The sequence below is a fragment of the Lipophrys pholis genome, assembly GCF_963383615.2.
Source record: "Lipophrys pholis genome assembly, chromosome: 20".
NCBI lineage: Eukaryota > Metazoa > Chordata > Actinopteri > Blenniiformes > Blenniidae > Lipophrys > Lipophrys pholis.
In genome coordinates this window covers 16,716,451-16,769,326 of record NC_137648.1, presented here as the reverse complement: position 1 = coordinate 16,769,326, position 52,876 = coordinate 16,716,451, and the positions used below count along the sequence as shown (strand labels likewise).

Here is a 52,876-nt window from a genome sequence, read left to right as displayed (position 1 = left end):
AGGACTCATTGGAGTGATTAAATCTCTAGTTTGGTCACAGAGGGGATTGACGTCCCCCCAGAAGAGCTGGAGGGACAGAGATTTCTGGGCGTCTCTATACTGCCACTGCAGCCCGATATGGACTAAACGGGAATGAAGATAACGGGATGGTTGGATGGATGGATTGCAATGAAAAGGAACAGGGACATCGTTAAAGGGCAGCTGGCGGGGAGCATCAGACAAATGATAGAATTGCTAAGATTTTAGTAAAAGTTTATAATATTTATTTTGTCAAGCATTTATTAACAAAGACACATTTCGGAGCAGGAAAGAAGTTTACAGACCAGCTGAGAGATTCATTTGATGGTCTGTCATAATAACGTCATAGTAAATCAAAACCATTATAGGTTGTAATTTTCTGTCTCGTATACTCATTCTCTAAATTATTGTAAATGTGGGAAAATAAAAATCTATCTTCCTCTCAGTGTAATTTAAAGCCACTTCAAAACTGAGGCGATACATTTTCTCATTCACCCACTTGTGAAGTCATGCAAATCTTACATGTAATTCAGGTAAATCTGTACACTCCAGTTCATCATGAGAATATTTTAGGGATTTATACAAGCCGACAGAATGATCAAGAGATTAGATTCTACATCCAGTCAGACATTAGGTGGGGACACTGGGTCAGGCACATCTAATTTCTCCAGAGCACAAGTAGACTGTTTAATTGGTGCAACTGTAATAATTATGATGCTGTTTCTTATTTTTAACCCCCTTCCAAGCAATTGTGTTGTAATCTTTTTAGTTCGTTTTCACTATACTGGTATTCATTTAGCCTCAATTCTCTCTTGTCTCTCAGCGCCCTTGAAAGTGGTCCAATAACCCGATCCTGTCCACAGAGGGTCCTCTGGGGCTTCATTTCATTTGCACATGATTTGAGTGTCAATCAAACGACACAATTTCCTGATCGGCAAAGAGCATCTTGTCTCCGAGAGTGAAGACAGGCTGACATTAAAGCTGTTGAGCAGTCACTTTCTGATTTAACTGCATGGACACTATGGCGAGCTATACCCCACCGCATCACAGGAGCCATTAAAGTGAAGGTGAGCATAAAGTCCTTCAGGAGGGAGGAAGATCCTGGGTGTTGCTGTGCTGGGCCTCAATGAATGTGCAGGATATTGAGAGGGAAGACATTTTCTTATTTACGGATCACTAGTGTTTCCACCGAGAGGCAATAGTGTTCTGGCTTTTCAAATTCAGCTAATACACACAGATGTTTACCTCCTCAGCATTGTTTTATTTTTCCACTTTTAATATTTCATACTCATTCTCAGTATTATATTTTGAATATATATAATACATGCAAATAAATTTTTCAAATCACAACCCATTCGATACCAAGTAAAACTACGCTCCTATACTGAACCAATACCAATCCAATACCAATATTTCAAACATAATACACAGGCTCTCCTGTACATCAGAAATCATATGACTTGTTTCCCATAAGAGGAAAATGCATCATGTGAACCAATCAATAACATTGCTTGGCCTTACGTCCTGTTTACAAGACGTTTTAAAGGGAAAATGGAAAACTTTCGTCATGCTTTGCAGGTCCACAGGGTCACAGGACAACTCGGAGCTCTCAGTCACTGAAACGGCAAGCTTTTGTAAACAACTCCCAAGGTGGAACTTTTTGAAAATGGTCCAACTTTGTAGATGGGAAGGGGGGAAACTGCTACTGCACATGCGCACTACGGCCGTAATTAATAGTTCTTCTGAACATGCTCAGTAGATGGACGATAACAATGTTTGCCTCCAGAGTGTCATGACTCCCAGTCCATATTGTCCTGGGACTTGGTAGTTTTATAGTTGACAGTCACCGTAATAACAATCAGAATTGGTCATCTGTTCATACGAATGTCTGCGTACTCACCATTGTTAATGTTTAACATATTCTGTGCAAACATTAGTATGTCGTTTTATTACAAAAACAGCCAACAGCATCACCTCGTGGCCTGGCATGTTAACTACATTATTTTCAGCATTTTTGCCATTTCCATGGAAACAGACATAATTTTCAAAACATTCCACGTAAACGTAAAACTTTTCTGAAGAAAAAAAGCCAAAATAATGCATTTTCACTTGAAATGTGTAAACAGGGCCTTTGAGTACTTGGAGGAGTGAAAAGTTGCAGAACGCTGCCTCCAGGTGGACAACAGGAGCAGCGGCACGTCATAACATTCTTACTTTCAATATACCTTTATGCGTTATGTCATACAGGAACTGTTTTGAACTCCTTTGTGAAATCTGAATGCTTTGTAAATAATTACAGATAGTTGTTGAGCATGGCTGCATTATATGTAATATGACTTTCTAAATTTACATTGTTTTATTTTTTGGTTTTTTAAAGATTACACACAGCATTGTTCCTGTTTACATGGTTGAAAAATTTCCAAGTCTGAGTTACCTTCTGAACCTCTAGCATGAAACGCAAGCTTTCTCAATAACAAATCTCTCGTTACAATAAATATCATCTCAAGATTAATCTTTTAACACAAAAGAAAATCACCCGTCAAAGAGGCCCATTTGGTATGGAGAGCTGCCATCTCTCTCTGTCCAGCCTAGTTATTAGTTGTTAGCATTCTTTCGCATTGCTGAAGATGTATTTGTAGCCCCTGAAAAAACTTTAGCTTATGCCGTCTGCATGTCGATAGTTAATCTGAGCTGTTTGGTCGCTGTTCTGTTTGTCGTCATTCCTCCATTAATCCGTTTCAAAGACAGATGTGCTCCAAGTTCTGCATGACTGCCAAAAACTGTTTCCCCCCCTTGTGGGAGGGTGTGGAGTGGAGCGCCTGCAGCTGAAAATACCATTTATGAAGTCTGAGTAACTCAAACAAACCAAAATTATATGTTTTGCACCACTAATACTGACACACACAGTGCTTACTCACATAATATGTTACAGGAATATAAATATGTGCATAATATTAAGACATTAATGAGAAATACACAGTAATGCATAAGTTTTACAAGTCTGTGCTGCTTTTTAAAGAAGTAACTGGTATTCAAGTGCTAATTTTGAACTATTTTACCAAAATGATCCTGTAAATGACAAAGCTGTGACTAACCCTTGAAAAGCCTTGCAGTCAAAAATTCCGCATGCAAAGAAAATCCACACCACTGAATGGTTCAGACTGAAATCTTTCATCGCCCCATCGTCGGCTTTTCCTTGTAATTCTGATGCAGCTCCACAGATGAAGGTTCAACTCTGTGACAGACAGAGTTAAGCTACACTAAGTGGCACTGACATTGACTGCAGGCTCACCCTTCCATAAATCCGACAGAAGTGAAGGTAACAAAAGCGGAGCCATAGCTGAGACAGCAGAGTAAGAAGAAATCCAATGAGGATGCCGCTATACGAAGCATATTGATGTGCTGTAGTTAATCTCTGGCAGCTTGCCACCAAGAAATACAGGCCCTGAAACTAATGCACACCTGTGGGAATAAATCAATGTTGGCAATGACAGTCGCTCATTTTTTATGAGATTGAATTGTGGGAAAATAATACCAAGACTGTTGAATCCCCGGCTACGTCTCATTAAGCCCTGTCTTCTTTTAAGTTTCTTTAAGCAGTGCCCTAAATGATCCGCTTTTTCTGTTTCAACGCAGGCGCGCTCGACTGGCTTTGTGTTGTTTAGCAATTCACTCTGCATCCCATACCAATTTCTTTGATGCACACTGTTAAATTGACAGTGTCATGCTTAGATAGGCAAGAGCAGAACTTCACACAATCTACTATATAGATATTGTTACTCTATCTGCTCTTTAAATAAGATAAACTGTTAAAAAAGCAAATGAAGAAGCTGTCATGAATCTCTGCAGTGGACACCGCACGTGCTGACTGTGATTTGTAACCATGGCTGTTTTTGTTAATTAATTTCCCTCCTTTGGCTCTGGCAAGATGAACATCCCATCACCTGCAATATATCCTGCTGTGCCACTAACCTGATATGAAAGCCATTCATCACCTGATTGGGGGGAACAGGTGAGGGAGCAACAGCTAATAAAACAGAATGCTGATTATGTGGATTAAAAGGTTAACCCCATGTGTCAACTCTGGGATTATGAATTATAAATGCTATTACTTTGGACAGCTGGATTAATATGTCATTCTATACTCTAAGGGAAATTTGGGCAAAAAAACCCAGCAACAACGGGGATTGAGCCGTTGATGCAACGAAGGTGAAATTTGTGGAGTTGCTCTGCAGAGTGAATTATGAAAGAACACACGGTTATTTTCTGAAGAGTAAAGAAAATCATCAATGAGAACAAAACCCACTTTAATAACATTGTTCTGTTCAAGAGCAGTGAAAATATCATAAAATGTATCATGCTAAAGACTGTGATTCGAATAAAGGTTAGATTAGTGGCTTGATGAAAACAAAAAAATGAGCGATTGTCTCATTGTATTATATTAAAACACTATGCATTAGTTTATGAATTTTATGTTGCAAACACCCTTTGTTAATTAAGTGATGGCAACAATCTACTATCCTCCATGGAAACTGGGGATAAAGCAACTTCTCTGAAACGTTGCTTCTGCTCATGTGTGCTACAGCCGTAGTCAGTACTTCTTCTGTACATGCGGGAGTCGATGGACAGTAACCACAATGGCAGCCTAAGGAGATTCATGACCCACTTCACATTCTTCTGAGATCCAACTTGATTGTCTGTCCATAAGAATGCATTGTTAATATTCATGCCGTATGTTTCTCTGTTTATGCTATGAAACCACACTCGTGCAGCGGCACCAAACTAGTGGCCTAACACGCTGACGACATAGTTTTCAGCGTTTCTGCTGTTTCTGACATTGTTTTCAATATGTTGAAGTGCAAATGAGAAAACTTTCAGAAACTAAACTGTAAAAACGATGCATTATCGCTTGAACCGTTGTTGCGTAAATGGAGCCTATGTGTAGATGAGCCACATTTAGCCTCTCTGTAGCTTTTTCAAAATTACATGAATATTTCTTTTGCTATCGCAGCTTAAACAGCCATGAATTCTTAATCACGCCTCCCTGTATACTTTGTCCATATCTATAGTTGTGGTGCAGATATATGATACTGTAATTGTTGGTCCAGACAAATGTTATTGTTTCGGAGGGGGCAGAAATTGATCTTTTGTTTAAAAAGGTCAAAATGGATAGAAACAGAGCTACTAGGATATTCTTTCAGGTCAGAGCAAAGACAACCATTTGCTCAGTTTTTAAAAGTTTCAGCAGTAAAACATCCGAGGATGAGGAGACAGGCCATCAGATTTCCTTTCAGATTGAAGAATTCTAAAGCTCTCGTACCTCTTAATAAACACCAGAACTCATTTGGACATCTGCATAATGACAGCGATGACATTGGCTCGGTATTCAAAAGAGCAGACATTTCTCCTCTGCTTTTAGAAAGACGTGCACGGAGCGAAAAGCCTCCTTTCAGCTAGGACCTGCTGCAGAGGTATTTAACATGTAACACTTCAATAAACGAAGGAAGCTTTTTATTTTCTGTTTGACTTGTCGTCCTGCTAGCTTTTCAGCTGGCAACTGTTCAGCAAGTTGTTTACACCACTTAGGATACTCGAGCATCATGAAAGACAGCTTCATTTTTTTTTTCAGAGCCTTATTAAAAATCATTCTATGTCCAACTCCTCCTTGGGGGAAACATTTAATTCAAGTTACTCCCACAGGTTAATGAAACTCTCTGAGCTTTTGTGATGCTTCTGTCTCTCTGTCTCTCTCTCTCTCTCTCTTACTATAAACAGAGAGCATCACTTGACAGATACAAGTTCAATCCTCACAGTACACTACATGTGCAAAAGAAGATACCCTCTGCAGCGGCCAACCATAAAGGCTTTCTCAATGATTTATATGGAAATCAACACCAGATCTGGACTTTGCAACATGAAATGAAAATGGAACCTCAGCGCTGATATGAGGTTTCAATTACTTTTGTTTTTGCTGTGGTGAAGCTAAATGACACTGCCTTGTCGTAGCAGGGATAAGGAAATAATAAAAGCTCAGAAGCATGTCCCTCCTTGTTGTGTTATTTCTTCAGTCATGTCACTGCAAAGGGTCCTAATAGCACACAACACACTGCTTTTCAAACAGCTGTGGCTTTTTTTTCATTTTTACTTTAAATGTTTTCAAAGACTTCGCTTCTTTTGAAATAAATGTACTTTTTTCTTTTCTTTCTTTTGTATTTTTCTACATTGAGTGAGCTTTTTAAATGGCACTTGGCATCCAGAACCAAATGTGCCTGGAAAATGAATGGCAGTCAGCTAAACTTGGCTATTGTGACTTCAAAACAAGCTTGTTTATTTAATCTTCAGAGCAAAAGATAATAGAATAAAAGTCAACTGAATCATCTCCCACAACCTTGTGTCTATACTTTCAAGGCCGACATAAACTTTGATCTGCCCTTTGAGAGATAATTCTTCATTCTCAAAGGACTCCTTCATTCAATCATGTGGGGGCTTTGATATGTTGATTTTAGAAAGCAAATTTTGAGACGGTGGAGAAGCCTGTATCACCGCTAAGGTGATAGCTCAAAAGTCCTTGTTCTTATGTCTATCTTTGCAGTCACACTAGGAACAGAAACAATTGTGAGTGATGGTGATCCACACAAATAAACAGAAATAGACATGACACCGTCATACAAAGGGAATCCTGAATGGGCATATGACACAGAACTATGTTCTAAAGTGGCACTGTGTGTTTTGTCAATAAAGTTGCATGCTGGAAAACAAACTACAAACCAAACAAACATCTGCCATGCTTCAGCAGATATCTTCACACTTATGTTTGCATGTTAGGCCGACTGAATGCTGCCCCCCATTATTCCAAACACACATGTTCATGATAACCTCTCTCCTCCGGATAGGATTTGTAATCTTGTCAAATCAGGGTAAAAATAACTCATCTCATCAATTAAACAACCTTAAGTATTTCCAATAAAAGACTTTTCCCCTAAACTCTCCCAGCAGCTATATATATATATAGTATTTAGCCAACCAGGCCTGATTATTTTTTCACGGAACAAAACAAGAGTAAAATATAAAGAATTGATAAAAAACCATGTGTTTCTTTGCTTCATTATACCAAATTACATTACAGTGTATATCAATATATAACTACTTACACACACAACTACTTGTTGTTTGTGTGAACACTTTATGAGGGTGATGCACTTTTGTTCTTGCTGCCAACATTATTTAAAATTTCCTTTCCGTGGAATAATGTAGTAAAGTGTATTGTGTGTGATTTTCTGTTCTCTGCCAGAGAGCGTAGTGCCACACTTCAATTATTTGGCGGATGAAGATAAGGACGATGGGAGAACTACTTTGGGCCCGTTTACATGCACAAGTGAAAGCAAAAGACCAAACCTTGTTGCGTTTTGGGTGTCCGTTTACATGACAACGGTGCTCGGCGCCACTAAAAACGCAACTGGTTGAGAATGGCTCCGAAGATAGAACCTTTCGACAAGTGCGTCGACTCCATCTCCGTGTAGATGGCGAAAATCCTGCTAGTGGGCACACACACCATGGCTGTAGTTCTTCTGCACATGCATGAGCAACTGGACAGTAACAACAATGGCGGCCTCTAGAGTATCATGACTCTCAGTCCATATTCTCCTTGGACTTGGTAGTTGAGTCAACCGGAATTGCGGTCCAATTTTGCCATCATACCGATGTACGCGCCATGGTTAATGGTTATAGCATATTGTTCTCTGTGTGCATGTGTATGTGGTTTCATTGTAAAAATAACCAAATGCACCCACTCGTGGCCCAGCATAGTAACAGCATCATTTTCAGCATATCTGCCATTTCTGTGTGAATGGTCATTGTTTTCAAAACATTGTCATGTCAAGGCAAAACCTTTATGAAACAAAAATGCAGAAAACAATGGGTTTTCACTTGGTTTATGCTTTGCTTGGAATTACTCATAGCTCCACCTGGTTATTGTTTGTGTAAGCAATAATCATCGTACTAATGAACCAAAATATGTACATTCCATCAACTCTACTAATGTGCATTTATTTAAATGTTATATTTTTGTTACGAAATATATTTTAAAAAAAAGGACTGAGCCATTGTTATTTTGGATCACATTAAACAAACATCTTTTGGACAGCATGTTGAGGCAATCATTCTCATAAAGGCGAAGGGTTATTGCCAATGTATTATAGCAATTTGACCCATTTTTCCAATCTAGCGTCCACCAGTAGGTGACATATAATATTCTTGATCCATGAAACAGGAAGTGCTGCTGTGCCATGTAAAATGGCACAATTTCTCAGTCAGCATGACAATCATCTACCAGAGCAACCGGTATAGTCAGGAGGTCATTACTTCCATGGCGGGTAATTCTCCCTCCTTTTTCATGCTAATGAAGTCGACACAATGGAGAGCCAGAACTGTAGAGACGGAAGCAATCCATATGACAAAAATTTGCATTTGATTTCCACCACTCCGTGGTATCAAAACTCTCACTTCTCTGAAGTAGTTGTGGATGGCTCTCATGAAACATATATTACATTAGGCCTTTTGGGAGACGAAGGGATAGATTTTGCAGTACAAATACAATTAATCAAACAAAGTTTAGTCTCTTCTGTTGACGTTTCAGGCAAGACAGATTATGTTTTGTTGCACAAAGGTAAACTAGTCGTGTCTGGACTTTCTTGCCTCCTTTCCTGGACTTCAAGGAAATTAGAGTCTCACTAAACTGCAGCACACACTGATCCTACCGGGAATTGGCATACTTCATTGGGCCCTGAGCAATTAGATATGGCAAGATTACACAGGAAACAAAGTATTGCAAAGATATGAATGACTAAAAAGCCTGAAGCTTCTGGGTGGAGCCCCTCAAGGGAAAATCTGACAAGGATTTTAGGGTCTAAGTTTTAAGTCACCCTGGTTTAAAGGCCTAAGCTGTGATAAGGTGAATTTGAAATCAATTATGAGCTCAGTAGGATTATTGACAGAAAACCAGTTAGTCATTACAGTATGTGAGGAAAAGTACTTTGCTTTGGGACTTCCATTAATCCAGGTGAAAAGGGACAGTGTGCCGCTTCACATAGCCAGACCCGGATCAATGAAAAGGAACAACAGAAAAACGCCAATCGAAACTCTTTGCTGAACTAAAACCAAGAAAAGGTAAAGTGCAGAATGTGTTGAACTCATCATGCGACTCTGAGCTAGAAATAGAGAACACGGATGCCTTCAAATGATAAAAGTACGACCAGTTTGACATTTCTGGAAGAAGAAACCCTTATTAGAGAAGATAATGTGGTACTATGGTATGTTGAAAGAAATTACTAGCCTACATGGATTTTCTAAAGAAAACTAGTGTACTTACGGTTTTTGTAATTAAATGTTTCTTAATATATTTAGGCAACACTGTTTTGTTTTGCTTGCATGGTTGTGATTTATGGAGCAGCAGTTTAAGTCAGGAGGCACCTGGAAAGCAACAGTTGTGACAATCCCATATTGAGCACTGAACAGACATAACCACCTTGACTGTACAGTTGAATAATATCGAGCTTGTTTTTGTTCATTAGACTGAAGAGATGCTGTGACGCAATTAGAGAGCAACACTACCCATGTAGGGAGGAAGCTGGAGGAGTTGGGTGACCCAACAAAGCACTGGCCTTTAGTGTGGGAGGCCAGAGTTCGTTTCATGATCAAAATCAAACATGTTTTAATTGCAACCATGACAACAGATATGCACAAAAAAAAAGGAACCTTCCCAGTTCCTTGCTGAAATTGAATGAGATATACTAAGAATTTTGGGCTCCAAGTTGAGAAGCTGTATGTCAGAATACTTGTGTTATACTTCATATGTTCACCACAGGGGGTTGTGTTTCATTTGGCTGTTGACACACCAGAGTTAAGAGCTACAACTGGCAGCTTTTATATGCCCCAGCTAGGAATAGAGCATATTCAGTGCCACCATTTTATTCTGGAATTTAATCGTTTACCTGGCAGAAATCCACAATTTTCAATGTTTTGAGAAATGAAAGAACAAACCGTAACATCCAGTTGAATGTTTTTTTTCCTCTTGCTCTGTTTTCCACAGCTCCTCTTTGCATATTTCTGGTTGTGAAGCTGGAATAATAAAAAAATAAATAAAAACCCAACTACAGGTCAGTCTAGTAAACTGAAACGAATGCTGGCCTGTCCTGATACAGTCTGGTAACGCAACCATTGGTGTGCATCCAGGCTGTGCCGTGTGTGTGTGTGTGTGTGTGTGTGTGTGTGTGTGTGTGTGTGTGTGTGTGTGTGTGTGTGTGTGTGTGTGTCTACTTTGACAGCCGCTGAGCACAGATAAAGATGTGTGTGGTGAAACATACAGAGTTTGTTCTGATGCTCCTGCCTTCATGAATAAGCTGCTCTGCATCCAAACAGCCACGCGCTTCATGCAGCAAGGAGTGGGTGGATCAATGCTAACCGATTTCTCTGCATAAGTCATTTTTGATTCAATCAAGACCTGCTGATGGGGTGGGGGGTGGGAGGGTGGTGGGGGCGGGGTGGTGGCGGTGGACTGTTTCTTTTTTGTCATTGTTGTTTTCAGAGTTGGAGATCTGTAGGATTGTCTGTGCCTTTACTGAGCGGCATTTGAAGCTCCAGTCCACTTAGATGAAGAATCAATAATTGAAGGATGGCCCTCCAATTACATCGTCATGTAATAAAGTTAAATCCATAAATTGAGAGTTATTTATAGCAAGTCATAAACTCTCTATATTTATATAATGTATCTGTGCTCTCTATCGAGAGCAGTGTTGCGATGTTTGTGTCTCACTTTTCAGCTTCGTCTTCCACTTTCAAGTCAAAACTGCAAATTGCAAAGCTGCGTATTTACAGCCGACTCCACCATAGTGATGTATTACCTTTACACATTATTTGAACCTCTTTTCTAATTGCTTTCGTGTCAAAAATCAAAGGCTGTTAAAGGTAGTGTAGAGGCCAATCAGCAGATTAGTATTCTCTGTGATCGCTGATGGACGTTGTTGAGATGAGCACATTACAGTCCAGCTCCGGAGCATGTGTCTGCATTTGCTTATGAGCATGCATGCAAATGTACTTTCACTCAGGCGTGCTTCTTTATATGTTGGTGAGCACGTGAGTGTGTTTACCCATGATCAAGATGTACCGAGCTGTGACACGTTCAAAACTCACCGTAAAGGGGCCGTAAAGTAAGCATTTGTTGTTATTGTTAGTGAAGAAAGAGATACGATCGTGAGGAAGAAGGGAATTAGAGCGAACAGGGTGAATCATCCTAGCAGCTCTTTGCTACTTTATGCTGATTGAAATGCCAAAGGATAAGTCCCCAGCCATTAAAGGACCTCATGTTGAGTGCATAGAAATCCCTCCATCCATTTGTGAGACACTGCCCTCCACACCATTATCATATCTATTCATCTTTGCTCCTATTATAAAAAATAGAAGGAAGGGGTCTTTTGTATGTATACATTATAGGGCCCTAGTTTCCTTCCCTGACTGGTGTGCACAGCTTCCATTAATACCTTCCACTTAAACCTTCCAGAAATATTGTTTGTTTTGTTTTTTTCTGATCATTGTTGTGTTAATTTGCTTATAAAAGACTATCTACAACGATATGGGAGGACAACCTGGTGAAGTGAGTAAATCGGATAACTATTTGTCATGTAAAATTTTTAGTGTATTTATAGCCTTTGAGGAATCATCAGCTTATCTTTAAATTAGCTGTCTCTGCCTCCATGTTGATAGTTTAACCCAATTTTATTTTTTTTCCGATTCATCAAAATTTACTTAATTCAAAACCAGGGGTTATGCTGAGTTCTATATTATGCTGAATATCGCTTCTCCCTTGTGGGGGTGTGTGCAGTGAAACTCTGACAGTTAAAAATATTGGACATTAATAAAAACTGATTCAATTAAACAGTTGTAAATAACAGGTGTGCATCATTTACTTTCAACTAACTTAGCTTAATGTAATGAATGAAACTCAAACGGCGCAGACAGTGGAACTTAAGTGTAAAAGCAATAGAATTACATGAACACATGAGTGATGCATGTAAGATTGTATTAACTGCTATAAATTGTGTTTAATGGAGTTTGCTAACATGCTGAGCAAATAGGAAATGAAAGTGTGATTAGTTGTGATTAATTCAGAAAAATTGTGCAATGAACAGAGTTGTTAAAAATCTGTTGATTGACAGCCATAACTATTTCACACCTACTTGTCACGGGGAGGAGACAAAGAAAAATGATAGTTGTGTATGTAATTCACATACTGCACGTCTGAAACAGCAAAAGGGAGTAACAAACTGTCAGAGTTGGATTCATTACCATCAATACAAGCTGAAATCATCTTCATCAGGTGATACATTTTCATTTTACCAGTCAAGACCATTTTCATGAAATTTCCAATATTTATTTTCAATGAAATTGCACAGTCCGTCATGTAGTTTTATAAAAAATACAAATGTTCTTCTTCCACAGAGACATATGACATGGCAATATCTTACAGGGCCGTCCTTAAAAGAAGGTCTTCTCTATTTTATAAGCAGTGGTCGCAAATATGCAGTAGTTTAAATACCTTTAAATACACATTAAAATAGACAATGAAAGCAAACACTGTGAGTAGGGAACAGATTTGCAACAAAAACACAGCGGTACACGGTTATAGCGGGTCACTGCAGACAAAATGTCAACGTTCATGCAAAAGCTGTCATGAGTCTTCATCTGGCAAATCCCACAATTAGCAAATAAGGCAGACCTGTCTGATCAGCAGCAATGGGAGATCGTAAAAAAAAAAAAAAAAGTATAACATGTTTTTTATTAAAGTACTGAGTCATTGATCTCCATGCTGAAAATAGCCAGTGCCACACATTAGAAAAGTTCAAGTAATGACAAGTCAAGATTATCGCAGTCCATTTCTGCTAAAACAAAGTGTGGTTTAATTTGTATGTCCTCGTATCACAAATGATGGGGCTTTAGTTTGAAAAAAGGATCACATTTAGGAGTCGTCATCGGTCTTTATGACGTGAAAGAGGGTGACGTTAAATATTACCTGGTGTCCGTTGTTCCAGGCGTACAGCGCTCTCTCCCGAGCGTTGTAGTCAAGCATGGAGATGTGAAAGTACTGATTGTGAAAAGGGATGTCTATGTATTCGTAGCTTGAAGTCTTGGTAGAGTAGGCGTAGTAAACCTTGGCCCCCGACAGGTGGGAGTTGGTGATGTAGAGCGTCCCGCAGATCATGAACGACTCGCCCGCGTTTCTCTTGGAGTATTCAGTGGTCCAGGTCTTCAGGACCTGCAGTGTGTCGGGGTCGATCTGAGAGATGACGACATTTCCAGCATTCTGATTAGTTGCGTAAACGACCCACATTCCAAGTTCATCGGCCATGACATCAATGTCAGAGTACCCTCCCCACGTGTAAGGGTACATGTTGTGAAAGCCGGCAAACTCCAGAGCTCTCTGGGCCAGAACGCTGCCTGTCTCGAAGCTGTACTTGACTATGATGTTGCTCTGGTACTTGTTGTAGTAGAGCGATCCATTGTAGACGATGTGGTTGGTTCCCTCCCATTTGAACGGGAGGCTGTAGGTTCGAGACACGACCCCCGACACAAATTCTTCCATTGATTTGTACTCGCGCACGATCTTGCTGTTGGTGTAACTGTCCATATACCACACCTAAAGCGGACAGAGTGAGAGCAATCAGATAAGATCAACAATACACTTCTACTTAACATTAAAACTTTAGCTACTCCTGTTATTAGAAATTATAAAAATAAAAAACAAAAAAAAACACACACACACACACATTGAAACTTAGAAATCAGAACAACTTTGCCAACATCAAAACCGACTCTATGAAAGTCAGTGCTTCCTAGAGCAGCTGTGATCATCTGAGCTATCCCAAAGCACAACACAGATATTATATACGCCGCACAACCCTCGCAAGGCACCCGGCTGCTCTCATAACTCACCCTGTTGTTTCTGGTAGATGCTAGAGGATCAGTCATCCATGCCCCGAACCGGGTTCCAGATGTCTTTATTGTAACGGGTCCAGTGATTTTCATTAATTTCCCACACGCTGTTAATAAAGAAATGCAGCGATAAGATGTGCTGTGGTGGTTTTTTGTCTCTAACGAGATTCCTCAAGCCAATTTCATGCCTGTGCCACCAGAGAGTGTGCCCTCTGTGCATACTAAGATAGCACTGGCAGCGAGGTTACTGCTGTATTTAACTTTCAGCATAACGTTGCGTCTGCAGCCCGTGGCAAAAGGCAACTCAACTTTCCCGTGGCTACACCACGTTATTGTCTTTGAAGCACTTAACGACGAGAGTTGCACAATATTCTGTCGATATACACAACTCGTGGAACATTTACACTCTTAGCATCAGGCAGTTAGTCGAAATAATTAGTCTTATTCGTTACATCAGTATGTTTGAGTTTTCACATTTCACTCGCCAGCTTGTAATTAATATCTTAGCGACTTCCCTGGAGAGCTGGTCTTCTGAATGTGGCTATGAAGGCCACAAGTAGCTTCCTTTTCTGCCCATTAGGAGGCAATTAGGTATGGCATCTTACTCTCAGCTCCCATCTTTAAAAAAAGTTCATAAATCAAACAATCCAAAAGAACAGACACAAAGTTGCTTCTTTTTTGCTTTGCCGGCATGAAATGTGAAAACACATGCCATTAGCCACGTTATTTATTTTTTTAAAGAAACAAATGTTGGTGTGGGATGAAATGGCCGACAGCACAGAAAGAAAAACCATTAGAGCAACAGAACACAAAGATACAAGCGTAACCTGAGAGGCTTTTTGGGATGAACAAAGTACACTTCACGCTACTACAAAAACTGTCAACACACAAGGTATACCTTGTATTTACATTTCCCTTATGGTTATTTTTCTCTCTATTTTTTTTGCAGTACCCAGCAGTACACCATGAGGACAAAAAAATAAATAAATAAATGTTACTATGACAACAGCTTGACTGTGACAATTTCTATCCTCATGAAAAATATTGCCACTTGCACTCGTATCATTTATGCCCTGGTCCCAACTGCCAGTGCTATCTCTGATAAGACTACAGAAAAACAAAAAAAACTAAACTCCAAATGGAGTTTCAACAACATATTGGTTTATTGAGATAACGTTGAAATTATTATCGACTCCTGGCCGTTTGCGTTACTCACTTAGTTTGCCCATGCAGTTGCGGAGTCTGTTGTCCAGACGCAGGACCCGCTGATAAAGCTCGTCGTAGTCGTAGGCCCCGAGTTCCTCCTGAATGCCTGTCAGCACCGCCGACAGGTTCCTGATCTCCTCCTTGAACTGGGAGATGAGTGCAGCATCCATCTTGTATTGCTCCAGCACGGGGATCAACGGCTTCAGCTCGTCCATCTTGTCCTTAAGCTCCTGCAGAAGTGACAGCCACGGCGGCAGAAATGGGGGAAGAGGTGAAAGAACGCAGATAGGTGTGACGGCCAGGGAGAGACAAAAAAAGCCGCTTGACAGAGAGTGAAATATTTGTTATAACAAAGTGCAACCATGTGTTTGCAATTGGTTCAATAAAAAAGAAAAAAAGTCATGAATTCTAAAAGTAGAAGCCCTTTTATGATTATTCAACATGTCAGAACAGACGGGTCCTTGTATTGTTGTTTCTCTTGTGCAATATTGAAATTTCTGCGGTTTCTGACGAACTGTGCAATTATATTTCCAACTCATCTGGTGTCAAGCAACTCGCTCCACTGGAGATAGGAGTACTCCCACACCAGCTGTCCAGTGCGAGCCACACAAGGCAGCGAGAGCAGCTTTTGAGGTTTGCAAAAGACGCAAGTAATTTCTCGCAAGAAATTAACACGTCTCCAAATCTTTGGATTTGTAATGTGAAAGTCTCGTCCGACAAGAAACAAGACTGGGCTGAAATCACGTCTGTGATGTGACACTGCATAAGCGAATACGAATAAATCAAAACCAAAATCCACTGAGCTCGGCTACGATCACAGGACGCTGTCAAAACACCTGGAAATTTCTGGCCATGACGGATTTCCTGTCATCTTCAATCTGTCTGAACTTGGTCCTCAGGCCCTTCATTTGGTTCTCCATCTTCATGACATATTGGAAATCCCTTTGAGTTCGCAGGTTCAGCACCTCGATGGACTGAGACATATTCTGCACCTGGAATCAAACAAGCCGAGACGAATAATCACCTGAAACAGTTCATTTATTTTTTTAGCACAAGGCCGTGGTTTGTTCGGCAGGTGAATAGACGATGCTTTTCCTTCTTGCTTTCACTTCTTTCACTGAAACTAATTGAAAGGCACTTTGATGAGTTTTTCTTTGTGAACCTTTGTGTGTGAATTTGTGACGGGGCTTTGTTGAAAAAGAAAGAACTGCAGCAAAGCCTTACAGCACTGTTTTTTTTTTTTTTAAAAAAGCACATGATAAAACATCTAACATTAGGCTGAGTGTTTTGTACAGAAGGAAAACGATGAAGGGACACATCTTCGTGCTTTGATTCTCCTTTTGAGGAGAGGAGCAATGTGTGTGCAGGTGTGCACCGGGGTGGTAACTACTCCCTCCTCACATGTGCTTACCTTCTCCAGGAGCTGGCGGAGTTGTCTGCTTTTGGCATCTCTGGAGCACAGGCTCTGTTCTGGCGCCACCACTGTGCAGATACAACGCCCATCAGCATCCTGGGCCGAGCTGTACACCTGCCAGCCCTCCTTCGGGCCGATCGTCTGCAACGAAGCACACAGACACGTCAAGGTTAAATCAATGCAATACGCAATGTGTTATCATTGATTTCGTGTGTATGTGATTATTAAGAGTTCTAAACAGTCTGACACACATGCTGTCAGACGGGGTGAAAGCATAGAGGTGGATCCAGTTCTTGCTTTAAAGACATTTCTACTTATTCCTGAGGGAGTTTGTTCCTTTATTATACACAGCATGGGAACCAGATCCGAAAATACTCCCCCCGATGAAGCCGTTTGATGAGAAGTAAAATGTCTTTAAAACTTCAAGCCACATTCCATTATCTTTTTGGACTAAATTTGCATATGAATTAGAACAGGGATGTCGAAAATTACATCTCGACTGGGACGGACTGTCAAAATAGTGCCATAATAACCTTTAAATTAAAACTTTAAACTTGTGTCACAGAGTATACATGATGGAAATGTCTATTTTCACAAAACAATTACTTTTGAAATCTCAACATAAAGCCAATTTTAATGAAAATTTGCGGTGCAAAATACTGTGAAATGTAAAAAAAGAATAAAAAATAAAATAAAGACACCTCCTTTTGCTGTTGCCGTATGCATGTTTTTACAAAGTCAGCCTGACAGCATGGCTTTGAGGCTAATGGGGTTATGATGGTTTGCTAGCTTTCATGGCGGCATCGCTGATGTCTCAGCTCGGGTATCAGTGTTGTGTTGTGTCCACTACTCTTAAGAAATTTGTTAAAAAAAAAATCTAAGTTTAGAATTTCCTTGGTGGTTTGGTGGGCCAGATTGAAGCCTCTTGTGGGCCGGTTTTGTTTAAAAAGAATATTTTCTACGTATTAACTACGGAGTTCGCATGTAGTTCATAACAATGACTTGATTTCTTTTATATTTTGAGATTTATTTATTTTTGTTCAACATTGATAAAATTTTGGTTTTTCTCCATGGGAAAAAAAGAGAGAGTCCCTCAGATAAGTACAGATTTCCTTGAAAAAATGTTTATTTAATACTTGTAAAATGTTTGGCATGTGGTTGCATCCACTTGGCTTTCAGATTTTTAACATGTGATGAATGAGGCCGTTGAGTCGGGAAAAGTCTGTTTTTAAAAGGATCAACATCTATCCTCATTATTGTCCTCATTCTCAAACATACTCTTGCTAAAGATTAGAGTTCTCTCATTTCAAGGTTGTATTAATTCACAGCTTAATCACGGCTTTTCTCTCTGACGTGAATATACAAAGACGGGCTGTTCAAGAGACATGCAGTTATCCATAAAAACCCAGAGGGGTACTAATGTTGTCTATACATTCTAATGTCACAACAGATATTAGAACTGATGGATAGTAAATCAATGAAAGTTATTGGAAATAACTGATGTTCTTTTTTCTTCTATTAGCCCGGGCTGTGCTGTGGTACAGTATATCTGAATGAAAGACAAGAAAAGTCGATATCCAAGATGTACGAGGTCCCAGTTAATAATCGGTGTAAAGCCGTGGTTTTCAAAGTGAGGGGCGGGGCTCCACTGGGGGCTGCCAAAGGGGTTCTTGAGAGTCAAAGCAGCAGGAAAAATCTGAGGGTCAAGTGGATGGCTTTTTTTCAGCATCATGTCTTGGAAATAAACAAGTGCAATTTATAGATAATGTTTTTAAACATGTACATTTTTTAGAATGGCTATTGTGATGGAGACAAACAGTGATTGTAACAGGTGTGACAGTTGCAGACCATATAAAAAGATATTTTATCCAACCCAGCAGACATTAAAAATAACATCTTAAAATAAAAGTCTGGCACAAACATTTGCAACAAGGCTTGAAAAAAGGACGCGCAGCCTGTAACAACCAATAACATAATAATGAATAATATGTTAACTTTTTCAATGCAATGAAAGCCCATAATGTAATAACTTGGCAATCATACTGTAAGATATTTGAGGCATTATCATAATACCATTTTGCTCATATGTAATAAGTTATTACATGATCAAAGTTGCATCACAGCTAATATTGTAATTATGTCCATTCGCTCAGAACCCGTCACAGTTCATGAAGAGATCACACGCTCTCATTCCCTAAGCATGAGGCAAGGTCATGTAGCTCACAATCGCTCATGCGTTAGCAAAAAAACATAGGCTTATAAACACCGTTTCACAACGCAGGATTCAGGAACTGTTACATGATCAGTTTGACAGATTCTGTATTGCAGTCAGAGGAAGCCAATACATCAATCTATCCACCACCAGGTCTCCTGACTATGTCATGTCTTGCTTCCAAAATGACCTTGACGTTTTCAAAAATGTTCATTTTCAGTTACTCTGTCATGCAAACAGGGACTCACCTATGGCGGCGAAAAATAATAAATTATTTTATTATGTTATTGGCACATTACATGCTTTTTTTTTTTACATTCATAATTACCAAAATTCTTATGTCAATGTCTCAAGCTTTGATAATAGTTCAACATTACAATCTATAGATATTTAAACAGAGATTACTTATTGGATCTATAGCTATAGGAAGCATTTATGTGCTCATTGACAATGCAATAATCACACTGAAAATAGTAGGACATAAAGTGAAATTAAGTGGCACAACACAAGATGTTCAAGAAACACTTTTCGCTGTGCAGAGGTCAAACTCAGTTGACTGTGAAAAAAAACAACCCCTGACGGTTGGACGCCTGCTACGTAACAAAATATTTGACGCTGTGTGTTGCTCGCCTGTCTGATGTCCAGAGAAGAGTGGACTGTCTGGTTTTTAAAGCCTAACCGGCACTGTTTCCATGTTGAAATACATGAAAAATTAATCAATGAATCTCGGTTGTTGTGCCACGTGAATAGAAAGGCACACATCTCTCCGTATCTCCACACACACATTAATCCTAACCTAAAAAACCAAATCGATTTTTGGATTTCGACACAAACTGGACCCAATTTGAACCCTTTTTAACATTTGGGTTTATCTCATGAATCTATCTGGTTGCAGGCTCATCTGGAAACGTTGAACGTTCAGGGATATTTCTTCTGTCGGTTCCAGATGGAAATACTCCACACACATGAAAGGTGTTTTGTTGTCTTTTAGAGTACTGCATGTGTGTCACTCGAGCTGAAGCCACACAAACCATCTTGTTTGCATTTTTATTAGGTTTCAGGATCAAAGTTTGGTATTGAAGTGTAAAAAAGGCTTATGTTCGGTGTGCTGAGAGAGTCTGTTTATACTGTGTAACTTTTTTTTTCCCCTATAAAGGACGGGCTTTGCAGCCTGTTCTTATTTGGCATGAAGTTTGTTTGAACAGTGTGAGAGCACAAGAGGGACTCTCACAGTGGAAGTCTCACACCCTAAGCAAGAGAGTTGGCAAACCTGCGGAATACTACTGTGAACCAAGATTGGTTTTAACACAAACTGTACACCTACGAAGGACTTTCATCGGAAATCCCATTTGTGGTGGTTATCTCATACATTTGCAGCTTCAGAAAAGGCATCACCTTACCGGCTGGTTACATGCACAGTTACAGATACCAAATATAACATGCTGTGGTTAACCAAATGTATGACTTCAGGGGAGTCGACAATTAAGAATATCCATTAAAGCATAATGAATACAGCTTAAAAAAAGAAAAAAGAGAACAGTATTATTATAACAGTACCCAGATAACTTTTGCTGATCTGATCAATAGTGGCCATAATTAAAAATTTCTACCAAAGCAGGAACAAATAACTACAAAGTGGTGTCATGGTTAAACTTCTCACATCATAGCCAGTGGGTTTGACCCTGAGCCTCCCTGTTTGCATGTTCTTCCTGTGCGTGCATGTTTTTTGCTCTAGGTCCTCTGGTTTCCTCCCACAATTCAAAAACCATGAGTTTGAGATTAAGACTCTGTTTCCACGACAACAGTGCCTGGAGCCACTAACGCTAACGCTTTGAAAACCGCTCTCAAAGTGGAGCTTTTTTGAAAACACTTTGGAAAATGGATCTTTTCTGAACGCTGTTACTGCGTATCCACACCACGGCAGAGTAAATAGTTCTGCACATGTGCGAGTGGATGGACAATAACAACGTTTACCTCCATAGTGTCATGACTCCCAGTCCATATTCTCCTGGGGCTCGGTAAGTTAGTAGTTTATAATACAGTATATAGTATATAGTTTATAATTTTTTTAATATACATTTTTAAGCACTGTTTTAATCCCCAGAGGGGAAATTCCATCATGATATATAGAGAGTCACTGTGATAGCAATCCAAGTTCATCATCTGTCCAAATGAGCACAGTGTTTATCATGTGTTGTGCACAGAACGGGCTGCTGCAAGACCAACCGAGAAATGTAATCAGTAAAGAAGACCCTGGGCCAGCCTGGGGGTCTCCTCCCAGCGGGACAGGCCTGGTAAACCTCTAGTGGGAGGAGGCTGGAGGGGACATCCTCATCAGATGGGCTGAAATGTCTCAACTGGCTCAAGTTTCAGTGTCTTCCAGATGGTTGACCTCCTCACTCAGCATACATGAGTTGGCGATTGAGATCGACCAGTAAACTGAGAGCTTTGCTTGATGGTCTGTGAAACATGTGGTTCCACCGTATCCTGCAACTGAAACTATTGAGTTCTCTATCTAGATTATTTTTTCTCCTCTATTTTGGTCACTTTAATCCGTCATACTAGAGTTAAGTAAAAATGCCGCTTTCACACCCAATTAGTCCCAATCAAGCACTTTCCATCCTAGCAACATGTTGCACTTAAAGATGATTGTTGCAAAACTTTGAAAACTGAAAACATGAACTTTGTGCAACTTAAACTTGAAGTAAGGTGCTCAATTATTCATAGGACCTAAGGCCATGTGCTCTCTCTCGCAACAGAGATATTTAGCTGACTCTTCAGTCAAACAAACAGACAAACAAGCCTGAAGATGCTTTTGTATTGATATAAATATTTATGCACTGCTAAACCGTCTTATTCACTCTAATCCTGGTGACATACTTCTAAGAAGGAGAGGTAAATTTGGAGGAGAAGCAGACGGCTGTGAATAGACAACAAAAAAGTTGAAGAGGTGGTTAGACAGCTTTAAAAAAACTAAACCAAGGAACTGAACAATGCTGACAAAGTCCGTGTAGGATGATTAAGGATTGTAAATGGGGAAAAACAGAAAATACTATCAATGTCATTGATGCTTACATTGATTCTGCTGTATTGATTAGGGAAACACCATGTTTCCATGTTGATGGGAATAACATGTCATGTCACAGATAAAACTATGTTGCTGTATTATTTTTTTTTCTTTGTTCCCCAATACATTCGATGGAAGACCATCAGGCTCCAAGGCTACAATGGTTTCACAGTGCTGCACGCCAAACTGTGGTCATTAATCATCCTCACAAAACGGCATCCAGCAGCTTAAAGCATCTCCCCAGTCGCCCTGCAGGCTTTTGCTCTCTGCACGGGCATCACACACACACACGCATGCACGCACACACACACACGCACACACACACACGTATGGCAAGCTGCATGCGTGGCCACATACAGTATGCGCCGCACACACAAGCGCCTGCCAGAGAAACATCCATGTTCCCTCTGTTGTGCTCATTCTTGATCTTCCAGTCTTTCTCTGCCAGGGTTTGACTCATGGCTTTTTGAAGACTGATATACAGCAGTCATCAATATTTCTCAGAGAGAGTTGCCAACAGACACTGTTTCCTGCCAGGATTCAGTATATTTACAGTCGAAATGGGAAAACAAGGCCAATGTATACCATCTGCCAACGGCTTTGCATAAAAGGGATGAAGACGGAGCACTCCCAACTATTTATGACAACAATGTACCTTTGCTGAAATAGACACACCCCATCCAGTGATCAAGCATTACTTTATAATTATTAAATCAATCGCCTTTAAACATGTGGTTTGCCTTATAAATAGCTTCACAAGGTCAGAGGATTTACACTAATGGTTTTTCCATAGAGTCCCACTCCGAGCTTGATTATAAAACTGTAGTAAACACGAGTAACAGATATGCTAAATGTGCAATAAAGCAGAGATATGTGATGTTCTGCTAAATGCAGTTTAAATATTAAGCCCGGCAATAAAAACCAAATCCTATGAATTATATAGTATCAACTGAGCTGAAGTGCACCACTTTCATGAGAACAACAGAAAAAGATCTGAGTAGGATGCTTCCATAAAATAGAGATAATCTTCTCGATAAGAAAGTCACACATCAACAAGGATCTGGGATTTACATATCTTTCTGTTTTACTCAAACTTCTTTCTCTGTTTACCAAAATTCTTTTTCTTATTATCATATTTCTTCATTAAGATTTATTAGATCATGTTCAAACTCTAGAATATCCCCAAACTTCTTCATACCTGTGAATCTCTGTTGGAGCCTGTTTCGTTTTATTCTTCAACTCCAGGGGACTCATTTAAAATCAAGCAGCTTTCTTTAAAATTACTTCGCTCTGATTTCGACAAACATTGCAATAATACTCTCATGCAAACTGTTGCTAATAAAACAAAGTGTGAAAAAGCAATCTTACAAATTACAGACCACAAAATCTCCACAAAATTGCCTTTGAAGCTCCTAAACTTTATCTTTAAACCCGTCACAAATATTTACTTGATATGTGCATTTACTTTTAATTTGACATGGAACTGAACTATCATCTATTACACATGTTTTGTTTCCATTCACCAGGGTCGTATCGAGCATTTATTCTTGCACATAAACTCACTTATATATGATGTTTAACTGTCATCTGAATTAAATGATTTATTTATTGGCCCACAAACATTCTATAGCTTAGTGAATAAATAGTGCTACACTATATAATCACACTGAATCCATCATTTGTTGCCATTATGTAACCAGTTGGTTTTAATAGAATCTTAAAATATCTAGAGACAACTACTTTCTTACAAAGTTTCTTCTGAGCTGTGGTTAGTTGGACAAATAACATTGCCTAAAACATCTCTGATATCAGAAAGATAAATCTTTTGGCCATTCTCTCACTCTGTCCGTCCATCAGCTCATTCATGCTCCCCTGAAGTTCATTGCAAATAATCGTCTTCTCGTTAACATGAACCTTCAGGATTTTCTTTAAGACACATTCATCACATCATAATTGGAAGATTGCAAACCTTGAACAACAAGTTAGAACATTTGTATTCCTACTTTTTATTGTAATAATATTTCTTGGGGTAAAAAAATTCTCTTAAAAAAAGAGTCTTCTTTGCCATAGCCACACTACTTTAGCACATTTCTGTTTTTAAAATGTAGAACAATTTTTAAAGAGGAATTGTATATGATTTAGTCACAAGAAATCAATATCATAATAAAGAAATATTCTACCAATTTTCCACAATTTCTGTGCAGAATTTAGAACTCTTTGCACAGATGTTGGGTTATTTCACACAACATGCAGATTATTTGACTTTCTGTAGCAAACTTTGGTGTAGTGGTTTGCACTTGCGCCTCACAGTTCAATTCAAACACTTCCTATTGGTCCACTTTGTCTCTGTGACTGACAACCTTTTTCCCAGAGTTTGCTGAGCTGGGTTCCACATGCCCTCTAGCTGAAGGTGGATACAATGGGAAACAAATCGATGGACAGATGAATGAAGAGAGGAATGGATTGACTCTTAGCATGTTAATATTTCCTCCTTCCTTCCATGAAGAAATGATAACAAGGACAAAATGACAGCCTAGGGCATACAAAGGAAGAGAATACAACAAATACATTCACTCTGTTACAATAATCAACAAAAACTACTGATATATAGTTTTCACTTCAATTGGATTTATTATTAACTTTGTTTTCATGATAATCTACCACTCAGTTAACTGTCTGCAGTCCATTCCAAAGTTGAAATTCTTATCACAATTGTCAGAAAATGAACGCTATAGTTGTATCCTTCGATTATTGGAATGTGTGACTGCCGAGTTTCAAAACATTTCACCATTAGCCCCATTCAAGTCCTGATAAGGTCCTAAATGTTCCTGTCATTTGTCACCGATGCAAGTCAGAGGTGCATTTCCATTCAACCCCACAGTCTGTCTAATCATATTTATTTTAAATTTTGGACAAGTTGTTAGCTCGCAGCAGGCACGCAGTGCAGGTGTAGATCAGATGGCCTTGATGGCCTTGATTATGAATCACTCGGTAAAAACACGAAAAGTCAACAGCGTAAACAATGGTGAAAATGAATACCTCCCTTTGGAAAATATGATTCATCCTTTTCATGGCAGACAGGTATCCTGTCAATTATTTACCTAACTGAATCTCTTTTCTCTTGTTATTCTGTCAATCAACATTTACTCAGGCTCGGATAGCGCACACTTCTTCACAACCGTGTCCCCATCAACCTTTTACGTTTGGCTGTGGTAACGACGCAGGGGGCTGATGGGGGGAGTTACCGTAATGGAAGGCTTAACACAGGGAATTCGGTTAAGACTGAGTTAGTAAATGATGTGTTGGGGGAGTTAGCCGCAGTCATTAGATCGGTATCGCTTCCTTTGTCCTCACCTGTGGCAGCGAACAATTCACAATCATGCCATTGAAAACCGCGGAATATTAGCTTTTGTTGCTTCACGGTTTGCTAGTGCATGCACACTATCCACTCACAATTAGATTCATCTCTTCGGTTCCCTTCATTTTGCATTCAGATCATTCTTTTATCAGCGCTTCAGATAAATTAGTACTTTTGATTTTTTACATATATATTAGACTGCAAGTTTTTTGAAACTTGCAAATCACCGCAGCATCTCGGCATGCAAACCTGGTTTGACTCCAGCAGGAGAATGTTTCTATTCAGCGCTAAGTAGATCACTTTAAGTCACTGCCAAGATTCCCACCAAGTCCATATACTGTAGCTGACTGTCTGCACTAAGCGAGTCTTCCACCCCACTGTGTAGCTTTGGCCTCTTGATATAATTTCTTTAGCTATTATCATGATGGCTGATTCCATTTGCTGAGCCGCAGCAGTATGAGACAGGGAATGTGTGAATCTCCTCAGGTGAGATCTCACGGCTGAATATTAAAAGATTGTCAGAGGTCGGTGGCAGAAATCGATCTGTTATAATCAAAAAAAGGTTGAAAACCTAATTGCAAAATGGTTGGACTGATGTGTAGAATATATTAAAAAAAAAAAAAAAAAAAATGGAATGATTTGCAAATCTAAGGAAACCCACAACAAAATAACATAACAAGATGAGATCTAAGATCTTGAAAGTAAGACATTTTATCATCAAAAAAAATATTCAGATGCAACAAAAGGCTGGAAAAGAAAATGGTTCTAATAAGAAAAATTGATGAGGTAAATTGGCAAAAGATCAGTAACATGACTGTATTGGGAAAGAAAGCCTTTTTAGCAAGACAAAGTCTCTCTTCAGTCATGATGGACAGAACACAGTAAAAAAAAAAATATGAACGTGATTATTGTGACTCTATAGAACGTGCTCCGCTGCATAACAGATTGCATGTGAACAGATAACGGATAAGAACACCATGTGGAGTATTCAAATAAATGTTCTCTTTAGATACAATCTGAGGTTGTAAAAAGGAGTTTACTTCTGATGGGCTCCAGCCTGACAGTGTCGAAATGTCCCACACTGTTGAGTCGTGCCAGTGGATTGGTGATACGTTGGAAGTAGCTCTCACACTGACTCAACTTACTATACAGACAGTCTGCTACTCTTTACTTAGCATATTCTACTTTCCCTGGCCAGTCCTTTAAGTCACATTTGCAGGTAAAAATTGGCATTGTGTCATTGGCAAATCCTAAAAAACATCCTCTTAATACATTTGAAGACAAATCTAGCTGGCAGCGGTGCCAACAAAGCTAAATCTCAGATCACAATGACGCTGCCGCCCCGAATGCCACAACACAGAGACCTAAACAGATGCTATCTCTCCAGTCATCTATCAACCTGTCCAAACAAAAAGCCACCAGGGTATTGAAGGCAAGTGAAGTGGAATGCGCATGTCAGTACTATAACTGATGATCATACTGCTTAAATGAGTTAACATTTTAGCTCTAATGGCAGGGGAAGATGAACTCGCATGTGCAGCCAGCTCTGTAACCAGACTGATGCAGACGTCTTTAGGCAGCAATGACAAATGGTAACGCCCCCAAACACAGGAGCAACAGTAGTCCTGACAGCAATAAGCCCGAGACCAAAAAGGTTTCCGGAAAGATACTGACAAAAAGCTCCAGGAGAGCAGGAAAAAAAAGAAAAGAAAAGAGAAAGCCATCTTTTCTCTGAGATCTGACTGTGGTGAAAGGCATGCGGGGAGATTAATTTCCTAGAGGCGTGCCACCTTCTTGCCTTTTCTGACCCCGGCGAAGAGAAGATTGAATAGATAATTCCACAGGAGCTCTCTGAATGAGCGGCGGCGCGATCGTGCTCACACCCTTACGTTTCTTCTCTAGGGTGTGCTTCATTGAGTCTTCACACCGAACAGGACGACACGTCACTCATAAGCACCGCGGAGGACGGTAATGAAACAGTCATCAAACGTTATCGGCGGAGTAAAGTCAGTGGGAACCTCCAGGCTACACTGACTGGCACATGTACACCCAAGTGGAATACTAAGCAGGTGTGACAAAGCTGGTAAATAAAGTTGCTTTGTTTCAGACTTAAGATAAAAGCCGTTCCAGAATGTCAACAGTCATGATGGACGTCTCAGTTTTTGTTATCCCTGCCAGCAAAAATAGTCTTCCCAGTCAACAGTTATGTTGGCATAAACAAGTTAAGCCTCAATCTCACAGCGGGATTTCCTGAATATATCTCAAAATATCCTTCTCTAACATATTTCAAAATTTCTTGAAAACCCTTTAAAATCTCATAGAACCATTTATCGCGGTTTTTCCAATTTCCTCATTTGCCTCGCAAACGTGTTACATGTTATTGGATGTCTCAGACCACTTTCATATCATTCTCAATTTAGTTTCTATGTTTGAAAAGGGCCAGAAAATGAGTCTTCTTCCTTATTGGTGCAGAATCTGTCTCTGTCTTGCTTGACTTCTGATGAAAAAAAAAATAAAAAATTGGGCTTGAGAGAAACCTTGTATTTATATGGTCAACAATTGTTAGTTGGCTGTTGTGTTACATTTGTGCATCCGTTGCAAAAGAGTCGCAAAACACCACCACATTTTTAATTTCACCTGGCACACTGTGCAAATCTGGAGCGACTGATATGAGCCAAACTTGGTTACAAATTCACCAGAATCTTGCAAGCATGTCAACCAGTTTATATGTCATTGAAAGCACCCATTTGATGTGCTTTCAAGTGAAAATTCTAAAATATAATCTCCAAAAATTTTACTTTCTCCAACTGGTTGTGTGTTTTAGCCGCCGAGGTAAAAACAGCCTTCGATAAATGTGGTGGATTTACAGGCACACAACATCGCCCTCACATCCTCGTCATTAGTTCCACCCAATGCGATGCTGCAATTTTTCATTCCAAATCCCTTTCCTCCAAATATACTTCTTGTGAAGCAGTCTGCTGTAATAATAAGACCCCGTCTTTAATTGCCGCCCAAATCAAATCTGTGTCATCAGCGTGCACATGTCTTGGCAGCTTCTCAGGATGGCTGTTTGAAAAGTGAGAGCATGCTCATTAGTATTGCATAAGAGGACTGAATGTAGGAAAAGGACACCGCTGCCAGAAAAATGTCACCGAATCTGCAGATTTAGACATGGTCACATTTCACAAAATGTTGCAACAAAGGTTGTTCACCTGATTATTTCTTGCTCTTTAGCGTAGTTTGAATTTTTCTCCATCTAATTATGCGTCGGTTGTGATGGGATGCTGGAGCATTTTCAACCATCCTGATGTAAAAGCGTGAGAGTGTGTGTACCACCTCCATATCGAGAGTTAAGCTCTTAAATACCAACACATTAGTATGTTCAATGCATTTCGGGAGCCTCTTTGAAGTTATATTGCAATTTATTTGCTTTAACCACTTTCCTTGAACTTATCTCTAACATTTGAGTTAATGATTTCCCGTTTCTTTGAATGCCTTTCAGCAACTTCCCTGGAATGCACTAAACGTGTTGCTTCAAATAAAAGAAAATAAACAGACTATACGAATGTGAACAGACAGTGCTGCACTATACATAAGATATGCAGTGAACTAATTAGTCTGAGGAGTCTTTCAGGTTGTCTGAGGTTACTGCGAATAAAGAAATCGTTAGCATTCCCCTTGTACATTGATGCAATACAACTGCGAGCGGTGAATGTGCAGAAAAAAAAACCCAAAAACGATTCAATGAGACTAAAGTGCCTATTCATTGATTGTGAAGAACTAAATCCACAATGTCATGTGTACCATGGAACGTGCACTAGTCGCTTTTGCTCAGAAATACAGAAAACTGGAAGGACTGCTTAACCAATATGGAGGACAGTGATTGTTCAGAAATGTCACATCAGACTTGTAAACTTGAGAATTTCACCATATGTTGACACTGAGACGGTGCTCAGTCGCACAAGCAGCCAAAATTAGTAGTTGAGCAAATTTACAATTAACATATTGTGACCAGAGTGCTTCCCAGAAGATAGTTTTTACACAGATATGTTAATGAACCAAATGGGTAACAATATGAGGAAGAATATCAAGTATGCACTCATTTAGAGCTGCTTTTACCCTCATATGAGTGAAATGAGTTTTGGACAAGTGGTTGCCACTTGAATACATAGATTTCAAGTAAAGATGTACTGGCACTTCGTAATTGTATTTGAGTATTTATATCCCTGACAACGTTTTACTTTCACTCATTACTTTGGAGCACAAACATTTGTACTTTATTTAAACTGACAACAATAACATTTCAGTTATCCATACTGAAGCTGCAGAAAATGATAAGGAGACTTCCTGGTTCCATTTTAAAAACAAAATAAAAGTCAGAATTGAATGTTCACACAAACTGTATTCAAATTAAGGTTTTCTGTGCTTCGGGAAATGCTGACATGACACAGATCTGCTGGAAAAAGTATTGTTTTGTTTGTTTGCTTGAGCCTATATAAACACAAATTGGAAAGTGATACCAGTCATACCACACAGTAAGACACACTGGGGATGGAAGCAATCAAACATTGCAGAGGTAAATCAAATAAATTTGAATTTGGCAGTAAAAGGAAAAAAATCACAAAAGGCTGAGTTGGGCTGCACCTCCTCTTCAAAGGCATCAAAAACAGGCACAATCATAAACAAGGGAAACTTTTTCAGACGTTTCAAGTCACAATGTGCATTGTACATTGACATATTGTCAATAAACACCCCCAGTGTGTTTGTAAGACCGATGTAAAATAATGTACTGGTGAGCAGGTGTTATTCTGCACATTTCATCCCGATCAGCCGATAGCTCAGCTTCTACGTCTGTACGCACAAAACCATGTCTGAAAGGAAATAAATGGAAGCCCTATGTCAGTTTAGTGTACCCATTAAACACAAAAAGAAGGCAACGTAGACCAAGGATGTCTATTGCTCATTCCTTATCTACCAAATAAAAACATCCTCTGACCCTAAACAACCTTTAGAGGAACAGATTTTGCCCTTCTTGCGTTGTTTACACTCAGTTTCTTGCTATTTTTCTTGTTGAAAAATAAACACACACGCATGCACGCACGCACGCACGCACACACACACACAAAGCTTAGTATCGACTGCTGCAAGGGAGTAATATGTATTTCTGTGTTGGGACTGTGTTGCCTCTTTAGTATTCTGTTGGACTTTCAGTTCTACAGTCGGACAATGTGAGCACTCTTTATCTGAAAGCAGAAAGACAAAAAAAAAACCCCACATATAAATCAGCATTATCGTGTCTCGATTTTCACACAAGTTGAAACTGATTTAATTGTGGAATTTGAATAAAAATGACCTAACGTGCTGATGGACTTCTAATCTGCTGCTGTGTGAGAAAAAGTATTTCATCAAGAGTTTTCGTCAAATACTGACATGTTGCTTAAAGATCTTCAGGCTGGGTAAGAGGAGCACAGGTCTCGGGAAAGACGTTTTCACTCTCCGGTCTGCAGTGGTCTTCTAAAACAGATGTTCAAAGCCTTCAGTCTGTGGAATCACAGCTGCTGTAACGGTAGTCGATGGGCTAATATCTCTAGCTGTTCACATCCATTACGAAGAGTCAACATGTTTTCAATTAGTGTCCAAGCACGCTTAAATTTGCAGGTAATTCATAATCTGCTCCATCTGCTGTGAGTGATCTCTTCTGCTCCAGCACACTTCTCAGCATATAAAAATGTTACGCTCGTTTGTGTCGCTACATCTGAGTGGTGTCGAGTCGGTCTTACACCCACAGCTGTAGATTTTTCAGGTGGGAGGCGATGAGCTACGGTTGCTTAATGTGGCCTACTATCTCGCACAGTCGAGATCCTTCGCTGGCTTAACAGAGAATCATTCACAAACGTGAGAGCCAGAAAACTTCAAGTTGTCGGGCCTCATTCATTCATATTCACTTTGCCATATTGCATGTATTGCTCTGCAAGCAACCAGCATAGCCTCTGTAGTTTCAAGCTTTAAGATTTCAAAACTTCAGTGATAGTTTTTGATATTCATTAATTGGTTAACTTTTTACCAATTCATGCTTTTGCCCGAGACCTTCTTTTATTCCGTTAAAAGGTTTAAACACTTGTTAGACTGAAGGTAGTCATCTGTACAGTGACTCCCTCATATTGCTTACAAACATTAGTAGTTTTAATGACCTTTTAAACTCATTTTCGTCCTCTTGGAATTCTTGCAGAGCATCTTTTCCAATATCTGCCGGCCCTGTACATCCACAATTCCAAGTGAAATCATGTGTGCTTGAGCCTCACTATGTTACGATTGGGTGAAGGGCAGAAAACAACCCTGAACAGGGCGCCAGACCATCACCTAAAAAAACATGTTTATGAATCGTGGAAGGAATACCAACACTCTCCCTTCCTATACAACTATTAACTATCAAACTAGGGATAAGATGTCTCAGCACTTATCACCACTCTTTGTTTGGTCGTGCAACAATTCACCAGCTAGAGGTGTGACGATCACTCAAACCAAACAAGCAATCCAATTATTTCAATCAACATATCAGTGGTATTGAAATGTGCAGGATTTCTTCTAAGCCGATAACTTAGATAATGTTTGTGCTTCAGCTTTGGAAATGCAAACGTACATAAATGTTCCTTTAAAGGCCTATAAATGCTCAATTGTAAATATGCAGACGAATACATATGGAGCGCTCTGGCCATCGTCTGAGTTCATTATGTACGTAACTGATACGCCTCCAGGGAGCTTGTGGTTGTCTTCAAAACCAACTTGTATGTTACAGAATATCATCACTGTAACTGTAATCAAGTTTGTATCAAACTTCAAAACTCTCAGCTCCACTATAAATATGCGTCTGTTTACAACTACTTAATAAGTTACATTAGATTTTACCGCCACTCGTAAGGATTTAAAAAGGCTGTAATAACACCTCTAGTTGCCGGAATACAGAATAAATGGATTGAGATCACGAATGTCTTCCCGTACTTTCAAGTCTAGCCTTTCAGCTCTTATCCAGTGATACACATTTGATACGGAGACCGCTTCGGCTGTAATTATAGTAATTATAAGGGGAACACAGAGAGAGCCATAACTATGCCCCTGGTAGTTTCAACATCATGTCTCAACTCCTGTAATTATACCTAGATTTATTATTAACTGGGCTGCATTCACCCAGAGGACCCATAGAGAGCTTGTACAAGGAAAAGTCACTTTAAGTGTCATAATGAACGTATATAAAGTGACAGCAATATTGAGCATTTTATAATTTGGCACATTTTAATTGCCTCAGTTGATTATTTGTTGTGGAGTACACATTTCAGCAAAGAAAGGAAATTTGTTCAAACGTAACTGATGAGTGTTTGTCATTGTCGGTGTTTTTCGATGCCGTCCGGCTAATAAATAAGATAAAATCATTTGCATGACAAGCACAGGCTCGACAGAAAACATCATCACAACCTCACATCGGCTCAAACTGTCCAAGTCCAAGCAAAGTGACTGATATCCACCCACAGTTTAAACCACTCGCATCCATCATCACTACACTGTCTTTATTTCCAGACTATCAGCACTGACAACCCCCTCCCTGTTTTAGACACGAACCATGCAGAGTCACAATTAATGACTCTGCTGACAGTCCTGTGGCTAAGAGTTTGCTTTGTTTGTCTTGACACATAGTTAGAGGGTGTCATCTTTAATTTAGCCCCTTGTGGAAGTGGTTGTGGGAAATATGAAACCTCCAGCATTTCTTTATCAATCGCTGAATGATTATGGTATCTTGTGTAGGTGTGTGCCCGGGGCGTCTCTCATCTCGCAATGCAGCATCTGTGCTTGACAAATTTCCCTGAGTGTGCTGTCCACACAAATGCTGATCCAAGAAACTCGAGAAGGATTTCGAACAAACAAGAAATGGCATCACCTCCTGCCAGACAAACCCTTCAGCTCGGCAAAGCAAAAACAACACTAAAGACTGTCTTTTCTCGTTTTCCTATGATGAATGATCAACGGCATGTGTTAAAAACAGGATGTTGCACTTTCTCTGCAGGTTGTTCCCAATGCCAGATCACATTTCATTTCATATTTTTGCCTGATTTATGACTTAAAACCCCACAACAGAACATCGGGTCGAAAGCAAAACCTTTGCAGATGTACAAAGCTGTAGTTTGGCAGGTGTGAGTAGGTGTGTATGCCACTACACACAATGGCCGACACAAGGGGCAACTGCCCACACAAAACTCCATCCCACCAGTGGAACTAAATCCCCACGAGAAAACTACTCAAACATCCACATTATTCACAGTTTTGTTCAGTGCAGCCATGCACATCTTTTCTTGTTCATCCACCAGGGTGTAAACATATAAAGACTAATCAGGGTCCATGTTCGACTATGACAAAAAAGGACGGACCTTTCCTGCAAACTGTCTCACCAAATTACTGCATACTCCAGGAGGCAGCATGCCTCTATTTTGCCTCAAAAAATGTCGAGTAAATCTGTGGTTTTACCAAGACTTACAAACATCTTTCTAGATGTAGACATGTAGCTGCATCATAACTCACAAATTTTAATGCATTTTATGTGAATACACATAAAATGTAAATTAGTGGGAGTATAATGTCTTCCTAATAAACTTTAAAAGTAGATTTTTAGGTCAGGGCCACATGGTGTTGTGACAGTTACTACCCACACAATGACATTATGATTTTACACTCAATATTCAGTTGTCCATGAAACAAAGAATTAGGCAACCACTCTGGAAACAAGTTCTATTGACTTTCATACAGTATTTATCATATTTTTTGAATTTACATTCAGTCATCAGACATCTCTGAACTGATTTGTATTTTAAGCAGAAATAATATAATTACTCTGACTACTCTCTGTACAATATTCACCATCCATACTTAATTTACTTTGTGTAGTTTATAGACTTAAAAATATTGTTGAACTGTCTGAAGATAGGCTTTTTGTTTTAGATGTGCATGCCTGTATTGTAACTATGTTCCAAAACAAAAGGGAAACATTTCACTTATGGGAAATCAACAAAGCATACATGTGTAGGAATAATACCTATGATGGTTAATATATTATAGAGTGGCGACATCTACTCACTCCACAGGATAGCGCAATTACCCACTATGGGACTGATTTACTGAGAGAGTAATACCACCACATGCAGACAGGAATAATCGAATCAGGGTTTTAGCCTTAGGCACATGTTTACACTAGAACAGTCTGTTTGAATCTGTATCACTTCACAGTTCATTTGCTTGTGTTCACCATAGTGATTAGATGTTATCAATAATATCAGTGTGCTCCAGCAGTATTTGAAATTATTGGTCACAAAAGTAGAGGTGCCACACAGAAACTCCCTTATCATAACGTGCATAAACAAAAGGAATATCAAGCCAGCTGCAGAAATGCCTCTCACCTCAGCAAAAGCAGCATCTCTGCTAAAAACTGAGCCTGTTTGCACCACTTTTGCACAATTGTAAAAGATGCACACATTTTCAGCTATTGCAAACCATCATATTACACCACATTGATCAATTAGGATAAACTCCAGCCAGTATTTTGCGTGTTCTCAGCGACATAAAGGAAAACATGCTCAATGGGTAATGTGTGTCATTTTGTGCATCTGTCAGATACCCTGGAGCATCCCATTTATAGATCAGTTTCCACACATGTGCACAATATCACTTTTGTGCATGTTTTGAAACATGCAACGTCTGCAGGTTCTCCCTTTGTGTGCACTAGTTTGCTCCAATTCTCTAATACACAGTCCAAAGACGTGTGCATAAGATGAATTGGGGGCTTTAAATCTGGTTGATTTGATGGGATTAGGTGCTGAGCAGTGTTTGTGATTGTTTGTCTCTCCTTTTCTCCCCTGAGCCCCACCCTGAGTGGTATAGAAGATGGATGTATAAACTTTTAGAATTTGTGGACAGACACAACCACTCCGGCGTCAAGTTTCTCATTTCTTCTTCAACCGATGTGCCCTCCAGGTGCAGAAATAAATGTGTAATCATAAAACGCAAATTCCAGTCATCATTTTGATCATGATGAGAGTAACAATGCCTTTAGCAGCAACAGTGTAATTACCCGGCTGGCGGAGACCTTAAGGGAAAACCGCTCTATGCAAATATTTCACTTTATCACAAAGGCCCTTTAAGGATCTGTTGTTTACACTGCAGAGGTGATTTGGCAAACATGATCATGGAACATCACAACACAGGAAAATCAATACCGCTACCACTAGCTTTTGCCACCTTATCCGCAACCTGAGCTGTAAAAGTTTATTCCAGAGTTGTTAAACCGAACCTCTGGGGGGAAAAACAAAAGAAAGCACCAACACATAAACTTAAATGCCAAAAGGTAGTGGCTGCCAAGCCTTACTCAAATGAATAAAGGCCTGTGAACAAGGTCTGACAGCCTGTGAGTGACAGCTTAATAATTCCCAGCTTAGCGTAATACCATAAAAGGTTTGGCTTTCCAGATAATTTTTTAACACTGAAGCTGAAAGGCCTCAGGGGCCAAGCCAGCAATTTGCATGCAGCCCTTGATCAAGCATGAGATTCCTCAATGGCAGTGCAGAGGTGTATTCAGTGATTTATCAAAAACGGATAAAAGAGAAGCTGGACTCTGAGATACTCACTGAAGTTAGGAGGAAGTGCATTATACAAAATATATAAATATATCCAGATTAGAAGTGCCGTGTTTCCAAGATATGCAAGGACAAATGTATACAAGTGACTTACAGCTGAGAATACAAAGACCTTTTTCTTGCTTTTAATAATCAGTGCATCCACTCTTCTAAAGAGTTGGAACTTGACAAAATGGATTACTATAACATTGTCTTTTCTTTTTTTTTTTTATCAATGCATTAAGTGGTAAATCATCAAACTGTAACAATGCCAGATGAGGACCAATTACTTCTACCCTATGAATACACAGTTTTAGCTAATAAATATCCTTGGACCTTAGTAGAAGGCTTGAAGAACAGTTCATGAATGGTAAATGAAAGAGACTGCTGCCTTTGTGGTACTGCAAAGCCAGAGAGCGGGAGCAGTGAAGTTTCAGCACCAGAGTGTGGACAGCTCCACACCCACCACCAAAGACCCCTGAACCTCCAGCATCGATTTATCCATTAATCATACAGGACTTATGATAAGCTTCCATCCAGCACCTTCTTTCTTCCCTTGATCACAAAAACTGCTTGTGCATTTCTCTCCCCCAATAATTTGCTTCAGATTAAAAACATAGATAAAGCAGAAATCCTGATGGGGACAGGAACACAACAATACATTTAGACAAAAGAGAGGCAGTGCTTTGCAGGAGAAGGATGATTTCATGATTGGGGCGCAAGAGAGTTATGTTGGGGGCTCAAGCATCACAATCTATTAGACAGGGAAAAAAACCGTCAATGCTTCATGATGAAATGCTTGTGCTGGCTCCTGCTCCTGTTCCCACAAATGCATTACATCCAATTTGACTAACAAACGACAGCCCATCCACAAGTGGGCGAGATAAGGAATAAGAAAAGGTGGATGTTCTCCAAAGAAATAGCAGTGTTTCAGCCAGGAAAACCAACATGCATTCTGAATACACTCTCTATCTTCTTAAATGCTGTTTGATGGAGGCGAACGTGGCAAATTCACTCTAAAACTGATGCAGTAGTCCTGTGGTAGACGAAACTGCATGAACAGGGTGGCAGATTTCAGCCTTTTTCTACTTCGAGGGACTTACTTTATTTAAAGAAGGAACATATGTTTCTTGTATGAATTCTGAATTCATAAAATGCTATCTGTAAATTATGATTGTCCGGAAAAGCAGCAAGAACAAATACCCGAACTTTAATTTCAATATCACGTATGGACATGTAGATATTTAAGAATCATTAAGTGAAACCAAGTTTATTGTCGGTAAATGTGGGAATAATTTACAGGACTTTTGAATGAAGTTTGACATACATGCATACCTGTATTGAGGGTTTTCTGTAGAAACTATAGGCTGCAGGCTGAGTGTTAATGATGCGCAACAATTATGGCTGTGCAACGAAACAAGTGGCAAAGAAAGAAAAAAAAAAAACACTCACCATGGAGGGATATAATCCGAAGATGATGAGAGAAAGGACGGGGTACAGGACGCTTAACAGGAGCCTCATGCTGACAGGCTCCGGGCAGCCACTTTTCTCCGGGGCGCAGTCCTTTAAGAACATGGAGCAGCCGTCCGCACGCGCGCCTCGACCGCGTCTACTCAGTGCTGCGGGACCGCGGAGAGAGCGCACTGACAGCGGCACGGCGCACACACATCCAGCGGCATCACACCCTCCGAGCCCCGCTGCTCCGACTGACGGCTGCGCCGTGGAAGGAGGGGAGGAGGAAAAAAAAAAAAAAAGTTTGGAGTGAGGGAGAAAATATTGAAACGTCTCAGGTCCAGCAGACTGCAGGGGAGGCGCACGAAGGATGTGACATCACTATCTATCTATCTATCTATCTATCTATCTATCTATCTATCTATCTATCTATCTATCTATCTATCTATCTATCTATCTATCTATCTATCTATCTATCTATCTATCTATCTATCTATCTATCTATCTATCTATCTATCTATCTAACTTGGTTAAAGTGTAATTAAACTGCAGCATTAGTTCACATTTTCCATTATTTAGCCGATGAGAAATGGGAGGGAATAAGATTGAGATAAAAAAAATCTAAAGTGAAATAAAGATGAAGTGCTGAGGATTTAGAGGCAATAGCAAACACAATGTACATGGATGAAATTGAGAAAGAAGCAGGTGTAGTGGTTTCGCAGGAGAGTTTAATTGCTTGTATGGATGGAAGTTTGGACAATAAAGATTTCAGCAACATACCATGAGAAGGATTGCCCTAAATATCTAAAACGTTTGTGATCCTGTGTAGGGGATTTAAAAAAAAATCAATGTCTGTTATTATCTGTTATTATCTCACTTTTTTTTTTTGCCGACTTCAAGTAAAAATGTGGTACAATATTTGCATTAACTTTCAATTTGATGTGAGCCAGACAGCTGTGGCAGTCTTTGGTTCACACATGGCATCACTTGCATGCATGTCAAATAATAATGCCGCTAACATGAGGAAAAATAAGAATAGCCGGTTGCAGTTATTTTATGTCAAAAAATATGATGTTCTATTACCCAAGGCCTGTATATAAAATCAGACCTTGGGCCATAATTGGCCCTTGCGCCAGCCATGCTAATATCAAGTCCAACAGCACAACCTTGAGAGTGAGGTTGTGGATATTCATCTCGAGGAACACAAAAAGGTTCTGCCACTGAACAGCAAAGTGGATGCCACTGAACAACACATATATTCACAGTCATTCAGTCACATACATTTATTTGTACATTGTGATTCCATGAGCAATGGAAAAAAACAAAAAAACAAAACATGTCAGTTTTGTTACGTTAGTCTCTGTGGAATGTGCATGTTCTTCCTCGGAGTTTGTGAGTTTGTATTTGCCCTGTGATGAACCTGCCTTCATAGATAGTCAGCTGTTTCAGTGCCCTGCAACCAAAGTCGCAAATCATAAAGAAATCAACATAAAATATAATGATAATGCTCCGTGTTTCCAGAGTAGCTTAGATGATCTTTGCATTGATTTTGAAAATCTCTGAATCTCCACAAGAGAGCTGTACCTTTGTTCTTCCATAATGCATTTCCACATTCTGTATTTTGATGGAGTGCTGTCTGACATCTCAGTCCAATCTCCCTCAAAAGAAAAATGATTTGAGACGTGCTGCTGTAAAGACCAGCGCCTATGAGTCGACTCATTTTACCACTCACAACAACAAAAAAAAAAATCCTTACCGGGATAGAAATATTTGAACTCTGTATCAAGTTCTACCTCTACCTCTGTGACAATAAGATAAACCAAAGCAATGGAGCCTTCACTGTAGAGATCATTGTATTATGTGTTATCTTTATTTATTTTACATGCGGTACATTTTACTGTTGAGCAATTGTTCCGTTTTCTGTACTTGATCTTCGTGCAATGTATTACATACACTATAAACCCATACAAGCCGGCATATTAAGCTTGCAAATTCGATTGTTCTTCATCACTCTGACGCATTAGTTTGAAAAATTCCAGCAGCCACTTCACAGAGCAACACTGACCAAAACATTGAGTCACATTTCAGACTTTCAAAGCAAAGAGCGAAGAGGAATTCTAGAGATTACACCCCAGGAGAAAGGGATCAGACACCATTGTCCTCCTGGTCGTTAAAGTAGCTGATAATTCCATTCAAGCATTTCAGAGCCCCCCTGAAACTTTCACAGTCTCTCAGTCATATCAACCTACCAAAGATCAACAGTATGCATAGAATGGCAGGATAATGTGTAAACTCATGGTACCCCTTCAATATCATGGATTTAATGGACGGCAAAAATGCCGTACGGACATTGACACCAACTTAAAAAAGGGAGGAATGGAGTTGACAAAAACAGACATTAGTTGGTGTATTGTGGATCCAGACACCTGTAAAATCCAATGAGAGCTGTGTGCCTGTTAAATCAAACTACAATTGAGACAACAACGTCTTTGTAACAAGCGCTTTGCAATCCAAGACCAGCAATCGTTGCAGCATTGTTGGTGGGGAAAAAAAACGCCTTAAAAAATCTTTCATCTATAAGAAATAACACCTTACATCAAGTGAATGCCATTCCCTTTGAAGCAAAAAGTATGAATGTCCTCTGACTTCTACAGCAATTTGATAAAAATAATAATACTTATATCACACACAAAACTTTTTTATCCTGCTTCAATTTCCACTATGTAGCCAATACAGCTCTTGTAATTCCACAGGTGAAAATGTATTTGCAGGTTGATTATCAGGTTTATTTTCTCCTGTCACATCTTCCTGCTTATGAGTATGGACGATCACGTGAGAAGAGAGACTGTCTGTCCCCTGTCCCCTTCTGTCATCGTGACCCGCATGTTTCACTGTGCTAAAGTTCCAATTCCTGATGATGGGAATTCTGAGGGGTGGAATTCATATCAGTAGATCTGTTTTTTTCCAGCTTACACCACTGAAATATGTCTCTATTAGACATCCACCAAGAAATACTACACTCCTCCAAGGACAGGGCACGGGGTGCTGGCCTTGCACAACCCAATGAATTCTGGCTATATCAGCTTTTTCTCTCTCGTCTGTTGAGAGAAGCTCTTTCTTGTTTCATTTGACACCAGTGATAACACTTTTTGAATTACACCTCCACTGGGCTGCAGCTGAGATGAACAATGGGCTGTGGCAACAAATACGAAATAATTTGCACACCGTTCTTTAAGTTCAGCAATATGACATCAGAGCTTTGTCAGAACTCCAGTGTTTTGAGTCTGAGCTGCGATATCTTTTATATTGTCCGCTCATAGGAGGGAAAGCAGCCAATCAAAGCTGATAATAGGTGAAAAGAAGAGTATAGTGTGGACAGGCCATCAGTTCATCACAGCAAACAGGTGAAAGAGTGTGAATGTGTGTCTGGGATTGTCTATCACTGTTGGTTTTTTTTTTTAACTGTGGAAACAAGAGAATTCTGAGAAGAAGGGTGAACAAACAAACTCCACACAGAAAGAGTCCACAATCCAGACTCAAACCAAGGATTATCTTGCTGTGAGGCATAAGTGCAAACCACGAGTCAACCTCAAAAATGTACATCTCAGTTCACTTGCAAATTAACCCTGGTGCTGTTTGTGTACAGTGTGATGTGCTGGTGGACCAAACACAGGAAGTGAAGTGTGTAACCATGGCAACACATCAGTTTCTCCTTCTCCGCTGGTGCTCATACTGGACAGTTTCTCCTGTAAAAGCTAGTTGGTTTGAATATAAAAATGATAACTCATTACTATATAACTCATGACTGACCTGAAATAGCGTCTTGTATTTGGAACTTTTTAAAAAGGAAATGTAATCAAAATAATTGATAGTGTGAATTGTGTCTACAGTTGGATTATTTCCACAGGCTCTGTCAAATGTAAAAATGTTTCTAAAATATCCTGTTGAGATGGTTTGGCAGCGATTGAGAGATTTTTTTTTTTTTTTTTGCCTCCAGGATATGAAAATGCATCTCAAATTGTGTCCCCACTGAATGCATCTTTGCAATACATCAAACTTCAAGGTCATCACGAAAAATGGAAGGTGTAAAACAAGTTTAGCTACAATGAAACCCCTTCACGGTGAAAAGAGTTAGGCTGGCTTGCATTTCCGTCAGTGGGGGAAGCAGTGGAGGGAGTCTGGTTCTTTATGACTCCTATTCAAAGTGGGAGCTGTGAGGTTTTTATTTACAAGGTTGACGGTTGGGTTCCGCACAGCTTCATAGTTACATTCATATAGTTTCATGAATATCTCATGCCTGAGATATTCATGAAACTATTCATCAGTGGAGCAGCGGTGGAGAAATGAGATGCTGGTGCAGGCGACTGTGACGATGCAGCCTCGAGAAATGCGGCGGTATAATGCCGCCATATGCAGGGCTGGCAGATGCCAGAGAGCTCTTGATAATCTCATCATGTTGCTGTGTGACATGTGTTTTGGCCGTTGCTGCCGGTCAAAATTTCACAACAATTTCAACATCTTAATTTCCTTCTTCATGGCTCCTGCTTGTTCGAATTTGTGCTCTTTCATCTCAATGTTTTTTTCCTACCTCATTTCTCTCCTTGTGGGTTTTCAGGCAAGATATAAGACGAGATGTTAAGCACTGCTCAAAGATCAAGCCATTCTGATAGAGGTTTGAAAACCTTTGAGCTCTTTTTAAATTGCAAGTGATTTTCCGAGCTTTCATTACAACATCTTGCACTTTGGAGCCCCGCAATGCAAATCATTCAAGTCACAGGCCATTAAATGATTGCTTAGGTGGCTGCAAATACCATCATTAACATAGAACTCAAACTTAAAATGTGAATTCAGTGGGAAAAAAAAATGTATTCATGCATTTCAGTCATGTGATTTTTTGTTGTTATAGTTGTGACTGCTATCTTAAGGACTGTACCAGCAGCAGTTGAAGTAGGTGAACATTAGTCACCCACCTGAACACGAACAGAAACAACGTGTTTCAGTTTCTCGAGCCTTTGAGAGCATTAAAGCTTATCTCGACTCCACTTCAGGATGCATCATTGAGATAATAAGAAGGGGTTACCGCAAATATCACAAACAGACAAAAATGACATCGCATTAACAAAGAGTTCAGATATTTAAAATACAAACAAGGAATTAGAGCATTACGTTCAAGCAGATCGTCTCTGTTTCTAAGAGGACTTAACATTTTGCATACATGTTAGATTTACTGTTACATTGAAGGATGGTGGTGTGCACACGTTATTTTGGTCTGTTTGAAATAATTAAAACAATTATTGAATAGGGTGGACATACGTCCTCTTTTGCCTGGACATTTTCGACTTTTGTTTCTTGTCCGAGCCGTACTGGCTAGTTTTAGAATTATATGAAAATGTCCAGTTTTCAATGTTCTTCAAGGGACTATATAAACATATATTTAAGTTAGTGTGGCGATTTTAGAGGACAGCCTCTGATTTGGGTGACCTGTCCCTGGTTAAATTTGTCCTTGGAAAAAGTCCCACATTTTGATATTATATGAGAGAGCAAAAAAAGTTGTGCTCAAATACCAGTTATTATGCCAGCTGGAAAAAAAAAGATTGTAGATGTTGCTATCAGAAAGCAACAGATGCAGCAGTATACGTACCTGCAACACCTGGAGACATGAGACGGAGGCACATATGGACACAGAATAAAAGACCGAAGACCAGTTTAATTTCCTCTCCTTTCCTTCTTGTGCACTTTCTCTCTCCTCTGCCCCTGTGTGCTCCTCTTCCTCCTGGATTAATCCTTTACCGTTTCCAACTGTGTCTCATCGAGCTCTTCCACCTGATTTGTATAGCTCACCTGATGTGTGTAGATTTTTGCTTGTTGTTCATTCTTGGTAATGCAAGTTGAACATATTTCAAACTTTTTTAGTTACTTTATAGTCAGCTGGGATTGGCTGCAGCCCTTCGCGATACTGAGACAGTTCAAAAGATGGATGGATTGATTTGAATTATGACATATTTCACCATGCAAGTTCAATTATTGCGACAGAGCAAAGTATAGGAATTGTCAAATTAACAAATTAACAGTTTGTTAATAACTGTTCTCTGACGCTAACGACTAGAACTTGTACCAGGTCGAGAATATACTGTTTTTAAATACTTACATTATGTTCCCACTTTCATTGCATTTTCCAATTTAACGTCTGCCATCTTTTCTACAGTCTGCTGTGTTTGTGGTGACCTGCTGTGTTCTGACTGCAGCACAGTGTTTCCTCCATGGCAGATAGAAATTTCCTGTCATAGTTTAAAGCAACAGGGAATGAAGCTGCTTTTTCAGTACCCCACTTTGAGCACTGCTTACCAATGAGCTCTACCGAGTCATTTTCAGCCCTATTTTTCAGAAGGGACACATTGATGCTGGTGGGGGGAAAAAAACGCATTTATATCCATGTTTGCATCTTAATTAGACAAGTGTGATCTCTAGTTTTGGATGAAATGGATAAAGGAATTTAATCCTATCTATAGAGTTGATTGGAAAGAAGAAGAAAAAAAAAAAACACGACCCGAGGAATGATGCAATGCCTATTCACACCAGTATAATGGAGTCTTAATGGAGCAGGTTTTAATGGAGCTAGTTCAGACGGTTAAGTTGGAGTAATTAAAATTAAACAGACCTGCTACTGCTGGAAGACCAATGGGCTTATTTCTATATTCTTTCAGAAGATTGTGTTTGGAAAGTCCAGGCTTTGCTGTTTGTCATGTGTAATGGTGTTAACACATATCTATATATAATGCTTTTGCATTATTCACTAGTCCGTGAAAGGCTGTTTAATGGACAATGCTATTTGTTTAGCTAATTCAAAGAATCTGTCTCTGTCTCTCTCGCTGCTCCACTCATTGAAACAGCCCAGAGTCTACAGCATGTCCTTCTCATCTCCCCATTTTTTTTTTTTTTTCGAGCATACTTCAGCACTATCAGTCCTTTCTGGGCTTATCAGAAAGTGGCATACAAACCACAGCCGGATTCTTTTTTTTTCCATATGCTGAAACCTTTGTGCACAATATGTCTATGAGTATCAAATGATCAGTTGTGAACAGACAGTTAAAGGTTAATGCATTACTGAGGCTGAGGGGGTGAATTACTTTGTGTGGGTGTACACAGGAGTGTGTGTAAGGCACTCGCATGTTCATCTGCATTAATTTCCCTTGAGGGCATCTAATGAGTAGTCTGGGGAGAGAAAAGTGTCACAAGGTGGTCAAGAAGGAGTCTTGGTAAACAAAACGTACAAATACTGGCCACAGCATTGTCTCCCAATGACGGGTGCAAAGTTAAACCCCTGCGGCTTTTGCAAAGTGTTCCTCAAAGTTAAACCCAAGCATTTGATCAGTAGTCTGAAACAATGAAATATGATTCTGATGAGGAGTTTTCCAAGTATGAATGCTCTCAACACGTGTTCGAAGAGACTGATTTACATTCCAGACTTTTCATCTACGTGGCACTTTGAAAAACATCTTTCTATCTCTCCTGGGGCAGCTGGTATGTGTAAAGCCTCCGGAGATTTGGAGAAAGCTGACTGTAAACATGACAAGCAAACAAACAAATGGATATTTTCTGTATGTTTTCAACCGTCTCCATCCATACTTACGTTTGTTCGCGGTAAGGCTGCTGACCTCACCTACACATGGTAGAGCCCGGAAAGGAAGGCACAATTGTGGTTATTTGATGGGAACAGTGCTGCAACACCACAGTGAAATAAAGGTGTAAGTAGTCTTAAAGGTGGGTTTGATACTCGTCATGTTTTATTGCAGAAAGTCTTGGAGAAAGCACACAGAAATGATTTCTCCTACCTCTAGTTTGGAATCACTGCATTCGGTTTGAATATTGTATGAAAGGCTCATGACCAATAAGAATTAACGCCATATAGAATCATTCACTACATACAAATAACTATAAAGTTTCATTGTGTAGAGACATACTCAATCTGATCATTTTTATAGTATAGGTACCAACAAGTTCCAGCTCTAATTAATTTGATTGAATCTATATCACTTTTATTTTCAGACTCCCAAATGTCCTATTCTGCACTTCTATTTTTATTTCAAGACACCAGACTACAGAACATCTCACTATGACAAATGGCGACGAGACATAATATGGAAAATTAGAAGGCATCACACAGCGGCATGTCTATACTGTGTGAAACTCGTGACAAGCACAACGGAAAGAAACGATAACTCACAATCCCACCAGAGCACAATCAAATCACTCCTTATCCAATATTATTAAGATACAGCCTCCTTCACTGTGAGTCATGTAACAAATATTGTTAAATGAATTAAAAACTCACTGGACCGGGTCAGTGAGGAAAATGCTTAAAGCACATTTCATCTAATAGCATGAAAGCAAAGGACCTGCTGGGATTTCTTCAAGCCAGTTTCAAAAACATACAGACAGAATGAACACTTTCATGAGAATCCAAAGAAGAAACGGCCTGACGATATCAAGAGTGAAAAAGTGTTACTAAAGTTTACCTCATAAGACTTAAACACAAAGAGAAAGGCAAAAGCCCCCAACTTAGAGCGGTATAAGAATACATACGCTTTCTCAGGAAAATTGTACTTGTCAAGACTTGACAAGTTTTAGAGTTCATTCAGGTTGAATCAGAACCTGGATTCTACAAAGCTACACTGGAGCAGCAGCTCTTGTGTAAACAGGAGGGATATTTAAGCTGAGGGGCACTAGGGATCTGAGGTGATGAAATTAGAGGTTTGTACTTGAGCCACCCAAGTGCCCTTCTCTGACACGAAGCATGGCCATAACTCACACAGACAGTATCGCCTGTATCCAAGTTTAAGTATCTGAACATGTGGACATGTCATGCTACACTCAGAAAATGAATGTATACTGCGAGAACCACACATGGTACACTTGTAAATTATTAATGGTTAGTAGAAATAAATATATCCTTTATGAAAAGGACTGTAGAGTTTTCGACAGGCTAAATGGCCACATGGTTGCTGTGAAGTAAAGCAAGGAACAATGTCTGAACATTTTATTTATTTTAAAACATGGAATTCCATAAAGTTTTGTAGCTATTGTTCTCACGTTGTGATTCTTTTTGGGGATTTTTACATTGTCAGTTTTTATGTGCGCCCTCATCAGGCTCCACTTGTCTTGTGTTGAAACCTTACAGGAGAACCAGGCAGTGATTGGTGTGGCCATTGACTCCCTTCTTAAGCCGTGTCGTGGCTCGGTTCCAGAGGTGTTTGGAGATAGTTGTGCTGTATCTTTGAAGTAGAAGAGTAAATACATAAGAAACCTAGTGCATTTGTAACTCTCTCCTTCCCAGATGACCGAAGATCGAAGACACAGGCACAAAGTCTGGAAAAGGGTGATTTTTAATGAAGATAAGCAACTTCAATAAACGCGAAGGCTTCTTCACAAAAGGAGAAAACAAAACCTAAGTCGAAACCTCAATGAAGACCAAAAAAATTCCAGGGAAAAAAAACAACCAAACAAGCAAAGATAAACAAGCCTGTGACGGCACAGTGATACACAGTGGGAGTACAGAGACAATAAGGCACAGCTGACAACAGTAGTAAGAATAGCCGAAGATGACGTGAAAGCAGAGCATAAGACACAGTAACAAAACATAAACATTAACTAGAAATTGAAACCATAACAATGTGATTCACAAAGAAAACTAAAGACTGGTAAACAAAAAATAATGAAAACTTTAGAAAACCTGGACCATCTAAATGAAAAAATACTACTTTTTGGGTTCTGCATGATAAATTGTCTGCAGGTGCAATAATACAATTCATAAAAAATCCTCAATAAAAAGTTTTTGATTACTAATGCACTCTGGTGTCTAAGGCTTCCCTCTTTTTCTCCTTACTCTATCAAAGGCAGGCTGACAGGCCATTGATGGACATTAGTTTGCCATCCCCACCCGAAAAAAAAATATACACGTGGCTCATGTTTTTCATGTCAGCCCTTGACAACGCTGACAGACCAATATCCAATTTTTATTAAAATCATTCCATTTCTACTTACTTAAGTTTCCTTTTCTTCCTGTCTTGGTTTCCTTAGCATTTTGTTCCAAAATTGCATTCCTGCCCTTTTGCTGTACTCATCCGAAAGTCTTATTCGCGACGCCTGTGCCGTCCTTCCACTGTCATTCCCTCTCCTATGTTATTCCCTTTTTCATTGCCTTAGTTGCTTCACTTTTTTTTTTCTTAGTTGCTCAGCAACATCATTTGTTGGTACTGACAAAAAAAAAAACAAGTATGAAAAGAAACAGCACATTCAGCGCGAGGTGTCTTTTGTCATTCTGCAAAAGTCGTGGCTCTGAAAAGTACTAAACGCTTTGATTGGAGCTCTACTCAGCCTGTCATTTAACAATTGAACACTTTGCCAGTTAATTTCAAAATACAACGTCTTGAAATAAATGATTAATTAACGGCACCCTGTTGAGTTTTCTTGGACCATTTGTGGCGTACTGGAGCTGATATTTTGACGGGCGGTTTCCTGCATTGCTTTGATTCCATTGTGTAAGGACTTCCAGGCACACAATGAGCACAGGCATGTTGCACATTTCTCAGAACTGCTGACGTCAGTAATAGGTACCAGCCTGTGGCAGTAATCCGCTGTAGAAGAAATGAAGTATAGGAATGCCAGAGATACATTTTTATGAAATATTTTTATTGCACAAGAAACATCTATAAGAAATAGTTAGTCAGAAAAAGCTGAACACGTCCCCTGTGTGTTATGTTCTGTCTCAATTTGAAGGTGCAACTGGGAAAATGCAGCAATTGTTGGATGCCTTCTAAACAATCTACCGTCTGAGTGTGGTTTGCTGCACCTATAAGCATTTATCACTTTCTGTGTGCAGCCAGAACACCTCTCATCCAGGTTCATTAACAACACGGACTAATAAACACATGCTGCACAAAAACCCACACAGAAAATGGAGTGGTCCATCGCTGTTTGAAGAAACATCTGCTGCCGTTAGATCATCAGTTCATATAAATTCAGCATTTCCATGTAAGTGTGGAGATGGCAGAATCGAGGGACTATCATCCGAGGTCTGTCTGGAAAAGAGGTGTAATCATTCAAAATAGTCAAACCCACCTGTGTGGGTGTGCCATGGGGATGCATGTCCTTCAGTGATAAATACGGGGAGACTTTTCACATAAAAATGTCTTCACGTGTCACGGGTGGAAAAAGTACAGGTGCAACAATAAATTATTGCTGAATCCAAACCTGCTGCCGTGGATTCAGAGTCTCATTACTGTGCATGCTTGTGATGCAGAGCCATTCATTTTATTTATGATACTGTGAAAGGAGGAACATTTGTCATAGCAAAAAAAGATGATCACAAAGCAGTTTCATTCCAAATTATACATTATATACCATATGTATACATAAATACAAAATAGATATACTTCTGTACCTGTGGCAGATTATTCCCATATTGGATATTGTACTGTGATTTGCAATCGTGGCGTCAGATGAGTTATAATTTCTGAAGAAGTAAAATGAACTTCTGCACACAGAGTTATTTCTTCAAATGAAATTAGAGAACTTCCAAAAGCAGCCCATTGATCCCAGGGTGCTGGTCTAATTACAATGTACAGCCCATCAATTAGCTTATGCTTATATAATTGGGTCTTGATTACTGAAAGCTGAGTGGCCTCTTGTGTATGACTCCTCCTTTGTTTGAACCAAATATAGATCTCTTTATTATCCTCTATAATAAAATAAGCCTTTGCTTATTAGTCACATTTGATGTTCAAGAAAGTTAAGATGTGAATAGGGGGTGTAATGCATTCTCCTTTTTGGATCTGGCACTTCCAAGATTATGCTAATTCAGAAGAAAGATTAGAGCAATTAACTGAGAATCAATTCAGAAAGAAATATTTAATACTCCTTTATCTTGACGGCACTGTAATGATTTTCTCTGCATATATGTTTTGAGGGAATGCAAAATACTCTTTCTGCTGTAAAACGACATCTTTACAAGAAAATAATTATCATGAATTACTGTCATACGCATGTTAAAAGGCGTGCTCTCGAAACATCCAATAATTAATTACTTGTTTTGTAATCTGCTGCTGAGATATTGTTTTGGCATATAGCCACATTTCGAAAGAATACATCTGATAATTTTGTTTTATTCAATTTTGAGAATTAAAGTAGACTGTTTTAATGATTTAAACCAGTTTCCCCAATGCACATTATGCCAATCTTTGCCTAAAGTTGAAATCAGTCTGTACCTTGACCAACAGGAACAATTCAACACCATTTGCTTTCAACACCAAGCTCACGGAACATATCTAGTTTCTTTGCAAAGGTGAAAGACTGAAAATCAAATATAAGTCACCACCAATCAGACCTTATAAGGTGTTGATCCAAAGTTCATGTGACATGTGGAAGGCTACGGTTATTTCAGAATGAGGAATATTGCTCATAGTTTGAATCAAATTCATTCTCACCAACAGTCATGCTTTAATTTTAGAGTTAATAAAAGGCTTTCTAAATACTTTCACATTATAGAACACATAGTAAATCATTTCAGCGGTTTCAAGGCGCTTTCAGACTGCTACCCCAAAGATATTGTCACAAGATGGCCCTGTATTTCATGTTAATGGCTGTTGAGAACTACATGCAGTAAAAAATGCAACTGTTTTCTTGCTAGATGCTGTGGATTTACAATATCTGGTAAATCCTTGTAAATAATCTGCTAATAAAGTGATATACGGTAAATAAACTGGTGTAACTGTTACACATATGGCTTTAAAATAAAGACTATTTAATATTTTTAAGTAATGTGCGTTCAAATAACATAATTCAGAAATTTACTCTTGACGTTATTTCCTTAATTTTTGAGAAGAAATAATGAAACTTTGAAGAGTCTTGTGGGTAAAGTCATGACTCCCAGATTTCTCTGGCTCTCTGAGGGGAAGCCAGCACCACACTGAGATAACTAGACTCCTGCCTTTTTGCAGTCTACTCTATCAGGATAATTAGGACCCTCTGCTTTCCTATCACGCCTGTGAAGGACCACATTAACTGTGACTCACTCATTTTCCCACAGACTTACTCAATAGTGGTTCAACGTGATTCATAACAGTCTGCAAAAATACTGCAACAAGTATAAAGGGCTTGTAACCCTTGTAATCTCTCCTCTGCTGCCCACCGTTATCTCAATGATGCACGATTTTCTTATGTTGGACACGAAACCTCGTGAAGAAGAAGAAGAAGAAAAAAAGAAAAACTCTCCCGAGGTGCCCAGACAAGCAATCTCGCTACCTTCTTGCATGACTTTGCAAGTCTTAGGGAAATGTCAGCTCGCTCATGCTGAACCAAAGCAGAATCAGAGGGCCTGTGCATAATAAAATCCAGTGAAAGTTCACATTTTTGCGTTGGAGCTCCCTCCTTTCTTTAGCGTCACTAGTAGCAGTTAATAGTCAGTTCATATTAGTCTGACACTAAACTTCTGGTGTCGATGCAGCTCTTACCTGGAATGCAAACTATATGCAAACATTTTGCTGCTTCCTCCCCCAAAAGGGGTTACTAGCTCGTACTATCACGCTCATACATGCTCCTGCAGCTTTACTTGAATCAGGGGCTGTTTGCAACAGATTGAGCCCTGTTCTCAGGGGGTGTTGTAAGTCCTTCTGGCAAAACATAGGAAATCTTTAACTGAAGAATTAAATGGAGGCTTAAAACACCTGAATACATTTTAACACTATGCCGAATATTGACTCATTGGATATATATATATATATATATATATATAGACACACACACCTGATCACAGGTTGATTAATCCGCAGTGCCTCAGGCTGTTTAAGGTGAGACATTTCAATTAGGATGAATATGATTTATTTCCCCCTTTCAGGATTATACAGTTTTTTTCCAGATTCACTTCCAACACTGTTTTTAACGGCTTGTTATGTTAATCACGGTTGCCATTGGATAAAAATTCTTTTTTGTGTGTTTGTGTGAGACCTCTTTGCGTTTTTACCAATATTATAATAAATCTCAAAAGACTTTTATCTTGTGTTGGCAACCGGAAAGTAATTGAAAATAACTCACTTGTTGACAACAAATAGTACACAAAATGAACTTCAGAAGTACATCCTATTTACAATATGAATCTGATTATAAGAATCTCAATCTTTGTTTTGTTCTTTACTTGAACATTGGGTATGCATAAGTATGAATTTCTGTCCCGATGAAATCATTTCAACAACTTCTATAGGGTTAACGCTGGCTAACCATTCAAAGCATTGTTTATAATGTATTATAGAAGACATGACTAATCCCCACACACAAAGCTAAAATATCTTGATTTCTCATTGGTGGCTTAGAGAGCCCCACCTTCTCCAATGAGAAAACATGATATTCCCTGTGAGGCCCAATATTGCCTCTCTGGATTAAGTTTGTATTTTCTGCCTGCACTAGTGCACAGTTCACTCCCCCGATCAAAGGCATGCCTGTTGGTTTAATAGGTGTCTGTAGGTTTGAGTCTGCGTGCAGTTCTGTGCCCTTGCAAATGGTGAATGGAGTTAACTTATTTATCACATCTTATTGCTTGAGCAGTCTCAGTGCCCTTTACATGATCCGTCACCCATTCTCTCACATATTCATGCGCCAATCTGCAAGGCTTGTGCGTGCAACACGTGGTCAGGACGAGACGGGAGATCGAACCGTCTACGTTTGAGGCGGAAGACAACCAGTCGGGCCACTGCCTCGGTAAAGCAGTTTAGAAAATGACTATATGGATGGATGAATGGGTTCTGCCATCTGACCTAGTTCTTACATTACCAATATTTGTTCAATAGCTCATTTTTTTTTCCATGAGGCATTTAATGTCGTATGGTGTTATGAATAAATGCTGCTCTGGGTAAAGTGAAATGTATGGGCAAGACCTTGTGGCTCTCCTGCTCTGTCACTACTGCTCGGGCTCCGGTTGTACATACGGAGTGAGTAACAGCAATTTCCAGTGAAAATGAATATCGTTTCGTTGTGCAGTCGAGATCTGTTGGCCCTCCCCTCCTCTCAATGTCCTGCCCTTCACTGCATGTCACTGACTCGTTATCGTCACTCCTTCATATCTCTTCTCATTTGAACCTGCACCAGCATGCATGATATCTAAACTCAGTTTCAGAGAATGATCTCTCCAGTTTTTTAATTGTCTCTCCTAATGAGGTTGTCATAGTAGTGTATGCAGAGCTGTATTATTGTACTGTTGCAGTGACACATTAACTGAGCTGTCAGCACGGCGTGGGTCACACTCATTAGGTTTGGCTTGGAGAGGAAAAGTCAAATGGTGCACTGTTGGTGTAAATCGGTGAAGAGTCTTTAACCGGAAGCACTTAGCTAAAAGGCTTGCAAATAATGCAGAATACGGCAGTCCGGGGATACGTTACATATACTGTGATTACAGGCTAACATAGGCAAATGTTGAAGCAGTTTTCTTGTTATAAAAAAAGTAACAATTAATTAGCCCATAACTGTT

At 39.5% G+C, this 52,876-nt stretch overlaps 1 protein-coding gene across 1 annotated transcript; it reads right to left on the bottom strand.

Moving 5' to 3' along the window:
* Window positions 1–12,424: 12,424 nt before the first annotated feature.
* olfm3a (olfactomedin 3a) lies at window positions 12,425–37,612 on the bottom strand. The gene is made up of 6 exons (XM_080489692.1): window positions 37,363–37,612; window positions 16,619–16,762; window positions 16,044–16,199; window positions 15,218–15,437; window positions 14,002–14,108; window positions 12,425–13,705 (listed from the first exon to the last, which is right to left on the bottom strand). The coding sequence occupies exons 1-6, from the start codon at window positions 37,483–37,485 to the stop codon at window positions 13,028–13,030; spliced, it is 1,428 nt and encodes a 475-aa protein (XP_080345818.1). The 5' UTR covers window positions 37,486–37,612; the 3' UTR covers window positions 12,425–13,027.
* Window positions 37,613–52,876: the final 15,264 nt, after the last annotated feature.

Excerpts from the sequence above, each read along its gene's own strand:
- olfm3a (XM_080489692.1), bottom strand. The coding sequence starts at position 37,485 with ATGTTCTTAAAGGACTGCGCCCCGGAGAAAAGTGGCTGCCCGGAGCCT. Across the intron at positions 16,763-37,362 it reads TCGGATTATATCCCTCCATG|ACGATCGGCCCGAAGGAGGG; the intron begins GTGAGTGTTTTT and ends GCTTCGTTGCAG. Across the intron at positions 14,109-15,217 it reads CAACTGCATGGGCAAACTAA|CGTGTGGGAAATTAATGAAA; the intron begins GTGAGTAACGCA and ends CTTTATTAACAG.